This window comes from Peromyscus californicus, unplaced genomic scaffold (genome assembly GCF_007827085.1).
Source record: "Peromyscus californicus insignis strain IS unplaced genomic scaffold, ASM782708v3 Scaffold_8__1_contigs__length_139910024, whole genome shotgun sequence".
Lineage (NCBI taxonomy): Eukaryota > Metazoa > Chordata > Mammalia > Rodentia > Cricetidae > Peromyscus > Peromyscus californicus.
Window position 1 is genome coordinate 40514058 of NW_026294606.1, and position 71320 is coordinate 40585377.

Genomic DNA, 71320 nt, shown 5'->3' on the forward strand with positions numbered 1-71320 from the left:
AAGGGTCCTGAGCCCCTGCTCCACAGGCACTTACAGTTCCATGGAAGGCACTTGAAACTGTGTGTTCCCATCAGTCACTCTGAGGACAATGCCCTCCCACTATTACCTAGTGACATTTCTTTCTCAGGCAATGGTTTTTCAGACCCTGTCTCTGTCCACTTTTTTTTTTAAATCTGAAAATGCATTCCTCTTCAAGGTTTCTATATAACCTGACTAGCATTTCTTCATTCCACAAATCTTTGTTTGTTTGTTTGTTTTGTTTGAAATTGGGTTTCCCTGGAGTCCTGGCTGTCCCGCAGCTGGCTTTGTAGACCAGACTGGCCTTGCTGTTCCACAAATCTTAAACAAATCCCCTAGCCCCATGCCAGCTGTGCTCAGAGAAAAGGACTGTTTCAGTATTGAACCAGAATCCTGCTGGGGTGAGAAACAGCTGTGGAAGCCACTGAGCTCTGCCTTCCTCTACTGCCTTGGCACTTGACTCTTTAGAAAACTGTGAGGAAGACCAGGCAATGAGGCCCAGTAAATAAATAGAAGGCCAGGGAATGGCGAGAGGGAGGCAACTTGGTAAGATAAATACCTCTAGATCAGACAATGTGGTGCTGCCGTGTGTTGGGGGGTGTGGGGGTGTCTTTCAGATCTATGTTGAGATGTGAAGAAAAGTTTTTCTTCTGGAAAATGGCAACTATAAAGTGTCACATTCATGAACTCATGAAATTGGGAGTGAGGTGTGTTGCAGGGGGTGGAAAGTAGGAAAGAAAAGAGTGTAAGGGCAATATGATGAAGATACATTGTATACTCCTATGCTGACTGGTTTCTGTCAGCTTGACACAAGCTAGAGTCGATGGAGAGGAAGGAACCTCAGTTCAGAAAATGTCTCCATAAGATGCAGCTGCAGGCAAGCCTGGAGTACATTTTCTTAATTAGTGATTGATGGGCATCGGAGGAGGGGCGTGTGTGTGTGGGGGCCTGCCTATTGTGTGTGGGTTCACCTCTGGGCTGGTGGTCCTGGGTTCTATAAGATAGCAAGCTAAGCAAGCCATGGAGAGCAAGCCAGTAAGCAGCACTCCTCCACGGCCTCTGCATCAGCTCCTGCTCCAGCTTTCTGCCCTGCTTCAGTTCCTGTCCTGATGTCCTTTGATGATGAACAGTGATGTGAAAGCTTAAGTCAAATAAACTCTTTCCTCCAAGGATGCTTAGGTCATGGTGTTTCGTCACAGCAAAGATAACCCTAACTAGGACAACCTGTATGAAAAATTCAAAGGAAAAAAAAAAAAAAAGCTGAGCCCTGATTTGTTTCTTGTCTGGCTTTGTCAATCACCAGTGTGTGATTAATTCTACTGAGCCTCAGCTTTATCAGTAAGATGAGAATAGTGATAAACAGGCTTCTGGAAAAATCAGGATGCTTAAATAAGGTCAGTAAGATCTTAATAGGTTTGGGGGTCATAGTGGTGGGAAAGAAGAAACAAAACAAATACAAAACCCACCAGAGACCCCACGCTAATCTCACTGTGTGACATTTTGAGATTATCCGAGACAAAACGGTTGGATGAATGAGCAAGTTTGCATGACTGGCCTGCAGGCCTGTCTCCCAGAACTAGTGAGGGCTGTTTACACTTAAGTATTCAGTGATAGGCACTGTTCCAACAGGGCAGGTTGACACGGGGGAGGAAAAGACTGAGAACAATGAGGTAACAAAGTACGATGTCAAGCAGTAGCTGAGATCAGGCACCATGTTCAGTCCTCCATCGTGGTTTCAGGGCTTGTGAGGTTCTTCAAGAGCGCAGGACCAAGAGAGTCTGTGTTGGCTCTCTTGGAGATTCCCCGCCTAAAACAAACACAAATGCAGGGATTTGAGATCTGATGTCAGGGATGGGGAAGGACACATTGAAGACTGTGAATGTTTCCTGTAAGGTATAATAAAGCAACTGTACTTGGAAGCCTTCTTAGCGCAGTAGGCAGCGCGTCAGTCTCATAATCTGAAGGTCCTGAGTTCGAACCTCAGAGAAGGCAGTTTTTGCTCACTGCCTGATTTCCCCTCAACGCATTCTTACCTGGAGTCTTTCTTGGACAAATGAATACCACAGAAGTGTTTAGGATTCCCACGCCTGAGAACTACCTACCCAGATCTTTCTCTGCTAACTTTTATAGAACTCACAGCCAGTCTTAATGGAACTCAGAGCCATGGATGACAGAGGCCACTTCGAGGTTCAGTGAATGGAATTGTCCTCTAGTGGATCCACAGACTTCCTGGAGCCTCAGAGAAGCAAGACAGAAACGCTCTGTGGCGTGGCTGGACCGCTCAAGGATGCCGAACTTCCTTCTCCTGGTGTTTGGTACTTACGGAGCGACTGGACTTCAACTTTGTGAATAGCTACAAGCCTGGGCTAGCTGAATTGGTATTCTTACTGAAATGAACCAGGAAACAGGCAAAGCCTGACTGGAACAGGGAGAATCCAGGCTGTGAGAACACTGGTCTGCGTCAGGTGGATCTAGGTGGAGAACTGCAAAGCTTCTTTTGTCCTAAGGAGGTCCTGACACCCAGGGGACCTGAGTAGTCCAGGAGAGAGTCCGACCCTGAGGAGTGCGGGTCTTCAAGGAGGCGGTGTACCTCGCATTGCACATCTACCAATTTCAACTGTAGCCTCAGAATTCTTCACATTTCTCACAGGACACAAAACGACCAGACATGCTTCCACAATGACATCCGGATAATCTGCTACGGAAAAACCGCTGATGCCAAAAAATGATAAAGAATAAAAACACCTGTGTCTCGTGGGGGTGAGGGTGGGGGTGAGTGGGGGCAAGGCAACCTGTCCTCTCTTACTTAATTACCCTAAAAAAAAAGTCTCGCTTAATAATAGCTGCTACAAAGTAGACAAAACAGGTGTTCTGTTAAATCTCTACCCTTTAAATAATTGCAAATCCTGTCTTCCAGATGTCCTGCCTTGAGGCCTATGTTAGATTTTATTACCGTGCAGTCCCCTGACCCGAAATTGGACACATACTTTAACACTTCTCAGGTTGCAGTCTAACGTTTCCATTCCTGACCTTCCTGGAATTTCTTGGGAAGCACAGTTTTCAAATTCTAACAAGACCACAATCTAGGAAGAAGGGAATGGGAAAAATATAATTTCCTGTTTAACACACTGTAAAGTCCCTTCCCAAGATCCTCATGTCTGAGTTCCTGAAATCATTGAGGAGTCACCTTGCATGGGAAGATGACTGTGTGGCTGTGTTAAGGTCACAGAATCGGAAAGAGAGTTTAATTTTCTTAGGGTTTCAGAGGGTTAAGAGGCCAGCATGGGGGGAGGCTGGCAAGCAAGCCACAGGCATGGCTGTGAAAGAGGAAGCCGAGAAATCACACCTCAACAGCAAGCAAGAGAACTGGAGGTAGAGTGAGCCTATGGAGTCTCAGAGCTGACCCCTGTGACACTTCTAGGAGAGGGGCAGCACTTCTGCAAACAGCTCCTCCAACTGGAAACCAAGTCTTCCAAGTACCTGAGCCTAAGAGGGGACATTGTCATTCTAATCATCACAGAGAGATAGTCTGGGACTACCCAGGTCAGTCCAATAGAATCACACAACTCAATAAAAATGCAGAACCTCTTCCTGATATTATACAAAGTAATTCAATGGCGGGAGATAAAGAGAGATGTATGTGAGAAGGAACTGGTCCTTCAGTGCTAGCTTTGAAAATGGTGGGAGAGGGCTACAGTGAAGGGAGAGATGAAACCGAGAAGCTGGAAAGAGAAGAAAAACGATTCTCCTGATGGAACACATACAGCCAACAACACTCCAGTTATAACTGAGAGAGACTTGGAGTAGACTCTTTATCTAAAGAACTGTGAGATGGCAAAACCATCATCATCATCATCATCATCATCATCACTAATATTGAAGTATTTAAGCCACTAACTTTGAAGATATATGTTTTGGCAAAAAACCAAAAACAGGCAAATGAACAAAAACACATTGCCTTTGGAGTAGAGGAGGTAAAGCAGTCACATCTATCTTGAGAACTGCTACTCCGCCAAAGACCTGTTTCTGTGGGGCTTTCAGGTCCCCAAAAGGACATTTAGAGTCGGAGGTGGGAGGTGGGGAAGGAGGAGATGGACATGATCTGAGGGTGAATCAGGATGGCTGCCAGCAGGTTTTAATTGGCAAAAGATTACACCTTTTATTGCACATTGGATTAAATGGGAGAAAAGGAGCATGTGAGCTGGGGTGTAGCTTGAAATCAGGGATTGAGTCCTTGACTTGACAATAGCCACCAGTCACATGTTAATGCAAGGGCTTCTTGCCATAGATAAGAATGACTGCTTTATCAAGCAGGGACTTACCTCAAGTCTCCAAGTTCAGAGACCCTTATCCAAATGCCTGACCTTGGGAAAAGGACTTCTGGGGAGCAAACATTGTATTACAGTTTCTTAGTCTTGCTATGTGGACCTGTTTCCTGATAACACTCCCAAAAGGGAATGATTAATACCTTACTCTTTCCCCATTATACTGTACCATTCTGATTTCCCTATACTTATTAACTGAACTCTTGCCTTAAATGCCTCAGGCTCTGGATCTGAATTGTAGGCAGTTCATCCTTGGGACCAGGTGTGTCTAGTAAATCTCTAGTTTTCCTATTCTTGGTAAAATTAGGAGGACACAATGGGATTCCTGGTTCCATGGTGGGGAATTTTTTTCCAAAGAATTTTTTTTTAGAGAGGCTACCATTGCACATATTTTCATCCTTTACCAAAGCCCATACTAAATTTCCCATAAGGGAAAGGCGGTTCATATATTATGCTCAAATCACATGGACCCCCAAAAGATCACCATAGAAACTGAATCCCCTCATATAAAAGCAATGAGCCTTTATTTCAAGCTCGAGCTTGGTTCCTCTGTCGGTCTGATGCAGCAGTGAGAGCAGAGAGCCCCAAGCCCAGGTGGTGTAGCGGTTTTAATCATAGCTTCGGCTGGGGTGAAGGGATATCCAGGGTTCAGGACCCTGATTGGCTGACATTTGTCTGAAGGTATCTGTAAAAAGGAAATAGATGTATGCTAGGCTCAGGGACATCTGGCGATCTTATCTGATGATTGGAATGTTTGGAATATCAGGTTCTTCCCCTTAGATGCTGGCCCATCCCTGGGTGAATCCCTAGGTGGTATTAGCTAATGGCTTTTCCAGGATCCATGTTGCCTGCCAGTAAGCCTGTCATGGCAGCTGTGTTGTCAAGCTGTTTTGGGCCCCCCTGAAAGGTTTACAACACGCCCCCACGGTCGGGCGTGTTCGCATATGCCCAACAGACACTTCCACCTAGCCAGTTCCAGGTCAGGATAGCCATTTCCGGGTCAGGGCATCTTGCGTGACCAAGATCCGTGACGTTCCATTGGCTACGTAGGCGCGCAACGTGGCCATGTGATCTACGCGCTTGCGTGTAGTAGTGACGCTGATCTGTCCACGCCCAGCCTTTAAAATCCGGCGCCATGTTCCCGGTTTCTTCTTCTTCTTCTTCCTCCTTCTTCTCCACACACGTGCTTCCCGCAGGCCTGTTCACTCTCTGTCCCTTTACCTTTAATAAAACTCTTGTTAGCGGATTCTGTCGTGTTTCGTGGCATTTCCTTGCAGGGTAAGAACACAACGCAGCCGAAAAACTAACATTTTGGTGCCGAAACCAAGCGGGCGCTTCCGGGCGCCCTGCGCCTGGAAACCCGTAACCGGGGACTGCAACACTCTGCTCCGTACGCGACAGACCGCTCTCCATTTTGCCTGACCGCAGAAATTCCATGCAACACCGCTTTCTCCGATTGGTGAGTCCCTCCCATTTTTCGGCCAGTGTAAACGGTTTCCTGAATCTGTGAGAACAACCGGTACCTCACAAGTATTCTTGAGACCGGGGGAACCCCCGGCCACGGTCTTCATTGGCTACGGTCGGCCCCTATCGCAGGCCTCAGATTTCTAGCCCTCTCCCACGTCTGCAGCCTGAGATATTTCTCGCGTTGGGACCACCGCCGTTGGGTGCGTCCTGGGGGCCACGTGGGGCCGACACGTTCATCCGACTTGACGAAGCGGCAGACGCTGTCCGGATTCCCGGGGAATCCTTTCCTCACGCGGCAGGGGCCCCCCGCTTCTGTGGCTGACGAGCCAAGGAGCGGCTTGTGCCCGGGATCCGTCCTTGGCCTTGGGGACGCCTGGGGCCTTGGCTCCGGATCAAGTTTGTTTTTTTATCTTTTTTTTTTCTGCCTCTCCGCTGCAGACATGGGAAACAAGGCTTCCAACCCTGTTAGTCCTTCCTCTCCGTTAGGCTGTCTTGTTGAAGCTTTAAAACCTCTCAGTTTAATGCCTTACATAAAGATTCCTAAGCTAACTCGTCTATGTTCTAAAAAATGGCCAAAGTATGCTTTAGAAAACAACAAAAATGGCCGCCGAGCCGCTCCTTAGATCCCGATATTTTACGGGAGTTATCTAATTACTGTCAGCGCTCAGGCAGATGGAAAGAGTTGCCCTACATTATAGCATTTTTCTTTCTCAGTGCTAAACCGTCTCTTCTGGATTCCTTCTCTCCTGCTCATATGCTCCTGGCTATGCCTGAACCGGAGGATTCTCTGACTCCGGAATCTCTGACTCTAGATCCTGCTAACGAACCTCCACCTATTCGACCTCCAGCTCCAACTCCTAGAAAACCGTTCCTTCCGCTCCCCTTCCAGATTATTCTTCTTCTAAAGCTGCTCCTTCCTCGGCAGCGGCCGGTTCCAAAGGCCCTGCCCTAGCTCCAAACTTCACTCCTCCTACCACCCGCTCTCAGGCTGCTAAATTGCCAGATTCCAGCCATCCAAAACCTTCCACTGTTCTCCCTTTGCGAGAGGTGGCTGGTGTGGATGGACTGATTAAAGTTCATGTTCCATTCTCTCTAGCAGAACTCTCTCAGATAGAAAGTAAGCTGGGTTCTTATACTTTTAATTCTGCTGCCTTTATTAAACAGTTTCAATATATAACTCAATCTTATAGTCTCACCTTTCATGATATATTCATGATACTTTCTAATAACTTACTTCCTGAGGAGTGCAGGCGGGTTTGGGAGCAGGCTAGGATTCATGCAGACGAAATTCATCAAACTAACCTCTCACACCCACCAGGAGCTGAGGCGGTTCCTGACCGAGAGCCACACTGGGATTATAACACCCAGGGTGGCTGTCTAGCCAGAGATAGGTTTATTATCTGTCTCCTGACAGGTCTCCGTAAGGCTGCCCTAAAACCAGTAAACTATGAAAAACTAAAAATGGTTAATCAAGATAAGGACGAAAATCCGTCTCATTTCCTAGAGCAGCTCACCAAGGCTCTACTTCAGTTCACTAGCTTAGACCCAGAGAGCCCTGAGGGCAGGCAGCTGCTAATAACCCAGTTTGTCTCACAGAGCTTCCCTAACATTAGGGATAAACTTAAACGTTTGGAGAACGGCCCTCTAACTCCACAGGCAGATGTGCTGGTGATAGCGTTTAAGGTGTTCCATGGTAGAGATGAAAAAGCCCATAAAAGGAGCTGCCAGATGCTGGCAAGCACTGCCCAACCGGCTCCCCGAAAGTCATCTGGTCCCTGCTTCAAGTGTGGGAGAGAAGGCCATTGGGCCCAGGCTTGCACCACTGGCCCATGAAGGGCACCGACAAAGCCTTGTCCAAAGTGTTGCCAAAAGGGTCACTGGTCAGCTGACTGTCCTAATGTCCCAAGCGACATAGGAACGCCAGATGAAGACCACCCTCCAGCTGACTTTGTAGGCTTGGCTTACAGCGAGGACTGCTGCTGCCTGGTTTCTGCCCCGGCCACTCCCATCTCACACAGGGAACCTAGGGTAATTATAAAGGTCAATGGGCGGCCCCATCTCGTTCCTTTTGGACACCGGAGCTACCTACTCTGTCCTGAGAGAGTTTTGGAGGCCCACCTCTCCTGCTCGTCTCCCTATTGTCGGGGTTGGGGACAGCCTTATCTACCTCATCAGACACCACCACTCAATTGCATTTTCAGAGGCATCCCTCTCACACACACATTCTTAGTGGTGCCAAGCTGCCCTGTACCTTTAATGGGGAGGGATCTTCTAGCTAAGGTAGGAGCGTCCATTTCTTTCGCTCCACACATTCGCCTCATCCCAGACGCGCCAGCGGCTCCTTTACTTCTCCTCCTAGCCACTCACTCTTCTGACTCTAACAATTCCTTTCCCCTACCAGTCTCTCAGGTAGACACAGTCTCTCAGGTAGACACACAGAGCCGGAGGCAAAAAGGACCATCAAAAATATCCAGGCGGTAAGGAATAATGTAATACAATAATCTATCATTGTTCGATACTCAGCAACTGATCACCTGCGTTTCCTAAATGCTAACCTAATAAGGGAAACAGGTGCCTTAAATAAACTACCTCTAATAAGGCTTGTCTCAGATAGAAATTAAGCAGAGTACTAAGGCCAGATCTACCTCAGGTAAATATCACATGTCTCTATCTGGACAGGCCAGATCTACCTCAGACAAATGCCAACTCCAAAATAAAGTAATAATGGTTCTTTCTCTCTAAGCCTTTTCTATGTCAACAGTATCTTGTCAAACAGAAGGTTCCTAGCCACAGCACGGAGGGTTCCCAGCCACAGCACGGATAGACAGCCGCAGAACGAGGGGACGGCAGAACTTCATTCCAGGACCTGCCCACCAACATCCCAGGACTTCACAAGATACCCTCTCATCCCCCTGCCCCCCAAGAGTCAACCAACGCCCACTATTCAGCTGGAAGCAGTCTTTGAGAGAAACGTCGCCCCCATACCCAGGCAACCACAATTTTTTTCTTTTTTAAAAAAGGAAGAGTCAGGGATGAAAGGTTTACAACACGCCCCCACGGTCGGGCATGTTCGCATATGCCCAACAGACACTTCCACCTAGCCAGTTCCAGGTCAGGATAGCCATTTCCGGGTCAGGGCATCTTGCGTGACCAAGATCCGTGACGTTCCATTGGCTACGTAGGCGCGCAACGTGGCCATGTGATCTACGCGCTTGCGTGTAGTAGTGACGCTGATCTGTCCACGCCCAGCCTTTAAAATCCGGCGCCATGTTCCCGGTTTCTTCTTCTTCTTCTTCCTCCTTCTTCTCCACACACGTGCTTCCCGCAGGCCTGTTCACTCTCTGTCCCTTTACCTTTAATAAAACTCTTGTTAGCGGATTCTGTCGTGTTTCGTGGCATTTCCTTGCAGGGTAAGAACACAACGCAGCCGAAAAACTAACACCCCCCACAACCCACGTTTCACAAGTACCAATGACAGGAATCAATCATGAGTCCTATCTGTCCAGGGGTTCAAGGGTATTGGGACTTAAGAACCATTAGCCAACAGATTTTTCTAGGGCAGTGACATCTATTGTCATTCTTAAGGCCCTGTAGTTCTGATCTTTGAGTACAGCCAGATTATAATCATGAATTATTAATATAGAAATAATAATTTCTTAAGGCCATATAATATCTCTTTGGTTCTGCATAAAGAAGGTCAATTATCTTATCTTATTGCAGAACCATTTTAGTTAATGGATCCATCAATTGACTACTCTAGGCCTATTTTCCTGTTATGACAATGGAGGTTATAGTTAGCCATTTAGTTCCTTATGCCATAGGGTTTGCTGTTGACTCAGCATTTCAACCTATTCTGGGCAGGGAACCCAGGACAATGTATTCTCTTCGGGAACTGCTTCCAGCTGACACTGGGCCTAAAAAGGCTGAAAACCTAGTCAAAGTCTGGGCAATGGGCATTTGTCAGAGCATATAGTTATCTGACCCAGCTGTAGAGGCAGGGAACAATCACATTGGCTGGGCTGGTTCACATCAGCTTTCAGCAAGTCTAGAGCTCATAGTCAGCAACTGATGCTTGGTTGTGTCTGTCAGTCAAGTGGAAACCTGTTAAAACAAGTTTAAACTAGCAACAGAAGTTAAAATTTATGAACTTATTTGGAACTTTTAGGCCCATAGTCTTAGTGATTGGGAAGGGGGAGAATTCCAAGACCAGGAGAGAGAAAAATACCATCCTCAGGAGTCGACAGTTGGACAAGACTTAGGCTGTACTTACCTCCGTCCTTTTGACTTGTTTGTGAGAAGTGGATCCAAGTTTTATGAATTTTTGATCCTCTGAGATCTATATGAATTTTTATCTTACAAAATGACATTAAAGTTTTAGATACATTAGCATTACTAATCTGTACTGAACTCCATATCATAGACAAAGCAGGCAATGGGTATCTGTAAAACAGCAGAAGTGGACTCATACCTTTGAGTCGTAGCAAGAACTACAGACTTAGATCAAAATTGACAACCCAGTAGAAGGCTCTTTTGGAAGGCAGGTCACTATCACTGGCTTGACTGCCAGTATTAGCCTGGCCCAGTATATAATCAATGCCAGACTTTCCTCTGAGAAGGGCATGGGGTGGTGCTAGAACAGTGTAGGTTCGCTCTTAACCCCCTTCTGCTGTTTTCCCATGATCCAACTGTGTAATTTCTGGTCAGTGATTCCAGGTTTTAAATAATTTGTAAGTGTTCCGTTTCTACACTTTATCATCAGCTAAGAATTTAAAAAGAAAATCACATTCTCTGTTCAGCTGTTAATGCTGGGATCCATATTTAGTTTTATAAGTTTTCCCCTTTTTTTTAGTTTTGTTTAGGTTTTTTGGGTCATGGATTTTATTTCTGTTTGTCAATAAGAAATGTCAGAGTGGAATGTTAATAAATTTCAGTTTAGTTCTGTAATGTCAAGAATTTAGGAATTAAAAAAATGGATTGGTTAAAAAAAACCCTATAGACTTGGGTTAAAAGCATGTACCTTATTCTTCTGTCCAGAAAGCCAGGTATAGATTGGACAGAGATTTGTTTGGCCTGATGAGAAGCACTTTTAAGTTTCTATTTAGAGGACTACCAAAAGAAACTAAAATCTTGAGCTTGTGACCCAAACAGTAAGCAGTCATTGTTCTATTAGCCTATTAGGACTCTATTAATGTTAAACTCCAAACTTTTGAAATCTTAATAGAACAATATCATAGAAGGGGAAAGAAATCTGAAGCATTTGAGTCATCTATTTATACCTTTGTAACTTGTATTTACATCTTAAATCATTTTGAGACCCTCAAAGCTCATAAGCTTTCACCTCAGATCTTCTTATATTTTAAAACATTCTTAGACCTTCAAAACGTGCATCACCTTAGATTGCCAGCTCTCAAACTTTTAAATACACACACAGAGACACACATACACACACACACACACACACACACACACACACACACACACACACACAAACATACACACAGAGATACACAGACACACACACAGACACACATAGACACAGGCCCAAAGACACACACACACACACACACACAAAGATTCAAGTCCTGGCTGCTCATTGGCCTCTGGGGTGACAGGTAACACTAGTTACAGTGTTCTGGCTATGTTTTAGCAGCTCAAGTAAGATGGCTTTGAACCTCACAAGGAGTCAAGATTGTTCCCTAAACTGGTTTGACTTCTGGGTAAATATTTGTTTGGCCTCTTATTTAAAAGTGCTCTGTCTTGTTTTTCTCTTATTTGATTGATTGATTTTCTCCCCCGAGTTAAAGCCTGTGTGGCCTCTGGTTTAGAGTTTACTTTTCTGTTCTGTTTTCTTCTATCTGGTTTATTTCACTCTGACTGTTAGATTTGGAAGCACAGCCTGAATGCCGGGGGAACAGGCCTTGGGGGCATGTTTTGACAAGTTGGTCCTACAGTGCTTATGTCCATGCAAAAACTCAGTTCTCACTTAAAGTGGATAAGATAGTTTATTCTGGAACCAAATTTGAGTGACCAGTCTGGAAACACAATTATGTTATCCCTAGTTCCATGTTCCAATTTGGAAACAATTTTGTGAAGTTTTCATAGTAACAGAACAAAGAACTTCATAAACCAAGGCACTTTTTAATACATTGATGGAAACATTTTTAGGCAATGGCTTTAAGGCTTCCGTTCACCATTTCAGAAACCCTGCCTTTTTATGCTGACCAACTTTGTGGTTTTGGTGGACATTCTTTGTTGAAAATCATATTTCCTTTTTACCTTTCTTTTTAAAGCCAATTTAAATTGTGTGTGTGTGTGTGTTGTATGTGTGTGTGTGTGTGTGTGTGTGTGTGTGTGTGTGTGTGTGTGTAGTACAAACTATCCCATTTTAACTAGCATATGTCTATGACTTGGTGACATTAATCACATCCACAGTGCTTTACATTACTGTTAGTACATGTGCTTAGCTCTAAATTTATGTTCTTCTCTAAATCACTACAGCTTTATTATATAAAATATTTGACTCCAGGGAGAGATCAGAATTAGCCTCTCTCATCACAATAGTTAGCTCACTCACTCATACTACTCATCCTTTCATGATTCTGCCCTGGGTTACAATTCCTAACTTGTTCACCTGGAATCGTAACCCTCACAGCTAAACCAAAGGGGAGCCTCTTCAGAACCAAAGGATACAGATGTGCCCATATCCCTTGTCCAAACAGATCTTCCAGATGGGAATACAACAACTCTAAGGAAAAAGAGAAAGAGCCTAGAGACTGTAGATTAAAGGACACTAGCTAACAAAATGAGAGGGAAGGAGAGATGAGTGGTCAGGACACTGGAAGCGAAGGAAATGGTAGAGCTTAAGAAGCATCAGGTTTTTGAGATCCCTTTTTTCCTTGGTAGACAAGTGCCTACATATTATAAAGCTTGGGTCAATGAAAATTGCTCAGTGATATCTAGCTTGCCACAGAGTATTCTCGACAGCTGTCACAGGGAAAAGCAGAGATGGTTTTGATAAAGATGGCCCAGATATTACTAGACGTCAGTAGAGGGAGATGGGGAGGTTGGGCATGGGATAGATTGAGGGCCAACCCAGAAGCCTGATCTAGTGCCCTGAGTCCCCTGGAAGAGGCGTGTTCTTGTGAGAAGGGATGAAGCTGATGATGGCCTGGGACAATATGTGATTGGGAGCGCCTTTCTACTCTTCCTCCCTCCAGACCTGAGTTATTAGCTCCTTCCATTTGAGTACCTTTCCCCCAGATATTTATTTTTTAATTGTTTTAATTTCTCCCCTCTCCTATTTTTCAATTTAAAAAAATTTTAAATTATGTGTCCATCTGTAAATGTGAGTGCAGGCACCCTCAGAGATTGTTGGATCTTCTGGAGCTGGAATGACAAATGGTTTTAACTCACCCAACAAGAGTGCTGTGAACTGGACTCAAGCCATCTGCAAGAGCAGTAAACAGCTGGGTGGTGGTGACACACGCTTTTAATCCCAGCACTCAGGAGGCAGAGCCAGGAGGATCTCTGTGAGTTTGAGGCCAGCCTGGTCTACAGAGTGAGATCCAGGAAAGGCACCAAAACTACCCAGAGAAACTCTGTCTTGAAAAAAACCAAAACCAAAATCAAAACAAAAGAGCAGTAAACATTCTTAACTGCTGATCCATCTGTTCAGCCGCACTTGAACATTCTTGAAAAAAGACTTGAGGGAAGGCCAACTTCCTATGGGGGTTTTGAGTAAGAGGTGATCATCTAGAGGTGGACAGAATGTCACAGTAAGGACTCACTCAGGTGAGGCTCAGAAACAGGATTTCCTTGAGGACTTTGATCCAAACCATATCATCAAGACAAAACGGGGTATGCCCCCACCTCTCTCCTTCCAGGAGCTCTGAGCCTAGGCTCTGAGATAATTTGTTGGAACCTGGCTAGATAGATGGATGGGTGATGTGTGATACCAGCTGGATAATCTCAAGTCAAGTAGCAGGTCCCATGAAATGAAAGGCCTGAATATAAAGCCTCAAAAGGAGTCAGTAGCAATGGCCCAATGTACTGCTTAGTCACACAACAGGTAACATCAGGAAATTCAGACCTCTGTAGGTGGAGTTTCTCTTTGTCTTGGCAACTACTTCTAAATAACCACATAGAAACTTAATATTAATTATAAATGCCTGGCCAATAGATCACGCTTGTTACTAGCTAACTCTGACAACTTAAATTAACTCATTTCTATTAACCTTCATTCTGCCACATGGCATCACCTCTCTCTCATCTTGCACCTCCTGTTTCCTCTCCATGCCTCCCTGGCAACTCCTCTAACTCTGTCCTCCTCCTTCCCAGTGTCCTCCTAGTCTGGCTTTCCTGCCCAGTCTCTTCCTGCCCAGTTATAGGCTAATCAGTTCTTTATTAACCAATGAGAGTGATACATATTTACACTGTACAAAGGTTGTTCCACTGACCTCTTGCACCAAATTAGTGAGACTGTGTGTTGAGTAGGCCACTTATTTTCTCTACCTTCCCAGAAGATTGAGGCTGCCAGGCACAGCAGAGACTAAATTGTGTCACCAGGGCTCTAAAGACTCCCCAGTGACTTTTGCTTTGAAGGATGGCTCATCACTTTGCATGCTCCTAGGCATTCTGAATCTAGGAATCGTTTCATTCGAGGAGACCTTTATCATTTCCCATGATTTTTCTGTTTGTCGAGGGAAAGCTTCAACCTATCCAGCGAAGATGTCCACTCAAACCAGTAGCAAATAGATTCTTATGTCCTTTTGGTTAATGAGTAGAATTTATTTGCCAATCTTCCCTTGGGTTTTCTCCCTGAATCTGCATTTCAAAGGGAAACGGGTGATTTCTGTAAGAATTATTTTTTACAGAGTTGGCATCAGTGAACTATTAGGGGTATAACCTCTAATATTTCTCTCTGTAGATATCTTTTTAACTGAATGACATTTTTCTTCTTCCAAGGTGGTACATTTGGTGAAGAGATTTTAAAGTTTTTCAGTATAGGGACTGATGTAGCCATAGAGTACCATCAGCAGTGACCCACCATTCAGGATGGTCCAGACTGCAACCTTGTCCCTGGGCTTCCTCTATCTTGAGGGGGAGTATAATATGGTCTTTCAGGAGGAGGAGAGAGTCTTCCCATAGTAAGGGAAACATTTCTTCTATCTTAAGTGCCACAGCTTCAGCAGCAGCATTGACTAGGTGATCACCCAAGACCTTCAGTGCCCTTGCTTTTGGTACTCTTGTCATGCATGACTGCAACTTTCTGGGAAGCAGGGCCTCATATAATAACTCCAAGATTGTCTTGGAGTGTTTGGTTGTCACTTTCTTCTCTGTCCTGATTGTGTAATCTGGACAGCATACTCTCAGCAGTTGAGGCAAGGACAGTTTCTTGCCCAGTGGCCAACTTTTGCCACAAAGAAAGTAAACTCCATATGGAGTTTCTTTGATGCCTATCATCTTCCTGAAGTAATTGGTGCTGCCAGGAGCAGACATATCTTGAGAAAAGTTGAGAAAAGTCTAAGTTCTTAAAACATTTTAAATGCCATATTCTGTAGGTGTTTGAAGTGTCTGAAGATTGCCTATCTATCTGATATATATCTCTGTATACCTAGAAAACCTAACTAACATGACTATAAGTTTGACTATTATACATGACTATTAATCTGTATTTCTTAATTATATATTACATTTTTAAATGAAGTGCATAAACACAATACCCTAAACAAGAGCAGAGATATGCATACAGTACAACAAAATTGACTTTAACTTTGTATCAATAAACCAAGTTTTTTTTTGGGATTAAAGTAGATTCAATAACCTACCCTTTTATCTTATCATTTCTATATTCCCTCCTTTTCTTTCTAAAATGAGATCCCTGAATCTAATCTCCTTTGTTTAGTTTTTTTCTTAGCTATTACCAATAACAACTTGGAAGCAACCCCCCTTTAAATGATAATAAATATCCATAGCCCATTTTTTGGGGGGGGAATGTAGGTGTAATTTTCTAGACAACTTACTGTTGATTGCAGGTGCTGGTAATGTTATGGGGACCCTGAGAAAATTTAGAATTATGGTCAAGTCCTTACTGGAGTATTTAGTATGCTGGCCCGTCTCAGCCAGCAGCCTTGAAGCTGTTTTGGATGCAGAATTGAGAAGAAACTGTAACAGAGGTATATTGAAATGTTGGATCATCTGGTCCACTCATTTTTATTGGTGTCTGGTCCCCTTGTTCTGGAATTACATAAATTTTTAAAGGTAACATACATATATCTGTATTGATATAAACGTAAACTGTAATAAGCCAGCCAAAGGTAATTTTTTGTTTTATGTCTGAGCAGGTAAAATATACATCATGTGTCTTATAGTTACTTTAGGTTTATTTTTCCATGTCTGTAGTCAGGGAGTCTTCCTTGATCAAACCTGATTTTTCTTAACCTGGAATGAATCCATAGCCTCTCATTTCCTGTGGAAATAAAAGCAGAATCTCTTTCCCAAAGTAACATATCTACTTTAGGAGCTTTTATAATCAGATGTCTCTCAGCAATTAGCTCATTAACAGTCAAAAATACAGAGAAAACATAGTAATATACATAATCCAGTCTCTCTGTGTATTTCCATATTTACTTGACTTATTATATTTTTATTACTCTTTCTTTTTTAAGAACTTTCTTTATCCTTTTTTTTCTCTCCCAAGCCTACATATATTTTTAAGCACACTGTAACCCATTTAGAGTTTTTTTTGTCTTTTTGTTTTTGCCTGAATCTTATCTTTATTGCATATCTCTATTTTTTTTCTGATCACATGAGCCTTTAAACTGCTAAGCAGGCATGGCTAGGACCTCTCGTTGGTTCTGAGAGCCTGGCTTCACTTGGGGTGGGGGAGTCCTGGTGGGAGCCACATTTAACGTACCAACTTTGGGGAGTTTTTGGGTCCACACTGCCACTGAGTAATGTGCCACCTGCTGCTCATAAACCCCGTATAAGTGTTTGGCAGCAGGGCCTGTTAAAAGAGCCAAGCAGTTTTTGCTGCTAAGGAAGGAAGCCATCTCTTAAAGGAGCTGCACCTCTGCTTGCCACCAGCAGATAGAGCCCACCCGAGAAAATGCTGCTACCAAGAAGCTACTCTTTTATGTGTTAGAATCCTTTTTTAAGCTTTCTCAAGTTTTATGTGGAAATTTCAGCCCCACATTAGAACACCAGAAAATAATCATAGTCAGAGGGAGTCTGGAAGATGGATAGAGAGATGCACAGGAATTAGTAGGGAGGGACTTGGAGTGTGGCATTCTTTTTGTTTGTTTGTTTGTTTGTTTGGTGGAGAGGAAGGAGGCTCTTTCTTTGAGATGCCAGTGAAGAGGGAAGGTCAGCCGGTCGCTCCTCAGTCTCTCTGAGCTAGCAGGTTTTCACCCCAGCCTCTGACTCCCTGGTCTTTATTGGTAAATATAACGGTAGAGATTTAGTTAAAAACTACATTTGGTGGCAGCAGCAGGAGGAAGATCTGGGGTGTGTGTAAAAGTCACCCCTGGCCACTTCCTGAGAAGCAGGCTAGTAACTGCAGAGTGGCAATTCCTGGCTGAAACAGCAGTAGCCTCAGGTGCAGCCGCTGTACTGACAGAAAAACAAGAGTTCCATCCTGTACAAACAAACCCCACCTGTGGACAGCTGGAGATGGGGGTTTCCTAAGGGCTGGTCTCCAAGATGAGGTTTCTAACACGACCTCACGGCATGAGTGTTTGAGATTTTCCTCATTAGGAAGGTAAGTAGCAAGGTTGAGAGAGGGGCAGGCCTTAGGATCACTTCAGGGCCTTCTGTTAGGAGGGCCTGACATCCTATCATCCTGCTGTCTGATAGCCATTGTGTCCCTTGGAATGAAGTATTCATCATTTCATGGGGGAGTACATACACTCAGAGGCTTTCCCAGAGTCAACTTATGTACTTTGAGGACCGGAAACACCACTGTTGTGATTGCTCTCAAGCATCCTGTCCATCCATTAGCCACTGCATCAAGCTCTTTGATGAGGTACCTCACTGACTGGGGTCCTATTTTTTTTTTATTAAGACCCCCAGAGCAATATCCTTCCTCTCAGTTCCATAAAAGAAAATTAAGGTTGAATGGATAGCCCTAAACCAGGGGCCAAGTAAGTGTCTGTTTGAGTAGCTAGAAAGAACGAGCCTCAAGTTCTCATATGAAAGAGGCTGGTGTGGGGTATTCCTGAGCCCCCTAAGAAGCTGGTAGAGAGACTTCGCCAGCTCTGCAAATCCAGGAATCTAGATTACTGAGAAGCCCATCACCCTGAGGAAAGCCCTCAAGTGCTTGCTTGACAGCTTGGGAGAGGAGATGTGTTAGAACAGACTGGATCGTTCAAATCCAGACCTCATTTTCCTATTATAATCTCCAAATACGTAACTCAAGACTGGCAGTTGGACCAGTTTCCAAGAAACCTTACATCGCCTTTAGGTTCTCTTATATTTATGTCCTTTTTATATTGTTTTGTTTTCTTCTTGAGACCAGAGTAGGAACTGAAAAGGGTGTTGGGCTTATTTCCTTCTTATCCTGTGGCTTTTTATGATTTGATTCCCCAACTGCTATTCCCTGTTCCCTGGCCTCCTTGCCCTTTGTTTGACAGTTTGTGCAGTCCAGAGAGTGATCTAACCTAGGATGGTTTGAATGAGGGAAAGTAGCAAAAAGGAAGAAACAAGAGGCACATAGCAAAATATCCTCAAATCTACATTTACAGCTGTCTTGGCTACTGTTCTGTTGCGATGAAGAAGCACCATGACCAAGGCAACTTGTAAAAGGCAACATTTTAATTGGGGGCTTGCTTACAGTTTCAAAGTGTTAGTCCATGATCATCATGGTGGAGGGCATGGTGGAAGGCATGGTGGAAGGCATGGTGCTGAGGCAGTAGCTAGGAGCTTACATCTGATCCACAAGGAGGAGGCAGAGGGGGAGAGAGAGACTGAGCCTGGCTGGGTTTTTGAAACATCAAACCTCACCCTAGTGACACACCTCCTCCAACAAGGCCACACCTCCTAATCCTTCCTAAACAGTCCGCCAACTGAAAACCAAACATTTGAATACATGAGCCTATGGGGCCATTCTCACCCAAACAGTTAACATCAACTTCCCCAGAAATCATGAAAGAAAATTCCTCTTATAACTATTGTACTAAAGTTACTGGTTAAGAGACTTCTATGTAGAAAGTTCTGTCTTCTTCATGAGTGAGCATCACATTATTTGTTTTTTTATTATAAACAGTTTTATGTTATGAGATAATAGTAGCTTCTGTTGAAAAATAATTTACTCTTTAGCTATCATTAAGGATAACACCATGGCTTTATTTGTGAACTCTTTAATTGTCCTCCCCTTTCCTTGTCACAGAGTAAGGGGGCCAACTTGTGGCTTTGGAAGACATTTTGAGACAAACATGTTTGGGTTTGTCCCATCTCCAAAGCCAGCTTCTCAGTAGCTTCAACAGCAGAGGACTATTCACCAATATTTCTTATCCTCCCTTTGTTCCTCTATAAAACTAAATGTGGTGGTTTATGTGGACAGGGAACTCACTGTTGAGTCCAGTGACAACTGGGTGGACTTGTCTTTATGACCCACCTAGAGTTATCCAAATGAATCTTACTTGCTTGGTCATACGTTAGGAATGAGGACTTCCAAAAGATAGAAGTGTCTTCTTTCCTTCAAGAGTGCTATAAGTGACAGAACACTTCCCATTAATGGATTACCCTGTGGTCTCTTCAAACTTTATAAGGTCATGGTTGTAGGGGCAGTCTGCACCACGATCCAGTAGAATCAAACCAACATATGTATCTTCTTTGACCCCTGTACCAGGCTTGAGACTTATTATTAGTTTTGAATGTTCAACCTAGCTTAGGCTTGTTTCTGGCTAGCTCTTTTAACTTAAATTAACCTGTTTTTCTTTATCTACCTTTTGCCTCAGGGCTCTTTACTTTTCTTTCCTTCTGTATATCTTACTTTCACTGTGTCTGTCTGTCTGGCAGCTGCTTGGCTTCTGGCTTGGGGTGTGTCCCTCTCTTTCTACTTGTTCTCTTCTTTCATTCTTTCTCTCGAGCTTCTCTTCTATGTATTCTCTCTGCCTGCCAGCCCCGCCTATCCTTTCTCTGCCTATCTATTGGCCATTCAGCTTTTTATTAGACCAACTAGGTGCCTTAGGCAGGCCAGGTGAAACAAATGCAGCACGTCTTTACATAATTAAACAAATGCAGTATAAACAAAAGTAACACACCTTTACACAATTAAAATAATATTCACAGCATAAACAAATGTAACATGTCTTTGCCTAGTTAAAATAATATTCCACAACATACCCATGTTTAACCTGAGATCCTCCCTGCCAAGTCTTGGGTAGTCAATTGCTTAAAAACCTTTATCCATAGCCAGTTTGGTTTGGTTCTGAGACAGAGTCTCACTACCTAGCCCTAGCTATCTTGGAGCTCTCTATATAGACCAGACTGTTCTCAATCTCATAGAGATTTGAAGAGGCTTTGGAGTCAGTATAGAACATACCCAGACACTAAATTCTCAGCACAAGGGAGATTTATTTACCCTAGAAGGGACAATCAGGGATAGGGACTGCCTCTGGATCAGGCAAAGACAGTACCAGGTTTCTCTGTAGGGGCGGTTTTTCAGGAGAAAAAGAGGAAGTCTGTGTTAGGATGAGTTTCTAAGTCCTGATTGGAAATGTTAGTCAGTATAGCCAAATAACGGATTTTGATTGCTGGACCTCGATGTTTTGATAGTTGGACTCTGGCGTTTTAGTCAGGCATAAGGAAGTGACCAAATAAGGGAACGGACCTTGGCAACTAGCTTTAGGAATGTGGAAATGCCTAAATAAGGGACTCTAATGGTTTAGCATGGGAGAGGGAAGTGGGGAGGGCAAGACCTGCCAGCACCATGTTTAGCAAGGCTTGGGCCTGTTAGAGAACCCTTTAAGACTTGTCTGCCTCTGCCTCCCAAGTGCTGGAATTAAAGGTGGGTGCCATTACACCTGGCTTCAATTATTATTTTAAAGGTAGGAACCAACTTTTACAATTTTCTACTTGTAGTACCTGGCTACAGTATAAAATAGGATGTTCATTAATTTTAAAGTTAAATGGGATCTGCAGATTAGTTGTTCACCAGATTAATTTGATACTTTTACATTATCTTCCTGTGTATCAATCAAAAACCTGAGATGCCTCAGCAGCTTAAGAGGTAAAGAGAAATAGGGTTGATAAAGTGCCTGGAAACAGAGCAGGAACACTGAGAGGAAACACAGGAAGAGAGGCACAGAGAGAGTGTGGGGGTCCGTGTCCGTCTTTTATGGTGGTACATAGTCGCCCGCTGATGAGTAAGGCGCCAGACAAGACTCCGAGCTGCGCATGTACAGAATCCTAACAGTATATACCATCCAAGCATCACCCAGGAGTCTACTTCATCTGATCTCTGTAACAGCTGACCCTGCTAGTAAAACTTAATGTTATTATTACTAAACGTATTATTATCTTTGTCTCTGCATTTAAAATGAAAACAAAAAGAAAAAAATCTTTAAAAGTATTTGAATTTCAGGGATAACTAAGCTACTCCAGCATGCTTAAAATTTCAGGAATGATTTCTCTTTTAAAATCATTATTAATTTACTGTGTGCATATATGTGTGTGGGGGTGGCTAGCATGAGCATACTAGCACCCAGGTGTGGAGATTAGAAGAAGACATGAGGAAGTCAGTTTTCCTGCCTCTTGACTGCGGAGAATCAAACTTGGGTTGCCAGGCTAGGCAGCAGGCACCTTCAACCACAGAGACACCTTGCTGGCCTACATTTCTCATTTCTTATAAGATGAAGTCTGCCCCTTTGAAAGAACTGTGACTCATTTCCATCCCATCTCACCTTTAGTCAACTCCTTCTAATCTTTGACCTCACGCCTAATTGTCTATTCTTCTTTGAACTTTCCCCCAAGTCGGCCAAGTGCCCCATCCCTATGCTCCCACACCATCTTTTACAACTTCTCTAAACTATTGACATCTGCAGTTTCTAGACTGTGAGCATGAGACTAGCCAGCTGAGGACTGAGCTGACTTGTGTATTTGTTTTTTTTTTTTTTTGTTTTTTTTTTTTTTGGTTTTTTCGAGACAGGGTTTCTCTGTGTAGCTTTGCGCCTTTCCTGGAACTCACTTGGTAGTCCAGGCTGGCCTTGAACTCACAGAGATCCGCCTGGCTCTGCCTCCCGAGTGCTGGGATTAAAGGCGTGCGCCACCACCGCCCGGCCTTGACTTGTGTATTTGTATTGCATTGTAATGTCAGGTGAATCAGAGATGCTCGATAACTGTTCAGAGACTGGATGCACTGGATACTCTGCTTGAGCCCACATGTTTATGCCTTCGTTAGGGTTTCTACTGCTGCGACGAAACACCATGACCAAAAGGCAAGGTGGGGAGGAAGGGGTTTATTTAGCTTATACTTCAGCATTGCTGTTTATCACTGTAGAAATTCAGGACAGGGACTCAAACAGGGCAGGATACTGGAGGCAGGAGTGGATGCAGAGGCCATGGAGGGGAGCTGCTTACTGGCTTGCTTCCCCTGGGCCACTCAGCCTACCTTCTTATAGAACCCAGGACCAGCTGCCCAGGGATGGCACCACCAACCATGGGCTGGGCCCTCCCCCATTGATCACTAAATGAGATCCTTCCAGCTGGATCTCACTGAGGCATTTCCTCAACTGAGGCTCCTTCCTCACTGATGACCCTAGCTTGTGTCAAGTTGACACACAAAACCAGCCAGCACATTTATAGTAATTGACAAAGGATGCTCAGCACTTATCACATCTTAATTTTCACTCAAGTAATTTCCCATAATACTCTGAGGTAGCTATTAGTATAGTGGTTTCAGTAATGGACTCTGGTATCATTAGTTCAAACCAGCTTCTCATAACTAAATGTGTAATCTTGGCAAGCTAATCTCTGTTTACAGTAGCTGGTAGAGTCTATGCATGGACCTTGGTAGCTCTAACAAGCTAGGCTCAGCCACCTATCTTCAATATGTCAAAAAGACAAGCAAGGAACAGCAGAGAAAGATTTACTCAGTGAAGAAGAATGAGTAAAGATGTTCAGTGACTCCCCCAAGTCATCTTTGGCGGCCCTAACATGAGGTTCAGTTGTTTTTTTTTGGGGGGGGGCATGAGATGTGCATAAGTTAGCAGTCCTGGCCAAGATGCAGCCTCACTCATCATCATAGTCAGAGCTGTGTGGAGTCTTGCTCAGAATTTCCCACTGCCTGGCACCAGGGCCCCAGTCCTCTCCTTCTTCCAGTAGAAGACTCCTGCCAAAATTCCAGTTCCTTGGAGTCCATTGTCTCAATAGTCTCATAGCTGAAGGGATATCTTAGCATATCTTCCATCCTGCAATTGTATGTGTACATTTCCTCCTCCCATAGCCATACACAGTCCAGTCTATAAAGTGATCAGAATTGTGTTTGGTACATATCACAGTCAAAAAAGTTAATACACGTTATTTAAATATTAGAATGAGGGCTAGAGAGATAGCCCAATGGAAGAGAGCCCCCGTTCTTGACCTGCTTTGCTTCCTAGCCAGTACCCACATGGCAGCTCAAAAACCATGCCTAATTCCAGTTCTAGGGAATCTGATACCTTCCAAGAACACCAGGCACCCAGGTGGTGCACGTACAAACATGTGCACATAAATGCTGGCAAAACACTCATACACATAAAATAAATAAATTTAGGAAAAAATTTAAATGTTAGAATGACCATAACGGGATTTTTTTTTTTTGCCTTAGAAATTTTTCGTTTAAAACAAGCTGCAGCAACTACAGAATTCCAAAAACAGGAATTAGTGAATCCAGAACACATTAACTGCCATCCTCAGTCCCTAACTCTAGAGTTTTAACAGCCAATCCAAGTTCTTCGCCAGACCAGAGGATTGTGGTACTCATCTTCCCGTGAGGGTTTTTATTGTATACATACATGTAGGTATGTATAGATACATGTGCTATATTATATACTTATTTTTTATTGTGTGTGCGTGTCAGAAGGCAACTTTTGTGGAGTCGGTTCTCTCTTTCTGTGTTTTACATGAGTTCCAAGGATGAAATTCAGGTCTCTACGTTTGAGCAGTAAGTACTCTCCGCTCCTCATTTCCCACAGAGTCATCTTGCCGGCCTATATACATTTCTCTTCCTTCAAGTTAAGAGGATATTTACTGTTCTTCATTTTTTTTAAATTTTTTTTTTTATTTTTTATATCTCAGTTCTCTAGCCTAGAATCGCAATCGGAAAGAACCGAAATCCTTTCAACAGTACTGTTTCCCCGCTGCTTTCTCCACGTAGCAAGGCCATGCCGCCGCTCCCCTTTCAAAGGCCCTCATCCTTCTCTGTCCTTGGCTTGCGTGAGTGACAGCTCCGCAGCGCCTTGGGATTCGCCACTGCTCCGGATCTTCGCCGGTGTTTAAGTCTCGTCTATCCTTAGGACGCTGCTCCTGGCTCCGGATTTGAACGGACGTAGGGAAAGCAAACAACGTGGGACGTGGTTTCAGATCCGCGGGGACCACCTCGGAGGCCTGCGTCCCAGTCTTGCATTCCAAAGACTACAAACTGGATTTGCTGGCCGTAAGCGCCAGGGCGCAGGCGCGCTCAGGCTCCGCCCATTTCCGGAGGCTGGGTGCCTATTGGCTCAGGGCCCCGGTGACGCCCTTTAAGGGATGGTTACGTGCTGGGGGCGGAGCCACGCCGCCGTGGCCCAGCTGGGAGAGCTCTCGGTGTTGGCCTGGTGGCGCGGGTGGCCGGCTTCGCTAGGTAGGAACCTCACGAACGGCCTGCTGACCTCTTGGCCTCACACTCCCTTCCTGACACGCTGGGCTTGGACCCGCCGCCGCAGAGTGCGCGGCCTCGGAAGCCCCGGCTCAAGGGTCCAATCACCGGAAGTGCCGCCTAGGGCGGCCGGGTAAGCTTGCGGCCGGGCGGCGCGGCCTTCAGCGATGCGGGGGGTCAGGGACCGGGCGCCGCGCCCCGGTGTCAGGTGCCCCGTCAAGAAAAAGTTGGGAGGTGAGCCTGTAGGACTGTCTTGGAGGTAGTAATGAAGCCGGGCTTGGTGGCAGTCTGTAGCCTTCCTGAATGTCGGGAGAACCAGGGGCATTGGGAAGACCCTCCCCCAGTCTTAGGGGCGGAGATTAGTTAAGCGGCAGTGGAATCTGTTTGCTCAAAGCATTCCAAAGTCATTTATTTTTAGGGGCCTTGGTTAGATGTAACTTGCCATTCATGTATCGGCTTCCTGCAGTTTTAGTGTGTGAAGAATGAATCCTTGATCTCAGAAGCTGAAATAATACTGTGCCTATCAGTCACTCCAGCGTTTGGCGGGTGGAGGAGGCAGGAGGATAGGGAATTCAAGGGCAGCCTCAGCTGCCTAGCGAGTTTGAGTCCAGCCTGAGCTACATGAGACACTATCTTAATAGCATGGGACAATATTTAAATGGTTTGCTGTAAAAATTTGTAAGCTTTGAAGCCATGTTCAACGTTGTTGCTTTTTCCTCTAGGAGAGGGAAGAATTGAATATATGAGTAGTTCTGGATTAGAGACCTTGTGGAGCCAAAAGGAAAAGTCATTGAGTTCTTGTTATGGTGAGTGGCATATGTCTGTTTCTATATAAATGTGAATTTTGATATAGGGATGGTCTAAGGAAGAAGGTAAAACATACTTGGGAAAAGGAAATGGATTTGTTGATACCATAGTGGTGCCGAACCCGGCCCTGTCATACCAGTTAAAGGACACTTTACTTTCCCAGCAGACGTGCAGGTATTCACAGTAGGTGATTTGCCAGAGAAGAAGCCAATGTGCCTGATGCTCAGGCAGGCTCTGGAGGAAAGGATGGATATTTAAACCCTGGCTCGGTTACTTGACTGCCTGTGAGGTCTTGGATGATTAGCTAACTACCAAAAGCAACGGGTGTTCTCTTGTACGATGCAGACATTGGTATTGATAACTGATTTTACAGTGTTCTTGGGAGGATTAAATGTTCTTAATCCATGTAATCAGTGAAGTGAGGCAATCCGTAGGCTAGGCCTATACAGCAGGTGTGGGTTTTCAAATAATACTTTAAATATTTACTTTTGATTGCCCCATATATCCTTTAACTGGAAAGATTCTTGAGCACTGAAGTTCTGTTTCTCAGCTTGTTCATTTGTACTTTTGTTTCCCCTTTACTTATGAAATGCAGTCTGATGTTGCTCATGAAAAGAGAGAAGTTGCTCCTTCCTCGGAGGGGTAAGAGAAGCATTTTAGAGACAGTAACCTGGAGTTAAGATTTGGAGCATGTGTTTGTGTTTGCCAGATGGACAACTTAGCTTGTATTATTGTTGGAGACCCAAGGATATTAGTGATAGCCTTTTTTTGATTCTGATACTTGTTTACTTGTGGGGTTTTTGTTTTGTTTTGTTTAGCAGCTGTATCCTTTTTTTTTTTTTAAGCAGATGTATTCTAAATGTAACATTTCTAAATGTAACAGATAAGATGTTGCAATGACCAAAAGACAATATGGTAACCTTAGTAGATGCTATGTTATAGTGGGAGAGCCAAACAAGGGGACATACATAAAATACATGTGGTGAAGTTGGATAGAGATGTTGAGAAGCAAGGTGGTGTGAAGGGCCATGAAGTCTGTTAGATAAGGCAGTCAAGGTGTGCTGCTTTTTGAGGTGGTAAGTTTCAGTCTGCTACATGCCTCAGACAATGGAGAAAGCTGCATGGAGCAACAGCAGCAGTGTAGGCAGAAGAAACGGTTAACTTTCTAAGGTGCCTGTGAGGATGAAGATGGCAGAAACTCCATGTTATGGAGGGCAGGAAAAACCTTGGATTTTACCCTAAATATGGTTTAGAAACCTTTTAAGATTCCTGCTATAAGAAACAATATTTTAAACTTCAGAAGTGTCATAGTCTGTTTTGAAGTTTGACAGCCAGATTGTATTTTGTTTGCATAGGAAAATTGTTTCCTGGTTTTAAATATTTTTGTTTTGTTTTGTTTGTTTTTCTTGTGCACCACACATTCTTGGCTATTGAGGGCAGTTGTGATGCTTTGGATTGGTAGTTTAATGAGATAATCTGATCCATTTTCCAAACTGTGAGCAAACTCAGTTAAAGAGTTGAGGCAGGACAATTGCAAGTTACAAAGCTAGCTTGGGCAGCCTAGAGGAATGCAGAATGTAAAAAGGGTAGGGTATATAGCTCAGTGGTAGAGTGTAAAAGTGTGTACAGGCCTTGGGGTCAGTCTCCATTACCACAAGACCATCAAAAGTCAACGTACCATATTTCTGTTTGAGCACTTCTACATTTTGGCTCAACAAAGATATTTCTTCTAGGCTGGTTTGAAAACCCATTTATCTAACATGTCTCCGGATTCCTTTCAGTGGTGAATAGTATCTAGAACTCAGCGTCTCAGTGTGCAATAAGTACGTTATTGCTGGGATTGCACTTCTGTGACTCGACAGCTGACAATATTGGGAAAAGAACACATTTTCATATGTACACACAAGTCTGTTTTCTCTATAAAATACAAACTGTGACCTCATTCTGATACTGCCCTTCTATTCCAGCTAACTACAGTACAGAATTCTGATTTTGTTCTTTTCTTCTTATAATTTCCTCTGTGACTGTGGGGAATCTACGTTTCATTATCCAACTCTGGTGTGTGCTATGAGGAAAAGCCCTCTAACAATTCAGTAATTGTATACAGTTGGGAAGGCTCTGTGTGCCTGTAATCTCAGCACTCTGGGATCGGAGGCAGGCAGATCAGAGTTCAAGACCTGCCTGAGCTACATAGTGAGCCTATTTCTAAAAAAAAATACAAGAAAATAAAAGTAGTAATTGTTTATTATTATTGTCTTTAGCTTGAGTTAATATAGTTTTATACTATGTCAGAGTTATTTTTTCTAATTTCTGTCTTTTGAGTGATCGTGTTATTTGTTTGAAACAAACTGTCTTTTGGTTTGTTTTGAAACAGGGACTCACTTTGTAGGCCAAGGAGGCTTAGAATTCTATAGCCCAGGCTAGCCTCATGTTTATGACAGTTCTCCTGCCTCGGCCTCCAAGTACTGAAGTTACAGGTGTGAGCCTCCATACTCAGTTCTCCTGCCTCGGCCTCCAAGTACTGAAGTTACAGGTGTGAGCCTCCATACTCAGTTCTCCTGCCTCGGCCTCCAAGTACTGAAGTTACAGGTGTGAGCCTCCATACTCAGCTGTCATTTGCTTTTATGGGTCATTTTACAGCTCTTGTGCCTCCTGCCTCCTTGGCAGTGCAGGTGACAGAGCCCAGGCCCGCACATGCCGCCCTCCAGAGCCCGTTTTTCTGTGGGTGGGTGTGTATGTGTGCAGGAATGTGCTCTCAGAGACGTGGGACTCCTCCCCTTTGCATTCATATCACTCTGTCTCCCTAGCTTTTGATCCCAGTTTCACCCATCTTGGGGTGATCAAGTACATTAACTTTTTGTTTTTCCTAATTTATTTTGGACCAAATCAATAAATACACGTGTAGTTTTTTAAATTTCTACTTTCTTACACAAAACAAAGCATTTTACAATTGGATACTAGGTGGTGGTGGTGGTGGTGGTGTCGTCGTCGTCGTCGTACACGCCTTTAATCCCAGCAGTTAGAAGACAGCAGCAGGTGGATCTCTGAGTTTGATGCCAGCCTGGTCTACAGAGTGAGTTCCAGGACAACCAGGGCTACCCAGAGAAATCCTGTCTTGAAAAACCAAAAAAAAAAAAAAAAAAAAATTACAGTTGGAGTTGGAGCGATAGCTCAATGATTAGAGCATTTGCAGAGGACCCAGATTCAGGTTCCAGTACCTACTTGCAGCTAACAACGGTCTGTAACTCCGGTTCCAGGGCATCTGATGATGCATTTTTCTGGCCTCTTTGGGCACTGCACATTTGTGGTGTGTGGTTTGAATGGCAATGGCCCCCACAGGCTCATATATTTGGAACTATTTGGAAAGGATTAGCAGGCATTGTCCTGGAGGAGGCATGTCACTGAGGATTGGTATTGAGGTTTCAAAAGACTAACACCATTCCAGCTTAGCTCTCTCTGCCTTCTACTTGTAGATCATGATATAAGCCCTCAGATGTTCCTGACATCATGCCTTTGTTCTACCACTGTGGATCCTAATCTTCTAAAATCCTAAGCCCAAACTAAATACTTTGTAATTGACTTGATGTCTTATCACAGCAATAGGAAAATAAGGCAACACACGTACATCGTTCAGGTAAAAACACCCATACACATAAAATGTAAGTAAATCTTAAAAACAAGAAAATCAGCTTTACAGTTTAGGCTGGAGAGGTGGCTCCTGAGTTAGGAGCACCTCCTGCTTTTCCAGAGGACCTGAGTTTATTTCCAGTGTCGTCGTCCGGTGGCTCACAGCTGCCTGTCATTCCAGTAGGAGGGGACCTGACAGCGCCCTTCTAGCCTCCTCTGGCACCTGCACACATGTAATATACAGAGACAAACACACAGAAAAAAATCTTTTGGTATTGGTGTTGTGCTGACTAGTTTTATGTCAATTTGATAGAAGGTAGAGTCCTTTTAAAAGAGGGAACCTCAGCTGAGAAAATACTCTCACCAGATTGGCCTATGGGCAAGCCCTGTGGTTCATTTTCTAGATTGATGATGTGGGAGGACTCAGCTTATTGTTGGTGGTGCCATCCCTAGGCTAGTGGTCCTTGGTGCTAGGAGAAAGCAGGCTATTAAAGCCATGGAGAGCAAGCCATTCCTCCATGGCCTCTGTATCAGCTCTTGCTTCCAGGTTCCTGCCTTATTTGAGTTCCTGCCCTAACTCCCTCATTGATGGACTGTTACCTGGAAACTTAACATGAAATTGACCCTCTCTTCCCTAAGTTGCTTTTGGTCATGATGTTTTATCACAGCAGTAGAAATCCTCCCTAAGACAGGTGTTTTGTGTGCATGTGTGTCTGTGTACCATGTGTGTGCCCAAAGAAACCAGAAGAGGCTATCGGGTCCCCTGGGACAAGTTACAGAAGGCTATAAACTGCCATGTGGGTGCTGGTAATCAAACCCAGGTCCTCTTAAAGAGCAGGTAGTGCTTTTAACCACTGAGTTCTCTCTCCAGCCCCACATAATTTTTTTTTAGAATCTTACAAAACATATTTACAATTGTGCTTTGTTGCATATTAAAAGAATCATAATCTGGAGCTGTTGAGATGACTCAGAGGTTAAGATTGCTTTCTCTAAAATCCTAAGGATTAGCAGTTGACTCCCAGTACGCACATAACAAACTGGGCATCCCCACAAATGTCTATAAGCCCAGCTCTGAGTGTGGCAGAGACAGGAGGATTTCTGGAGCTTTCTGGCTTCCAGCCTAGCTGAGAAAACATCAGTCCTAGGTTCAGAGAGAGAGAGACCCTACCTTAAAGGAAAGAGTTGGAGAGTGATAATGGAGGAATCTAATGCTTTCTTCTGGATTCCATGTATGTATACAGATGAATGTGTATATAGACTCACATAGACAAATATACATAAAATCCTAAAAAGGACATAACCTTACTCAAGAGTTGTACGGAGTTTTTGCTTTGTTATATTTAGGAATTTAGTTATGTATTGTAACATGCTTGATAATAAAGTGTTTGTGCGTGTGTATGTACACAAATACCATGGAATGGCTCAATCAAGATTATTTAACTATACATTGTTTAACATGCTGTTTTTTGACACTTAAAATCTCCTTAGTCAGGCATGGCCATGCATACCTAAAAAGACTTAGCACTAAGGTACTGAGGTAGGAGAATCATAATTTCAAGACCTGACTGGGTTACATACATAATGAGATTTTTGCTCAGAATATGAATCAAATTTAAAAGATCTGTTTGGAAATTTTCACGTAACGCTAAGTTTGTTGTTAACTCTAGTCAGTGTAATTTACAGTCAGTTTTTTGAACTGTTGTATTCTTTTTTGTTGTTGTCTTTTTCAAGACAGGGTTTCTCTGTCGGCAGTTCTGGAACTCACCATGTAAAGCAGGCTGGCCTCGAACTTACAGAGATCAGCCTGCCTCTGCCTCCCGAGTGCTGGGATTAAAGGGATGTACCACCACCTCTTGGCTTGTCTTCTTCTGTCAGCCTCCATTTCAGTATCAAGTGAAAAGTGAGCTTGACTGTTCACAGTCAGTGACCAGTGTCATGCGATATTTATCCTATCTCTGCCCCTTCCCCTCTCATATTATTATTATTATTATTATTATTATAGACAGACTCATGTAGCACAGGCTAGCCTAGTACTTACTGTGTATTAGAGTATGACCTTGAACTCTTGTTCCTTCTCTGCCTCCCAAGTGCTGTGTGCTATCTCAAAGACTCCTGTTTCTGCTTTTGAAAAACACAATGTTCTCCAAGTTAATATGAACTGTTGCTAAAGAATTTTCCATTTTGTATATGCACCATGTTTCTTTTATTTTTTTTTAAAGTTTTTTATTTTGTGTGTGGATATTTTGCGTGTGCGTGTCTTTGCACCACATGCATGCCTGGTGCTGGTGGAGGCCAGAAGAAGGCATTGAATCCCCTGGGACTGTAGTTAAAGATAGTTGTGAATTACACATTTGTGTGTGTGTGCTTATGGTGTTTCAAAAAAGGATTAAGGAGATTTTTGTGTCTTTTTTCCTTGTGCTAGTGATTGTTAACCACAGGTCTTCATATTCTAGGCAAATACCATGCTGAGTTTTTGTTGTTGTTTGTTTTGTTTTGGGTTTTTGTTTTTTGTATTTTTTGTTTGTTTGCTTATTTTTAAGACAAAGTCTCACCAGGTTGTCTTGACTGGCTTTGAACCTGTTTGGTGGCTCAGGCAAGCCCTCAGCTTTTATGATCCTCTTTCTTTATCCCCCCCCCCCCCCCCCCCCGTAGCCGGGATAAAGGGCCTCTGCCATCATGCTAGGCCCAGCGCTAGTATTTTGATTTATAACTAAATTTATTAGAGCTGGAGAGCAACTCAGCAGTTAAGAGCACTTGCTGCTTTTGCAGAAGATGCGGGTTCTATTCCGAGTACCCACATGGTGGCTCACAGTTCTAGAGGATCCTCTGATGCCCTTTTCTGATCAGGTATGCACTGTTGCATATACATACACGCAGGCATGCAGGCAAACAAAACAGCCACACACGTAAAATAAAATAAATCTTTTTTTTAGAGTTTTTTTTCTGTTCTCTAGTTCATTGATTTCTCAGTTTATTTCATTATTTCCTTCAATTTATTATTTTTCAGTATTTGACCTAAGAAGTTGATTTAATTATTTTAGTTGTGTTTTTCTTCGAGTAGTTATATACTTATGGTTATTCTCTTCAGAGTTGAATCAGTGAGATTCCAAAAGAAAATTCATTTGCTTTTTTTTCTTTTTTAAATCTTTCTTGAAATTTTATTTTATTGTTGTAGAACATTATTTTAAGGTGTGTTACTTTTGTTTATGTTGCATTTGTTTAACTCTGTGAAGCTGTGTTACAGTGCCTGTCTAAAACACATAATGGTCTAATAAAGAGCTGAATGGCCAATAGCGAGGCAGGAGAAAGGATAGGTGGGGCTGGCAGACAGAGAGAATAAAAAGCAGGAGAAATCTGGGAAGAGAGGAAGAAAGAACAAGAGAATAAGGAGAGGAGCATGCTAGGGGCCAGCCACCCAGCCACACAGCCTGTCATGGAGTAAGAGTGAAAGTAAGATATACAGAAGTAAGAAAAAGCCCAGAAGCAAAAGGTAGATGGGATAATTTAAAGTTAAGAAAAGCTGGCAAGAAACAAGCCAGGCTAAGGCCAAGCATTCATAATTAAGACTAAGCCTCTGTGTGTGATTTATTGGGGAGCTGGGTGGTGGGCCCCCCAAAATAGCAAAACCAAGCAGTAACATTTCATGGTACGAGGGTTTTGCCTGCATGTATGTTTGTGTACTATATCTGCATGCCTGGTGCCGCAGGCCAGAAGAGGGTGTTGGATACTTTGGAACTGGAGTTACCGAAAGATGGTTGTGAGACACCATTTGAGTGCTGGGAATTGAGTCTCTGGAAGAGCAGCACATGCAGCTGAGCTATTTCTAACCCTCATTCGCCATTTTTAAGGGAAATGTTTACTCACTGTTAAGTCCTTTATGTATAAATGACCTAGTATAAAATTCGTTTTGTCCTTATATTTTACAGAAAGCTGTTTTAATTTTGATTTTCTCAAGACCAGAAAGTGAATGCTGTTTTTCTTCTGTCTATATTATAGGTAAGCTACAGTTTATTCAATCTTATAAAATGGACCTTTTCTCTTTCACCAGAGTAGTGCCCATCTTTTGTGATGTGTTAACCTTTCTAGTTTATCAGGTAAATTAAAATTAAAACAGAATTTTAATTTCTTTCCTTTAATGATTAATGGATTATGTGTATTGGTGGTTTGCTGGGAGGACACACTGTTTTCTTAGTCTTCACTCTCGGGGTGTGCGTCTTTGCTAACTCTGGGTATCCTAGTCTCTTGTTAGAAGAACATCCGTCCACTTGAATCGGGCCCATCCAAATGGCCTCATGCTGTAGTCATTCTTTAAAGATCATATGGCCAAATGTATCACATTCTGAGATGGTAGGGATTAGAAGTGGCACACAGTTTGGCCTATAATAGATAACAACCAGCTAAAAAGTTACAATAATCCACAGGAGAAGTGAGAGTGGTTTGAAACAGATTGGCAGCAGCAGAAATTGATGAGAAGTGGTTGGATATGGGTTTATGAATTTTGAAGTGGAGCCAACAAATTTTTGACTCCTTGTTTGTGAGGTATAAAACAAAAGAGAGTGCAAAGTGACCCTTCAAGTTTTTGGATGGATTGAGAGTTTATTGTCAGTGTAAGGAAGGCCTTACTTACTCCATTGACAGGAAGACAAGAGTAGATTCCAGACAGGTTCTAGGCACTCATTTCTGTAAACTCAGCCTCATAAAAGAAAGTAGGAATAATGTTCTCTGATGGTTTTAGGATTTGAGGGTTGGTTGTGAGAGGGTCAGAGCATGCTCTCTGCTCACGATGTTAGTGATTTTTCTGACAACTGTTTCCTAAAAGGGAAGACGGTGTTTGGTGTGGCTTCTTCCTTCCAGGCGTCCCTTTAGCTCTTTGACACCCACCATGCATAAATTGACAAGGTGGACTCTGATTCACCATCTAGGTAAGAAATACAGAGAGAAGCATCCGCTTATGTAATAAGGGTGGATCTTCTATCGTCTAACAAGATTCACTTAATAAGTGTATTCACACTTCTAAGATACTATCAGATGAGCAGAGAGAATAGGTTTAGAGTGTGAGGAGTTTCTCTGTGATGCCAGGAGACAGCCGAACAATAGCTACTGCCGTACGGAATGTTGAAAATACGATCACAGTCACTTTTTAGCACAGCTGTGTCTGTGCCTTTGAGTTCACATTTCTCAAAGACTGGTTGCTTTACTTAGAGTTGCTAGTCTTACAGCACATTGTTGTCTGCCTCTGTCCATCTCCAGCACAAAGGTACATCTGTATGCCTTGTAGTCTTGACTTATTCAGTTCTTATGTCCTCCAAAACTAAATTGGGAAGCCTTTCCAAGTGACTTTTGGAACACTGGTATCTGTTTAAAGCTATTTTTTTCCCGATTGCTTATTTATCACTCACTACAATAAGCAAGGGCAGTGTCTGTGCCTTTCAGAAGGAAATAATAAAAATTGCTGAGTGAAAATTAGAAACCTGGAATTAATAAACTGACGAAATAGGAAGTCATATATCGTCTCATTAGCAGGAGGTAAGCATGATCCTAGTGTGCCTTTGAGATCCTTTTGATGATGTGTCTTCTTTGAGTTCTGCTCCATTTATCTATAAGTGTGCTGAATTTGGTGAGCATTTACATTTACTAGCATGCAATTTTCAGTGAGTTTTGATATTTTCATTTATAAATTTATATGTAGGCGCCAGTCCACTCTTGCAAACTTGACCTTTGTGATAAATTGTAGACATTCTCCCTAGAAAAATAGACGTATAGTGAGCAACAAATGGTCCATAGGTTATAAAGTAGCCTATAGATGCCAAATAAGATCTGTTGTAAGTTTGAGAACTTGCATGTGCCAGATTGTCCTAGGTGTTAAACAGCAGTGAATAAACTGAATAATAATAATGGAAGTATGTGTGGGGAATCTTATTTATTAGAGTTCACATTCAGTGGAGAAAAACAAAATAGAAAGGATGGAAGGGGTGTTAGGTAAGTTGGGATGGAGAATAAGGTGATCAAAAAAGGCCCCACTGAGAGTATGTAACAACTGAGCAAAGATTTAAATGAGGTAAGGGAGAAGCTTTGAAGACATCTAGAGGAAAAGTCCTTAAGCAAGAGAGGGAGAGAGAGACGAAGGATATAAAGACCCTGAAATGGAAATACTTCTGGCTTGCTTGAACCATGGCAAAGGCCAGGGTGACCAGAGTAGGGGAAGAGCACAGAAATGACTCAAGCTGGGACCTAGGGGTCAGGTGACCTTGATGTTTGCAAGTTTTTAAAGGAATTTGGGTCGAAAGTTCAGGTGAAATGTCTAATTGGAATATGTTCTAGAAACCCTAGAAGACAAGAATTGGAGGCAGTTAACAGGTTTTGTTTTGGGGGGGGGGGGGTTTAGTTCTAATATAAAGGAAACAGGATGAGAAGATTAGTTTGAGGCTGAGATAATCAAGGAATTTTGCTTGTTAGTTGTTGTGCCTTTTTTTGTCTTAAAGAAGAGAAAGGATAGCCCGTTTTCTAATTAGAATGATCCAGTAGAAAGGAGTAAAGTGATAATGCAGGAGAGTGGCTGCAGAACTGCTGTCAGGATGCAGATGTAAAGGATGCAGATCGGAATCCCATACAAAGATGAAAGTTTGTGGATTGAGCAGCAGCAGCTTGTCACCCTTGGTGAGAGAAGGAAGCAAGATGTGCTTCAGCATGCCTGCAGGTGTGCAGGGTGGTGGCAGGATCACAGGGAAGGGTATTGTTTGCACTGATGTGGGTGCTTTATTGTTCTGCATGCTTGCTTTCATTTTCTTAGTACAATAAGATGAAGTCATATTTATATTACTAAATAAAAGATCACGGTGATGCTGTGTGAAAACGATTCCATAAGACAGTAAATGTGAAGGACCCGAAGATGCTTGCCTTTGGTTTGTTTACTTCCTGTGTGTTCTGCTTATTAGGCCTGTCCTGATTTCCCAGCTAAAGGAAGGGAAAAGACGAGCCCAAGTATACAAAGTGCTCCTAAATTTGAAATATCTTGAGTGCCAAACTGATGCTATGAAAATTTCACATAACAAACTTTTGTTTCGTTCACAAAATTATTGGAAATATATGAGGGATGGTGAGATGGTTCATTTGGTAAAAAGTGCTTGCTATGGAAGCCTGACACCCTGAATGTGCCCCTAGGGCACACATAAAGGTGAAGAAAAGAACAGACCCCTTAGAATTGTCCTCTGACTGCAGTTATACATTGTGGTACAGGCATAATAACAAGAATTTTTTTTATTTAAAAATACTTTATGAATTTATCTTCAGGTCCCTTGTATAAGTTGACTATGAAACATGGATGAGTGTTGTGTTTAGATATGTGTCCCATCCCCAAGACAACTCATTTTGTATATACAGATATTTAAAAATCTCAGAGAAACCCTGTCTCGAAAAACCAAAAAAAAAAAAAAAAAAAAAAAAAAAAAAAAAAAAATCTCAGATCCAAAAAATTTTGTTCCCAGGGTAAGGGGTCCATGCAGAATATACAGTTTATTCCTCCTTCCCTCCTCCCCCCTTTCTCTCTTCCATTTCGCTCCTTCCCACTCTCCCTCTCTCCCTCCCTCCCTCCTTCCCTCCCACTCTCCCTTCCTCTGTCACTCCCTCCCTCCCCCTCTCCCTCCCTCCCTCCTTTTCTTTTCTTTGCAGTTATTCAATGTGTATGTGGGAGGTGGGCGGGTGCTACATGGCAGCAGTGTGGATATTGGAGGACAGTCAATTCTCATCTTCTGCCATGTAGATTGGTTATGGGAGTAGAGCTCAGGTCGTCAGGTTTGGCAGCAAGCACCTTTATCCCCAAGCCATTTCCCCAGCCTCAGTCTTTCCTGCAGTGATTTTGGCTTTGAGACTTCTTAGTGATAGAAATATAAATATTTCTACTTTGTCTTGTAGGTTTGGAGGTACCAAGTAAGAAATTAATATATATGATGCTGGAAATTTGTAAATGCAAACTGCTAATGAATGAAAGGCTTGAAACAGATCTGTTTTTGAAGTTACCAGGAAAATGACTATGAAAACGGCTCAAGAAGACCAATGGAAAACCACTTAGGAGGGAGCCATAGAAAATGTACACTTCAGAAGAGAGATGTAACCAGAGAACTCAAAAAAGAAAAATATACCATGTATGCCCTCAGAAGGGGAAAAAGATTTATATTCATGTACATGAGATTACTCCAATAGATAATCAAATATATCAGTGCCTTGAACGTGAACAGAACTTTTGTGAAAACTTAGCACGTATGTGTGAGAAAACATATACTGGGGAGAAACCTTACAGATGTGATATGTGTGAGAAAACCTTCATCCAAAGTTCAGATCTTATTTCACACCAGAGGATCCATAATTATGAGAAACCTTATAAGTGTAGCAAATGTGAGAAGAGCTTTTGGCACCACTTAGCCCTCTCAGGACACCAGAGAACACATGCAGGTAAAAAGTTTTATACCTGTGACATCTGTGGCAAGAACTTTGGTCAGAGCTCTGATCTGCTTGTCCACCAACGAAGCCATACAGGGGAAAAACCTTATCTGTGTAGTGAGTGTGATAAATGTTTCAGTCGAAGTACAAATCTCATAAGGCACCGAAGAACTCACACAGGTGAGAAACCATTTAAGTGTCTGGAATGTGAAAAAGCTTTTAGTGGGAAATCGGATCTTATTAGCCACCAAAGGACTCATACCGGTGAAAGACCCTACAAATGCAATAAATGTGAGAAAAGTTATCGACACCCGCTCAGCCTTCATTGTACATAAAAGAGTTCATACCGGGGAGAAGCCGTACAAGTGTGGTGCCTGTGAGAAGTGCTTTGGCCAGAAATCAGACCTTATTGTACACCAGAGAGTCCATACCGGTGAGAAACCATATAAATGCTTGGAGTGCATGAGAAGTTTTACTCGGAGTGCCAACCTAATTCGGCACCAGGCAACTCACACTCATACTTTCAAATGCCTTGAATATGAGAAAAGTTTCAACTGTGGCTCAGACCTTATTGTACATCAGAGAATTCACATGGAAGAAAAACCACATCAGTGGTCTATGTGTGAGAGTGGTTTCTTCCTAGGTATGGACTTCGTTGCCCAGCAGAAAATGAGGACTCAGCCAGAGGAGCTGCATTATAAATACAGTGTATGTGATAAAAGCTTTCACCATAGCTCAGCCCTTCTTCAGCATCAGACAGTACACATTGGTGAAGACTACATCTGTAATGGGAGTGAAAAAGGTCTGGATCTTAGCTCTCATGCATCGGAAACCTCGCGGATGTCTTGACAGGAAGTCACATAACCTTAAAAAAAAGGTACTTTACACATCCGAACTCATTAAGAGAAAGACTTGAAGGTGAATTTCAGATTTCCCTCAAATCTTAGACTTCATTGGGGGCCAGAGAGAAAGAGAGTCTACAGTCTTAGGAACTGTAAGAAAAGCTTTATACAGAGAATGGATCTATCAGGACACCATTGTTAGCCACATTTGCGAAGAACTCCACAAATGCTCTGGGTTTGGAAAACCTTCCACACAAGAAGGTTCATCAGATCGGAAGCCGTACACGTGCAGTATGGGAGCTCTCCAGCAGTGGTAAGCCCTCATCATTACAAGAGAATTCACACCAGAGAACAACCATTTAAATGCTTTGTGTCAGCAGTACTTTGGACAGTATGTACGCCTTATTGGATATCAGAAAAGTCACCCTGGGGAGAAACCCCAGAAATTAGAGGAAAAAGTTCTAACAAAATTCTGACTTTCTTACCCATCACAGAAGCCATACTGGTATAGATGAATATTTGTCTTGAGTGTGGCAGAAACATTTGTTGGAGAGTCTTACATGGGTTTGCATCCTCCTAAACAAGAATCAGAAGACAGATAAGTGTCTGAATGAGAAAATCTTGCTAATTTTCAGCTTTTGGGGTGTATCAGGGAACTCACAGCAGTGAAAAGCCCTAAATGCTTTGTGTCTGAGAAGCTAGAAGCTCTCATCTAATTGGGCCCCAAAGAACCGGTTCTCCAGAGGAGTTGTTCCAGTGTGAGAGATCTAGTTGTGGGTGAGAATCTGTACATAGGGCTATGTCTGAGAAGAGCTGTTCTTGTAGTTGAACCATGTTGTAAAAAATTAAATAGAGTTGTATGGAAGGAAATAGTGTCTTAGCGACCCAGAAGCTTGTTCTGGGGGAGCTGGGGCAGGTCAGCGTGGATCTGAAGGGTAACTCAGGTAAAGACGCTTTTCTTTTGTCTGAACCACTTAATGATTGCTTTAGTTTCACTTTTAAGAACTCATAAATCCAGTAAAGGAAAGGATTGTAATCTTGGGTATAAGGTAGGGCATGGGTTATTGTTGGAAGAAAGGAGTGCTTTGCTTTTTGCTTTTTTTTTAACTCTCTGGAATGGGAATGGTATGTTGCTAGCCGGCTGTGAAAAGCACTAAGAAGCTAGGGAGTACTTAGCTCGGGTTAAAATCCTCAGTAGTTTCCCCATTGCATGATCAGCTTCCGCAAAAAGCAGAACACTTTACTTAGTGTTGAGATCTGCCCTCAAAATTGTCCAAAATTTTCCCTGAAGTATCTTTTGGAGTTAACACTGAAATTTCAAATTTAGAGATTCATTTCAAGTGAGAATAACAAATTCCAGGATACTGGTTATGATGATGTTACAGTATCTAGGTTTTTGTGACTTGTTACATCTCTTTCAGTGATAAATAGCGTATCAGCTGGCTCAGAACAGGAATAGGGCGAAAGTTGTTAACCACAGAAAGCAGAGGAGAGACACAATGAAGCGCTCTTCATGGAGGAAGGGACACTGATTTTGAGGGTCCTGACTCCAAAGCTTATGTTCTACATTCTATTATCCTGATACTTGCAGCAAATTAAGCTTCATAATGACACATTTTTTTTCATTTATTTCAGTTCTGTCAAGGAAAGAAAAATACAGTTTAATCCCAGGGAAAGGATTGCAGTCAACACAATATAAGGTATATTCTTGGTTTGGAATGCAGGATTCTAAATGTTAGAAAAGTAGTTGGCAGATTCACCTGAGGTTTAAGGATAAACATTTGTTTCCAGTGCAGTAGGTTAATTGATTGTCTTTAACATACTTTGGATAGCTCACGACCCAAGAATCTTATGGTCCTTCTCATTATTTTTCTTTCTTTGGCTTAAAAGACTTTTAATTCAAATATTTCAAGTTCCTGTGGTATTTGGGACTCTGTAGAATATAATTATTTTATTGTTAATCACAGTCCTCTGGTTTTGTTGTAATTTGTTTAGTGAACCCTGAATTCCATGGGGTATTAGTGTTTAGCGTCATGAAATTGATCTGGTGATACCTTACATGTGGCTGTAAGCTCTCAACCTGATAGTTGTTTGATAATCATAATCTTAAGGCCAGTGAATTTAGCTCAGTAAAGAATCTGGTTCCAGTGTTTTTCCTTTTAAAAAACCAGTTGTGTCAGTTTTAATCTGACGTGTTCTAGTAATTTTTATAAATAACTTTAGTACTATGAAAATTTGTCCATTGTGATAAACACACACAAGATATGTATTTTTCTCCTTGGGGAATATCATGCCTATTACTAGCAAAAGTTTCATAATTGTGATGCTTAAACTAATATTGGGTGTATGACAACCTCAGTAAAAAATGAATTAGTTATTATGGCTGCTCATTAGTGCTCATTAGAGAGACCATGGAGAAAGAGACAAAGTTTAAAACATTAGTAGGTTGGTGACTTACCCTTCAGCCTGTCTCACTGGCAATTGTCTATAGTCTCTAAGTAAACTAACAGTGGACCATTCCTCAAACAGAACTTTGAGGATGTAAAGCAGGCCTGAGGCCTGTTAACTATGGTGAGAAGGTGTTGATATTACATAGCATAACCTGAGGTTGGAGAGGACCACTTGGGAGCCTGTAACCAAAGCTAGAAGGTGGTAACTTCTGGGATGGATGGAGGTTCCCTTGAAGCAGTGCCAACCCAAATCTACCTCAGGTAAGTAGTTAGAGTAAGTTTTTCAAGATTTCAGACCAAATGAGATAAATTATATTCCGTCCATGTACTCCTCTATGCTTTATTGTTTTTGTTTACCTTTAATTCTTAAATAAACATTTGTTCGGAAAAACTCTATTTTTGTCTCCACTATACTATGAGAGATTAACAAGTCCCCTGCATTTACATTGGAGTATTGTACTTAATGGTGCAATGTATAGGTGGTAGCTATAGCTATTGGACAAGGGCAAAAGGTAACCACATTCTTTGCCAAAATATCACAAGGAAGATCTCTAGACCAATTGCTAATACTCTTCCTCTCTGAAGCCTCTTGAGCTCAGTCTCCCCAGTCTGCACAGCTCTCGGCACTATGGTGAGGCCCAGTGAGCTCTGCTTACAGAATTCAACTGCTTTTCTAGTCCAAAATCCCAAAGTCTGCATATTCCTCCAAAAAAAGCACCTGGTCAGGTCTGTCACAGCAATAGCCCACTCCCTGATTCTGTTTTAGCTGCTTTTCTGTTGCTATGATAGCACACCATGACCACGGCAACTTACAAAAGAAAGAGTTTAGTTCAGTGTACTGTTAAGAGGCGTAGAGCCCATGATAGTGGGGACAAGAACAGCGGAAAGCTCACATTTGCATCCACAGCCACAAGGCAAAGAATCACAGGAATCTTGAAACTGAAAACCACTCCTAGTGACATGCACCTCTTCCAACACGTTCACACTTCCTAAACCTTCCCAAAAAGTTCTGCCAACTGGGGACTAAGTATTTAAATAAACGGGCCTATGGAGGCTGTTCTCATTCAAACCACCACAGCCGAGATAACCTGAAGGTGGTAAAAATCAGGCACAGTGGTGCTTGTAATCCAGCAGTGGGGAAGCAGAGATGGGGGATCCCTGGAACTCACTGGGCAGCCAGTCCTAGCCACATTGGTGAGCTCCAGGTTCAGGGAGAGACCTTGTCTCGGGATTTAGACAGAGATTGAGAACGCTGGACATTGATTTCTGGCCTCTGCATATGCACACATACTAAGTAGTGGGAATAAGGTGGGCAGGGTGGCTTCCTCTCAGCACTCAGAAGGTAGAAGATACAGGTAAGAAGGTCAGGAGTTTGTCAGCCTGTGCCACATGAGACCCTCAACCAGCACAAAAGTCAAGATAGAAGGACTGTTGGTAGTGACTGGTAACATCAATTGACAATTAGAATCTAACGAGAAAGAGGAGACTCTTGGAGTAACTGTTTTGAACTTATTTTGTACTCTTTCACACCTGTTTTGAAGTTCTGGACAAGCTTATTTTCAGGACTCCGTCGTAAAATCGACAAATGGCATTATCTGAAAATAGAAGCCTTTTCATGTAGAACTCTTAAGTGGACCCAGTATCTCTTCTGAATGAGGGCCTTAGTTTTAATACGTGGGGGGAATGGAAACTGCTTTTAAAGGCGTGGCAGTTGGCTCAAAAACAGCAAGGCCTCAGGAGTTACCTGTCACAGCTTATCTGGAGCACCCCTCCCCCAGGAAAGGAGTGCTAAGGGAATTCTATAAAATAGCAGCTTTCTGATCTGTCTGTGTTGATGCCCCAACCCACATTCAGCCCTGTGTACTTAATCATTCCCCCTAGTTAACTATTCCACCAGGAAGTAGTATCTAGTAGGCCCAGCCCTCCTGGCTACATAAAGCACACATCTCCTAAGGAAATCAGTGCCTTGACTCCATCTGGACAGGCCAAACCCTCCATCCTCTTATTCAAGTACATTGTCTTCAGTAACCTTTAGAATCCTCTTTCCACGATCTCTACTGATGCATTTTCTTCTTTGAGGTTTTTCCTGTCTTCATAATATGTTCAGGTTGCCTTTAATTCCCTGTTGAAAAAAATTCATTCCTACAGTTAACCTCTCCCCAGAGTTTAAAGTACTCATGGTTTTCCTTTCTAAAATAACTTATTCTAAATCTGACTTCTAGCTGCCTTTGAATCCAAGTGCAGTGTGTAGTCTCCAGCCCACCCACCTCTCATTTTCCTGTACTTAGCAACATAGGATAATATGGATTCTTTTCGCCTTAAGCCAGAGTTTCAGCCCAGATGATCTTCAAACTGTGTAGCCTAGGATGGTCATGAACTTTAATATTTCTTTCAGACTTTTTCATTTTGTTAAGTGTTTTGCCTGCATTGTGTCTATGTTGAGGAGGTCAAAAGAGGGCATTGGATACCCTGGAGCTGGGGTTAAGGATGGTTGTGAACCACTATGTTGGTGCCAGGAACCAAACTTGGGTCCTCTGTAGGAGCAACAAATGTTCTTAACCACTGAGCCATCTCTCTAACCCTGACCATGAACTTCTGAGCCTCTTGCCTCTGCCTCTCTAACTAACACTTGCCACCACACCCAGTTTATGATATGCTGAGGCTCAACCCAGGGTCTTGTGTATGCTGGGCAAACACTGTACCAAGCAGCTATATCCCCAGCCCCACTGACTTTTTCTTAACTTCTCTGTCAAATCCCTTCCCATCTCAAAAGTTTATGCTCTCATACTCCATTTTCATTCTTATCCAGAATCATTGAAGCCTAGAAGCATACTCAGAGGTCTACACATATCTAAGTCCCTCCTCTTGATCACAGGGAGCCAGTGACTGAATTTTTTTTTTCTTTTTTGTTTTTCATGACAGGGTGTCTTTGTGCAACAGTCCTGGCTGTCCTGGAACTTGCTTTGTAGACCAGGCTGGCCTTGAACTCAGAGATCCACCTGCCTCTGCCTCTGAGTGCTGGAATTAAAGACGTGCACCACCACCACCACTGCCTGGCTGTGACTGCGTTTCTTAGATTAGATTAGTCTGGGTAACAGACTGGAAAAAGATTCTGCTTGCCCTGACCTAAGTAAGCTTTCATGTTACAAGAAAGGGGTATAGAGAAGACCTTGTGGTAAGGACCTAAAGGCAGCCTTTAGGAACCTGTCCTGGAGTGACAGCCTACAGGAAAATGGTTTCAGTCCTGTACTTTGAAAGCAGTGAATTCTACCAACCACCAGTAAGTTTTGGAAAGTGTCCTAACCTTGCAAAGACTGAACAACAGCACTAGGATAAGCTAGACCATAACCCCAAAAAGTTTAGAGGTAATTGGTTTAAGAAGTGAAATCTCTGGCAGTTTATTACAGTAACAGAAAACTAACACATGGACTAAATAAGCAAGCGACTTTTGTCTTATTGCTGCCTCTCATTGAGTAGAAAGTAAGACATCTGTGTAGTGATATTTTATTTGTGCTTTAATAAATAAAGCTTGCCTGGATAGCAGAGGTAAAAGCCAGCCATTATAAGTAAACACAGAAGTCAGGTAATGGTAGCACACGCCCTTAATCCTATCACTTGGGAGGCAGGGATCTCTCTGGATCTCTGTGAGTTCAAGGCCACACTGGGAACAGAGCCAGGGTGGTGGTACATGCCTTAAATTCCAACACTAGTTAATCATGGAGGTCTGGAGGTCTGTACAGACAGAAAGTGACAGAGCTGGGCAGGAAGAGGAAGTGACGTAGATGGACAGAGCAAATCAGATGGCAGAACAGCAAGGCATATAGGCATGGGTAGACAGGAAGTATCTCGCTTTTGGAAGCTGCGGAGTTGGTGAGGTGAGGTTAGCTGTGGCTGTTCCTAGTCCTCTGATCTCTCTCAGGCTTTAACCCCAATTTCTAGCTCTGAGTTTTTAACTTAATAAGACCGTTTAGAAATTCGTCTACACATCTGCTTTCCCCATCCAGAGCCACAGAAGCATCTCTGTCGTCATCTCTGTTCACTCTTACTCCTTTAGCTTTGTTGTTCTCCTGTATTTAATGCTGCATTTCTTTCTTGAGAGGGTGTGTGTGTGTGTGTGTGTGTGTGTGTGTGTGTGTGTGTGTGTGTGTGTTTCTAGGCATGTACTTGTATGTACATGCAGGTGCCCAAGGAGGCCGGAAGAGGACATTGGATCCCCCTGGGGCTGGAGTTACAGGTAGTTAGGAACCTCAGTTTTAGGTATGCATGGCCATGCCTGACTAAGAAAGGAGATTTTAAGTGTCAAACTCAGGTCCTCTGGAAGAGCAGCAAGTGCTCTTAACCACTAAGGTGTCTTTCTAACCCTTCGTGTTTTGTTTTTGTTTGCTTGGTTGGTTGAGACAGTCTCACTGTAAAGCCCAGACAGACCTTAAACTTGTAATTTTCCCACTTCAGTTTCCCAGTTGCTGAGGTGACAGGAAGTGCCACCATGCCTGACACCTATTTAAAATTTTACACCTACAGAGTAGACGAAAGTTCACTTAGATTCCCTGCTTAATATTTTGCTACATTTGCTTTATCTGAATGTATTACACATTTGAGTTTTTAAAAAAACTTGTCATGCCTCTGACCCCTAAACACTTGGACGTGTGTGTCCTGACAACTGGGGCTTCTGTTACACACTGCCATGTCTAAGGAAGGTAGTGTGCATTTCCCACTAGGTCACTCTGGGAGGCAGATGATGTCTGTTTATCTCTTTAGTGATGATGCTATTTGACTTGTTTATATTTTAAATAAAGGTACCTTTTCTGTTTTGTAATATGTACTAAGTGCTATGCTATGTTAACAATGTATGGAAGATTTTAGCATTCTAGATTATCCTTGCCTAAATGTATTTGGTAATTGCAAAATGAGCATTTCCTATTTCTATAATTTTTTTTTTTAATTTACCAGTCTTGTATAGAAGCAGGACTCTCCTTAACTCTCTGTTTTGTTTTGTTTTGTTTTTTCCCCGAGTATTGCTGTGGACAGGAGTTTTTATTGGTATATTATAATCCACTACCATCACTCTTTTCAATGCTTAAATTATGGCAAATATAACCCTCTCATACCACTTCCTGTGTTTTGGTGTGAGCATGTCCCTACAACTAGTTTGACTTATAGTTCATACAGTATTCCCAAAGCCCTTATTCTTGAACTTTTACAGTCTTGGATTGGCCATTTCTCAAAGAATCTCCAGTTAGTGCTTAGAAACTGAAATTTGAGCATTAGCTTTATTCACTCTTTGTGGAAAATTGGCTAGGTTCTTTTGAGAGCTCAATAGATAATCTAATTTAAATGCAACTTCTCAAAATTCATCCTCACTTTATTTACTCTTCCATGTCTGTCCCTAGAATCTTTACCTAAGAGGAGACCCACTCACCTTGTATGCTCATGAATAGGGTGTGGGACTAAATTTTAAATAACAAACTAAGCCAACCAAGCAGAAATCCAAAATGGAATGTAGTGAGTAATACATGGGAAAAGGTACATTCTATTGAACCACTAACCAAAGCACTATAACTGGCAACCATTGAGTTCTTAGTGATAAAATTAGAATATTCCTAAGTAATTCATTTACATCTTTATGAATTGATGTCCTCATCCCATCCAAAAAGTGCTTCCTCTCAAAACTCACAGTTAGCCATGCTTTTATGGTACATGCTTAGTGGTGCATGCTTTTAACCCCAGCACTCAGCCTTCTGAAGGAGGCAGAGGCAGACAGATGTCTGAGTTTGAGGCCAGCCTGGTCTACAGAGCGAGTTACAGAACATCCACAGTTACACAGAAAATAACAACAACCTCCCATAATGGTTGCTGATGATCCACTCATTTTTGTGTCAACCTAGGTTTTCTGCAACAAAACATGCATAAAAAAGAAGGCACTCAGAACTGCAAACAGATGTCCGTTACTCCTTGGATTTTTCACCTTCTTCACCTAAAATACTCCACAATATTCTACAGTTACTCCCAGCAAATGAGAGAAAGACCATTACTCAAATTCTTTGGTCAAATTATTCACACTGTTTTCTGTGTGGGAGACAGGGCTATCTCCCTAAAATGGGGTTTGAGAAAATAGCATTGATCATAGGAAAAAGTGAGGCTTATGTAGCCCCCCCCCAAAAAAAAGAACTGCAAGAATAGGAGTTCTTCAACGGTTGGGGGATTTCTAGAGGAATTTTGGTTATGTAGGAATTTGGCTGAACATTTCAAAATTATTTGGCAGAACATCTTATCAGGGTGGAAGTTGGGGTATAGAATATGGAAGATGTCAAATTCCAGAAAATGGGTCAAGACCTGTTAAATCCACGTTTAGAGAAAACAGAAATGAACTTATTTTGACCTTGTAATAAGATGGCTTCTAAGGATGAAGTCAGGATGGTCCATCACTACCTATTTATGTTTATTATTTCCCTTCTGAAAATTAACTCTAGTCTACATCCATTGGACAGTTGTGGGTCCAACTGGCTAGAACAGCACTCAGCTCTGAGTGAAGTTTAACTGTTTTTCTAGAAACCAAATGGAAGCAGACATCAGAGTCAAAAGGAAAATGTTGCTGATGGAAGCTAACTATTGTATTTGTGTGGGGTTGAAAAAACAAGAACTTGGCATCATATCCACTTGATCATACCCATCATATTCTTCCATTCAAACCATAGATGCTTAACAAAGAAAGAATCGGCCATAACCCCAGAGCTCTATAGAATTAGAGGATCACGAGTTCAAGACTACACAGGGCTACATGCAATTAACAAGCCAGTCTAAGCTGTATAGGGAGGTCTCATCTTGAAAACCAAAAGAAAAAAAAATTAAACTCATTAATTTAAATGTTGTTTTGGGTGCTTTGGCTCTGGTGAATCTCCTTTAACTATAGACTGACTAGTTGTGACTATCAAAAATTCTTTGCTTGAAATCCCTACCAAAGTAAATACCTAACCAGAAATCTATGGGAAGTGGTCAGAATATGAGTGCTCTGTCTTCTTGAGTGGGATCAGTACACAGAGAACTGAGAGCCCAGAGACATAGCTACTTCCTTCCACCAAGTGAGGACGCAGGAAGAAAATGCCATCGCCACAGCAGAAAACAAGCCTTCCTCAGACAATCTGCAGTTCTGATGGTGCCTTCACTTTGGACTTCCCAATGTGAAGAAATGGGAAATAAATTCACATTGTTTACAAACATCTGGTATATGGTATTTTGTTCTAGCAGACTGAATGGACTAAGCAGCAAAGTTCAAAATAGCAGAGATTAAAAGTATGACCAAGAGAGCGGGATAAAGTGCTTGCCCCACACTTCAAAAAAGTCAGTAATGGGAATTGTTAAATAATGCGCTGTTATTACTGCAGTTTTGGTGTTCAAACCCAAGGTCTTCCTCAAGCTAGGCATTCTTTCACTAAGCCCTCATATTGGTATCATCTCAGTATTTGAGGGCCTTTAACAAACAAGACCTATCCCAAAGCTCAGGGGATATGTAGCTGTTGAAAGAAAGTAAAGTAATGTTTAGAACAACTAACCAACGATCTAAATGTAAATGAAATGTAGTCCTTTTATATGACATGAAATAGAGCAGCTGTCAATCTGTATGTGCAGAGGTTGGAATCCATGCTAGTAGAGTTGAGTTCTGAATGCCAGGACTGTGAGGAACTTTAATACATTAGAAATCCTCTGCAGTGCTAGAGCATTATGTTTATAATAAATCAACATTTCAAAAGGGATTTATTCTTCCCTTCATTCTTTCCCACAGAAGTCTTTAATGCTATTCTCAGAAGCCAGTTAGCAAAGTTTATGTTCTTTCCATTGGTTATTGTCTCTTTTTTTTCTTTTTAATATACAGTTTATTTATATTTTGTGTTCATTGGTGTTTGGCTTGCATATATGTCTGTATGAGGGTGTCTGTCAGAAGCCCTGGAACTGCAGTTACAGTCAGTTGTGAGCTGCCATGTGAGTGCTGGAAATTGAACCAGAGTCCTCTGCAAGACTAGCCCGTGCTGTCAGCTCCTAGCCATCTCTCCAGCCCCTCATTGTCTCTTCTTTTGAGGTCATTCTGATTTCACTTGAATTCTTGTGTCTGTGATGTGTTACATCCACAGTCACCACCAGCAAAACCAGCAAGCTTGGTACAGCCTTCCCATAAATCATAAGCTGGTCTCCAAGCAACTGAAACCATTCTGTTTACTGTACCTGCCAGTCTCCATCTGTGGCATTAATGAGCAGCTTGCACACAGAAACCCCATTCATAAATTCTAGTGGATAGAGGTGGCCTTCAAAACCATTTATTAGTCAGTAGTTTTTGCTGGCTCACAGAAAACGGTTGTGTAAGTGTGAAATATTCTAGTGGAAAAAAAGTGTGACTTTGAAGTACTTCAGCAATTGTACATAGCTGATGGAAGATGGCCCAGCTGTAGCTTGCATGCATTATGTAAAAAGCATATTTTATGCATTATATGAAAATAGACAATACTGCCTGTCAGAGCACATCTACTGATTGGTAACTGCCCTTCTCCAAATACTTTCTTATCTTCACCCCCATTCCTTACACTACATGTGCCCACAGGTGCACACACAAGAAGTGTGCAAATGTTCGGGTGATTTTAATGTATTTTTTGTTTGATAAAAGACAATACGGTGGGTGGTGGCACACACCTTTAATCCCAGCACTTGGGAGGCAGAGCCAGCAGGATCTCTGTGAGTTCAAGGCCAGCCTGGTTTACAGAGTGAGATCCAGGACAGGTACCAAAACTACACAGAGAAACCCTGTCTCAAAAACAAACAACAACAACAATAACAAAAAGACAAAAGTTACAAACAGGATATACAGAAACAGAGAAACAGCAAATTTTCAGAACGTGAAGGGTGTGTGTGTTCCTCTAGGAAATTATGTAGTGGAAGATTGTATCAGTTTAGTTTTGTTGAACTACTGTTGCTCCATATATATCCAAGAGTATAATTTCAGATAATTACATTTTTTTTTTTTTTTGGTTTTTCGAGACAGGGTTTCTCTGTAGCTTTGCGCCTTTCCTGGGACTCACTTGGTAGCCCAGGCTGGCCTCGAACTCACAGAGATCCGCCTGGCTCTGCCTCCCGAGTGCTGGGATTAAAGGCGTGCGCCACCACCGCCCTGCCAGATAATTACATTTTAAAGTAAGAAAAATCATGTTTTCAATAAAGATGGTCTTAAAGGAAGAGGCTGCCATCAGTTGAACAGCTCAACAATGAGTAGGTGTAGTATGTAAAATCATTTCATTAGAGAAACAGTTTTCAAGAAGCTCCTGTCACATGTGAGTGGGAGGATGTTCACATTTCTAATGGACTAGCCATTGTTGGAATATAGCGTTTATTTTGGGAAAAACTATTTGGAAAAATTATGGAACTTAATAGGTATAGACTAAGGAAGTATCATTTTGACATACATTAAGACACGCGCGGCTGTGCCGAGAGGGCTCCGCCGCCTGTGCCCGGCGGGGACGCGCTGCTCCTGGACTCACTCCTCACGGGACTCCGCGGACCGCGACAGTGGCCGGAGGGACGAAGCCCCGCGGGCCGCGAACGGCGCACATCTCCCGGGCACCCTCACCGGCCTCTGGAGTCCCCGCGTCGACAGGACCCGAGCGATGCCCTAGGGGCCCAAGAGACGCGCGACCTGGCCGAGGCCCGCCACCCACCGCGTTATCCAAATGGTTTTGGTGAATTTTAGGAGAAATCGGTAAAATTGGGGAGGCTGTGTATCAGATCGTCACTTGGAGGCAACAGGGAGATCTGCGCAGGATGCGAACTCCGTGAGGGCTGGAGGGCGCCTTGCGGTGGTGCGGCCACCGAGCTCGAGGACTGGGCTGTCCAGGGCCAGTATCTGTGCGTCAGGACTCACTGCAAGGCGACATTGCTTGCTCTCGTCCAGAATTTTGTTTCTGCTCAGAGAAACGTTCTACTTGGAACAACACGAGTGTCGTACGTTTTCCCAACTTCAGGAAAACTTCAAAATTTCAAGAAAACAAAAAACCAAAAAACCAAAAATCAAACCAAACCCCAAACAAAACTGAACAACTTCGTCAATTGGCAATTACGATTTTTATTAACTGTGTAGATCGAGGGAAGGTCTATTGTGTGTGGCCGGTTAGCTCAGTTGGTTAGAGCGTGGTGCTAATAACGCCAAGGTCGCGGGTTCGATCCCCGTACGGGCCACGTGATATCTCCATTTTTGAAACAAACAACGAGATTTCCAACTACTGGAAGTTTAAGGTACACCACCTTAGAAGAGAACACAGCTCCAGCTGCTCTACACACTTCAGTTCGGCCGCTGGAGGACGACTTGCAGGCTGAGCAAGTATTCTGGGACTGTCTAGATTCCAAGAAACACCTGGGTCAGCAATCATTGGAATGCTACACTTATATTTTCGTTGTCCATGCTTAGAAAAACCTTGAAAATTGCAACAAAGTAACAAAACACCCCAAATCCTCTGTCAAATGACGTTTGTGTCATTGTCTGTCTGTAGAGGTAGAAAGTTAAACTTTTATATGCCGGTTAGCCCAGTTGGTTAGAGCGTGGTGCTAATAACACCAAGATCGCGGGTTTGTTTCCCCGCACGGGGCAATCAAAAAATGTACTTTTATTCAACAAAAATAAGCCAAAGCTAATGTGCTATAGAACAAACAAAAACAAACAAAAACCAAAACCAAAAACTACTCTGTATAGCATTTAAGTCATAACACTTTCAAGGACTCTATCTTTCTTGCCCCACGGCCCCCACTTCTGGCTTGTTTTAGGAGTCTGGAAGCGGAGGGACACGGAGAAGACCTGAGCCTTTGTCCTCGTCACATTCCCTACAGTGTCCTTCTCTCCATCCGCACTGACTCTTCACCTGACCTCCTGGGAGGAGCAGAAGGGTGGGTAACTCCTGTGTGTTTCCTGCCTTCTGCCAATCTAGAGACACTGAACTGAGGAATGTCGGGTTCAGAACCCCAAGCCATTCACCAACGTCCAACAGCTGAGTGAGGCCAAAGCATGTTCTGGCAGAGATCTTTGCTGACAGTTCTCTGAGGCGGAGCTTTGTCCCTCCCAACAGTCCCAGGGAGCCCTGCAGAGGTCTGCGTTGTGGTTTTTACTAAGAACTTTCCAGTGAACTCCCCCATTGCAATATAAAGGCAAGGATCATATGAGTGTAAAGCAATAAATCAGATGTCCTCAGAACTTTAATTAGTTCTCGAATCAAGTCGCAATAGGGCTTTACACGCTAAGGCAAGCACCACGACACTAAGCCTCTTCCCAGACCTTCCATTGAAAGGTCTATAGAGTGAATTTTTCACCCCAGAGGTTCGTCACACAAGTGTGTGGGAAGCATGAGTCCTTCATTATCTGAGCATCGCTGTGGTATGAGTGCCTGTGAGCGGTAACATAAAAAGTGGAGGATGTGGGCATCGATCCCACTACCTCTCGCATGCTAAGCGAGCGCTCTACCATTTGAGCTAATCCCCCGATGTCAACCTACCTTTCTTGTATTTTCTTGTGTGTCCAGTGGATCCTCGCAAAACTACGTACTCTGTCTTTGGTCCAGGAGAGTATGACAATGAAGGTCCGAATTTTAGCACAGCCTAGATTCTTAGGTCCTAAGAGCTGAAAGTGTAGGGAGTGAGCTGAGAGTCTAAAGAGAAGTGAGAAAAAGCAATGTTGTTTCCGCCCGGTTTCGAACCGGGGACCTCTCGCGTGTTAGGCGAGCGTGATGACCACTACACTACGGAAACTTCCTACTCAACTCTGATTTCCTAGTTTCCAGACATACATTGAAAACTTGCTGAGTAAACGGCTTGATAGTGGCCTTCATTGTATATCGTTGTATCATGGACTAGCTAAATCAAGGTAACTAAGGTGGCTGACCTCCTCATCCCTAGTCCTTGGTGACCCCACCCTACCCTGCTGCTGCCAGATGAACACTCATGTAAGCCAAGTCCTGTGGAATTCGTCCCTCGGTGGCTGCTGATTCACCTCACTTAGCACCATGTCCTCGGCTTCTTTGGTTTGAGTGACAGAGCCTCTTTTTAATAATAATCCTTCTGGGAATTATCCTTCTGTGGATGTGAAGGAGTGAGCATCTCAGAAGACAGTGATTAGTTCCTGTGAACAAGCAAACGTCTCAGAACTCCTTGATCCCACTCCCGTGGCCATGTTCCCACTAGAGGATGGCTCTGCGGCTCTATTTTCAATTTCTAACGGAAATGTCATGCTAAGGACCTGGCTTTGAATCTCAGCACCCACATGGCCTCTCCTCAGCATTTCCAACTCCAGTATGAGGGCATCTGTCGCCCTCTTTCGGCCCCATGCGGCACCGCATGCAAATGCCCATGCACATAAAAATACTCTCCTCTTTCCTGTGGGTCCGTCCTCTCAGCCTTCCCTTCCTTTGTGTCAGCAAATGTGGCCCTTTCACCAGGGACTGCCTTCTCTCTTATTTTCCAAACACAGAATTTTTTACCAAAGTCTTTCTTGTGGTTTCCCTCAGTAGTCTAGAATAAATTTTATGGCTACAATATTTTAAACAACAACAGAAATTCATGCATATACCATAACAAGAATAACTCTAAATTTGCAACAACACTGTACCAACATGAAGCATCTGAACCTAGCCGTAGGTTTTTCTTTTTTTCTTACCCTAACGGATAACACTTTGTAACCAACCCTCTAAGCTGTGAGCAGCTCTCCAAGCCCGTCTCATAGTCGTGGTTTTTTTCCCCAAGCATTTCAGTGTTGCCTCCACCCCCACATGGCTCAAGCAGTGGAGTCAATCCCTGGGCCAGGTGCAGAAGGAAGCCACGTCATAGTGGGCAGCCCCCGCCTCCTACCCGCCCCACCCTGCAGGTTGCAGAAGCCCCTCCCACTGTCATGGGAGGGGACAGCATGCACTCAGCACAGCCAGGCCAGGAAGGAGGGTACCCTAGGGGCTGGTAGGAGGCCCCATCAGACAGGTCTGAAGACCCAGAGACAGAAAGACACCACTGTGAAGGTTGGGAAAGGTAGAGCCTGTCATGGTAGCTGTGTGGTCAAGCTGTTTTGGGCACCCCCACATTCTGCAGTTGTGAAATAGCAATGGGGAAATTTTGTAATGGGGGGTTATCGCCACAACATGGGGAACTAAAGGTCAAAACTTTGGGAAAGTTGAGAACCAGTGGTTCTCCTTACTCAAGGTCTGTTCAGGCTTAAGAATGTATGCCTAGCCTCCTTGTCTTTGCTAAATTTGCTAAGTTTTTCGGATAAACTGAGTCAGATAAATGACTAAATACTAAAAGGAGCTTCAACTGATAAATTTTTTTTTTTTTTTTTTTTTTTTTTTTTTTTGGTTTTTCGAGACAGGGTTTTTCTTATAGCTTTGCGCCTTTCCTGGGACTCGCTTGGTAGCCCAGGCTGGCCTCGAACTCACAGAGATCCGCCTGGCTCTGCCTCCCGAGTGCTGGGATTAAAGGCGTGCGCCACCACCGCCCGGCGATAAATTGTTTTTTAAGGCTCATACTTAACAGATAAAACTGCAAAGTTCTTTTCCCAAGGTCAGACATTTGGATAAAGCTCCCATTCCCTCAGGGGCTTGGAGAAAGTCACCCTCCTTGTTTCTGGCAAAAGGAACTTGTGGCCCTTCCATTAACATATGGCTGTGATGCCTTAGACCTTGTCAAGGACAATGCTGTCCCCTAGGCTCCCTCAGTCTCTGCTCATGGGCCATGCTCCAGCTCACCCCTTTCCCCTGTTCCCATTTCACCCTGGGATCTTTCGCTTGCCCTCCAAGGCAAGAGCCTTCCCAGGAGAAGCCTTAACAGGTTGGTACAAACAACTTCTGTTTTTACCCATGGAATGCCTATTTTGGTCTCTTTACTGAACCCATATTTGATACTAGAAGATCTTTCATTCAAAATCATTGTTTCTAAGGCTAACCCTGACAGGAATAGAATGTGAAGTCCTAGTCTTATGAAAGCTGCCAACTTATTGTGGACTGTTAGAGAACACAGGTAGTCAGTCATCTTATAATAATCAAGTTCTTTAATTGTAGTCATGCCAAATACTAATGTAATTAATTAAATACTTTCTTGGTCGCTTGCATGTTTTCAGGGGTTGAGCTTAAAATAAGTAGCTAGAAACAAAATCTGTCTGTTCAGATATACCTGGACATCCCTCAATATTTCATAAGAGAATATGGAACTTAAAATGTTGATTAAAAAGTATATTGTGTCAGTCAGGGACTCCCAGATCCTAGCAGTCTTTGGAGACCCAAAGAAGATTATGGGGCACCACAATGTCTCCACCTGGATTATGGCAATGCTGACCACTGGGCAAGATGCCCTGATGCAACACCTGCCGCCAGGACCTGGCCCAGACTCTAGACAAGCAGCAGGACAGCGGAGAAGTGATTGCACCCCTTTTGCCTAGATAAAGTAAGATCAGTCTTCTCCATGTCCCTCTTCCACAGGAGAACTCTCACCTTAGGGACTGGTGAAAACTGATGCTGTTCTGATACTTCTGCCTCTAACTCTATGGAGACCTGGGTAGGAATAACTGGATATGGACTGGTCTCTGTCATTTTTAATAGATTCACAAGCTGCTTGGTATGCACTAAGTTATAATTTATACTTCTCATATCTCTGATAGTATTGACAGTTAGGCTAGGTATAACTTTGTCAGCTTGACAGCATCAGACAACCAGAACCTTCCACAAGACAATAGCCAGTTTATTAGCTCATTTTATATCATTTTAAATCAAGCCTTGCTTTTTCTAAAGCTACCAGGTCTCTCTTGATTTAAAAAGGGTTCTAAGATGTGAAAGTTTAAGTATGTTGTAAAGGTTTATATATGGGTCTGAAAGAAAGGTCTGAGGATATGAAAGTATGCATGTTTTGAAGGTCTAAGAATGTTTTAAGATATATGAAGTTCTGAGGTGAAAGCTTATGAGCTTTGAGGGTCTCAAAATGATTTAAGATGTAAATACAAGTCACAAAGGTGTAAATAGATGACTCAAAAGCTTCAGATTTCTTTCCCCTTCTATGATATTGTTCTTTTAAGATAGCGAAAGTTTGGAGTTTAATATTAATAGAGTCCTAATAGGCTAATAGAACAATGACTGCTTACTGTTTGGGTCACAAGCTCAAGATTTTAGATTTCTTTTAGTTGTCTTCTAAATAGAAACTTAAAAGTGCTTCTCATCAGACCAAACAAATCTCTGTCCAATCTATACCTGACTTTCTGGACAGAAGGATAATGTATATGCTTTTAACCCAAGTCTGTAGGTTTTGCTAGGACTCAAAGAGATGAGTCCACTTCTGCTGTTTTACAGATACCCATTGCCTGCTTTGTCTATGATATGGAGTTCAGTACAGATTAGTAATGCTAATGTATCTAAAACTTTAATGTCATTTTGTAAGATAAAAATTCATATAGACCTCAGAGGATCAAAAATTCATAAAACTTGGATCCACTTCTCACAAACAAGTCAAAAGGACGGAGGTAAGTACAGCCTAAGTTTTGTCCAACTGTCGACTCCTGAGGATGGTATTTTTCTCTCTCCTGGTCTTGGAATTCTCCCCCTTCCCAATCACTAAGACTATGGGCCTAAAAGTTCCAAATAAGTTCATAAATTTTAACTTCTGTTGCTAGTTTAAACTTGTCTTAACAGGTTTCCACTTGACTGACAGACACAACCAAGCATCAGTTGCTGACTATGAGCTCTAGACTTGCTGAAAGCTGATGTGAACCAGCCCAGCCAATGTGATTGTTCCCTGCCTCTACAGCTGGGTCAGATAACTATATGCTCTGACAAATGCCCCGTTGCCCAGGCTTTTACTGGCCTTTCAGCCTTTTTAGGCCCTGACAGCAATGCCCCAGTGTCAGCTGGAAGCAGTTCCAAAAGAGAATACATTGTTCTGGGCTCCCTGCCCAGAATAGGTTGAAATGCCAAGTCAACAGGAAACCCTATGGCATAGGGAACTAAATGGCTAACTATAACCTCCATTGTCATAACAGGAAAATAGGCCTAGAGTAGTCAATTGATGGATCCATTAACTAAAATGGTTCTGCAATAAGATAAGATAATTGACCTTCTTTATGCAGAACCAAAGAGATATTATATGGCCTTAAGAAATTATTATTTCTATATTAATAATTCATGATTATAATCTGGCTATACTCAAAGATCAGAACTACAGGGCCTTAAGAATGACAATAGATGTCACTGCCCTAGAAAAATCTGTTGGCTAATGGTTCTTAGGTCCCAATACCCTTGAACCCCTGGACAGATTGGACTCAATTGATTCCTGTCATTGGTACTTGTGAAGGGGGGAATGTGAGGGGCCCAAAATACCTTGACAACACAGCTGCCATGACAGGCTTAGAGGTCTAGACATAGCTGCCATGACAGGCTTACTGGCAGGCAACATATGGATCCTGGAAAAGCCATTAGCTAATACCACCTAGGGATCCACCCAGGGATGGGCCAGCATCTAAGGGGAAGAACCTGATATTCCAAACATTCCAGTCATCAGATAAGATCGCCAGATGTCCTTGAGCTTAGCACATATCTATTTCCTTTTTGCAGATACCTTTAGACAAATGTCAGCCAATCAGGGTCCTGAACCCTGGATATCCATTCACCCCAACCTAAGCTATGATTAAAACCGCTACACCACCTGGGCTTGGGGCTCTCTGCTCTCACTGCTGCATCAGACAGACAGAGGAACCAAGCTCGAGCTTGAAATAAAGGCTCATTGTTTTTATATGATGGGATTCACCAGTTTCTATGGTGATCTTTTGGGGGTTCCTGTGATTTGAACATAACACATGGAACACTTTTCCCTTATGGGAAATTTAGTATGGGCTTTGGTAAAGGATGAAAATATGTGCAATGGTAGCCTCTCAAAACAAAAGAATTCTTTGGAAAAATATTCCCCACCATGGAACCAGGAATCCCATTGTGCCCTCCTAATTTTACCAAGAATAGGAAAACTAGAGATTTACTAGACACACCTGGTCCCAAGGATGAACTGCCTACAATTCATATCCAGAGCCTGAGGCATTTAAGGCAAGAGTTCAGTTAATAAGTATAGGGAAATCAGAATGGTACAGTATAATGGGGGAAAGAGTAAGGTATTAATCATTCCCTTTTGGGAGTGTTATGAGGAAACAGGTCCACATAGCAAGACTAAGAAACTGTAATACAATGTTTGCTCCCCAGAAGTCCTTTTCCCAAGGTCAGGCATTTGGATAAGGGTCTCTGAACTTGGAGACTTGAGGTAAGTCCCTGCTTGATAAAGCAGTCATTCTTATCTATGGCAAGAAGCCCTTGCATTAACATGTGACTGGTGGCTATTGTCAAGTCAAGGACTCAATCCCTGATTTCAAGCTACACCCAGGCTCACATGCTCCTTTTCTCCCATTTAATCCAATGTGCAATAAAAGGTGTAATCTTTTGCCAATTAAAACCTGCTGGCAGCCATCCTGATTCACCCTCAGATCATGTCCATCTCCTCCTTCCCCACCTCTCACCCCCGACTCTAAATGTCCTTTTGGGGACCTGAAACCCCCACAGAAACAGGTCTTTGGCGGAGTAGCAGTTCTCAAGACAGATGTGACTGCTTTACCTCCTCTACTCCAAAGGCAATGTGTTTTTGTTCATTTGCCTGTTTTTGGTTTTTTGCCAGAACATATATCTTCAAAGTTAGTGGCTTAAACACTTCAATATTAGTGATGATGATGATGATGATGATGATGATGATGATGATGGTTTTGCCATCTCACAGTTCTTTAGATAAAGAGTCTACTCCAAGTCTCTCTCAGTTATAACTGGAGTGTTGTTGGCTGTATGTGTTCCATCAGGAGAATCGTTTTTCTTCTCTTTCCAGCTTCTCGGTTTCATCTCTCCCTTCACTGTAGCCCTCTCCCACCATTTTCAAAGCTAGCACTGAAGGACCAGTTCCTTCTCACATACATCTCTCTTTATCTCCCGCCATTGAATTGCTTTGGATAATATCAGGAAGAGGTTCTGCATTTTTATTGAGTTGTGTGATTCTATTGGACTGACCTGGGTAGTCCCAGACTATCTCTCTGTGATGATTAGAATGACAATGTCCCCTCTTAGGCTCAGGTACTTGGAAGACTTGGTTTCCAGTTGGAGGAGCTGTTTGCAGAAGTGCTGCCCTCTCCTAGAAGTGTCACAGGGGTCAGCTCTGAGACTCCATAGGCTCACTCTACCTCCAGTTCTCTTGCTTGCTGTTGAGGTGTGATTTCTCGGCTTCCTCTTTCACAGCCATGCCTGTGGCTTGCTTGCCAGCCTCCCCCCATGCTGGCCTCTTAACCCTCTGAAACCCTAAGAAAATTAAACTCTCTTTCCGATTCTGTGACCTTAACACAGCCACACAGTCATCTTCCCATGCAAGGTGACTCCACAATGATTTCAGGAACTCAGACATGAGGATCTTGGGAAGGGACTTTACAGTGTGTTAAACAGGAAATTATATTTTCCCCATTTCCTTCTTCCTAGATTGTGGTCTTGTTAGAATTTGAAAACTGTGCTTCCCAAGAAATCCCAGGAAGGTCAGGAATGGAAACGTTAGACTGCAGCCTGAGAAGTGTTAAAGTATGTGTCCAATTTCGGGTCAGGGTACTGCACGGTAATAAAATCTAACATAGGCCTCAAGGCAGGGACATCTGGAAGACAGGATTTGCAATTATTTAAAGGGTAGAGATTTAACAGAACACCTGTTTTGTCTACTTTGTGGCAGCTATTATTAAGCGAGACTTTTTTTTTGAGGGTAATTAAGTAAGAGCAGGACAGGTTGCCTTGCCCCCATCACCCCCACCCCCACCCCCACGAGACACAGGTGTTTTTATCCTTTATCATTTCTTGGCATCAGCGGTTTTGGGTAGCAGATTATCCGGATGTCATTGTGGAAGCATGTCTGGTCGTTTTGTGTCCTGTGAGAAATGTGAAGAATTCTGAGGCTACAGTTGAAATTGGTAGATGTGCAATGCGAGGTACACCGCCTCCTTGAAGACCCGCACTCCTCAGGGTCGGACTCTCTCCTGGACTACTCAGGTCCCCTGGGTGTCAGGACCTCCTTAGGACAAAAGAAGCTTTGCAGTTCTCCACCCAGATCCACCTGACCCAGACCAGTGTTCTCACAGCCTGGATTCTCCCTGTTCCAGTCAGGCTTTGCCTGTTTCCTGGTTCATTTCAGTAAGAATACCAATTCAGCTAGCCCAGGCTTGTAGCTATTCACAAAGTTGACATCCAGTCGCTCGGTAAGTACCAAACACCAGGAGAAGGAAGTTCGGCATCCTTGAGCGGTCCAGCCACGCCACAGAGCGTTTCTGTCTTGCTTCTCTGCGGCTCCAGAAAGTCTGTGGATCCACTAAAGGACAATTCCATTCACTGAACCTCGAAGTGGCCTCTGTCATCCATGGCTCTGAGTTCCGTAAAGACTGGCTGTGAGTTCTTTAAAAGTTAGCAGAGAAAGATCTGGGTAGGTAGTTCTCAGGCGTGGGAATCCTAAACACTTCTGTGGTATTCATTTGTCCAAGAAAGACTCCAGGTAAGAATGCGTTGAGGGGAAATCAGGCAGTGAGCAAAAACTGCCTTCTCTGAGGTTCGAACTCAGGACCTTCAGATTATGAGACTGACGCGCTGCCTACTGCGCTAAGAAGGCTTCCAAGTACAGTTGCTTTATTATACCTTACAGGAAACATTCACAGTCTTCAATGTGTCCTTCCCCATCCCTGACATCAGATCTCAAATCCCTGCATTTGTGTTTGTTTTAGGCGGGGAATCTCCAAGAGAGCCAACACAGACTCTCTTGGTCCTGCGCTCTTGAAGAACCTCACAAGCCCTGAAACCACGATGGAGGACTGAACATGGTGCCTGATCTCAGCTACTGCTTGACATCGTACTTTGTTACCTCATTGTTCTCAGTCTTTTCCTCCCCCGTGTCAACCTGCCCTGTTGGAACAGTGCCTATCACTGAATACTTAAGTGTAAACAGCCCTCACTAGTTCTGGGAGACAGGCCTGCAGGTCAGTCATGCAAACTTGCTCATTCATCCAACCGTTTTGTCTCGGATAATCTCAAAATGTCACACAGTGAGATTAGCGTGGTGTCTTTGGTGGGTTTTGTATTTGTTTTGTTTCTTCTTTCCCACCACTATGACCCCCAAACCTATTAAGATCTTACTGACCTTATTTAAGCATCCTGATTTTTCCATAAGCCTGTTTATCACTATTCTCATCTTACTGATAAAGCTGAGGCTCAGTAGAATTAATCACACACTGGTGATTGACAAAGCCAGACAAGAAACAAATCAGGGCTCAGCTTTTATTTTTTTTTCCTTTGAATTTTTCATACAGGTTGTCCTAGTTAGGGTTATCTTTGCTGTGACGAAACACCTTGACCTAAGCATCCTTGGAGGAAAGAGTTTATTTGACTTAAGCTTTCACATCACTGTTCATCATCAAAGGACATCAGGACAGGAACTGAAGCAGGGCAGAAAGCTGGAGGCTGATGCAGAGGCCGTGGAGGAGTGCTGCTTACTGGCTTGCTCTCCATGGCTTGCTTAGCTTGCTATCTTATAGAACCCAGGACCACCAGCCCAGAGGTGAAGCCACACACAATAGGCAGACACCCCCCCCCCCACACACACACCTCCTCCGATGCCCATCAATCACTAATTAAGAAAATGTACTCCAGACTTGCCTGCAGCTGCATCTTATGGAGACATTTTCTGAACTGAGGTTCCTTCCTCTCCATCGACTCTAGCTTGTGTCAAGCTGACAGAAACCAGTCAGCATAGGAGTATACAATGTATCTTCATCATATTGCCCTTACACTCTTTTCTTTCCTACTTTCCACCCCCTGCAACACACCTCACTCCCAATTTCATGAGTTCATGAAGGTGACACTTTATAGTTGCCATTTTCCAGAAGAAAAACTTTTCTTCACATCTCAACATAGATCTGAAAGACACCCCCACACCCCCCAACACACGGCAGCACCACATTGTCTGATCTAGAGGTATTTATCTTACCAAGTTGCCTCCCTCTCGCCATTCCCTGGCCTCCTATTTATTTACTGGGCCTCATTGCCTGATCTTCCTCACAGTTTTCTAAAGAGTCAAGTGCCAAGGCAGTAGAGGAGGGCAGAGCTCAGTGGCTTCCACAGCTGTTTCTCACCCCAGCAGGATTCTGGTTCAATACTGAAACAGTCCTTTTCTCTGAGCACAGCTGGCATGGGGCTAGGGGATTTGTTTAAGATTTGTGGAACAGCAAGGCCAGTCTGGTCTACAAAGCCAGCTGCGGGACAGCCAGGACTCCAGGGAAACCCAATTCCAAACAAAACAAACAAACAAACAAACAAAGATTTGTGGAATGAAGAAATGCTAGCCAGGTAATTTAGAAACCTTGAAAGGGAATGCATTTTCAGATTAAAAAAAAAAAAGTGGACAGAGACAGGGTCTGAGAAACCATTGCCTGAGAAAGAAATGTCACTAGGTAATAGTGGGAGGGCATTGTCCTCAGAGTGAGTGATGGGAACACACAGTTTCAAGTGCCTTCCATGGAACTGTAAGTCCCTGTGGAGCAGGGGCTCAGGACCCTTGTTTTTGAGTCAGTTTGCTAAGAGGGGCAAAGAATTATTATATGGACTCATGGAATTAATAGGATGTATCTTCTATTATGAGTCACATCCCACAGTAGAGAAGAGTCAAGTCAATTGCACCAGATAGGATAGGGAAAGACCAGGTGCTGTGGGCAAGGCCATAAGGGATCTGCAGGAGCTCAGAAGCAAGCCAGCCCTTGTGAAGACCCAAGACCCTCTGCAGCACGCTGGCTGTGATATAAGTGGCCTAAGTCACATGGCTTGTGATTAATTCACAATCTCTTGCAGTTTCTTTGAACTGGGAATGATGTTATAGTTGTAAAACTACATTGTAGAGGTGGTTGAGAGCACACACTTCTCTAACTGAGGAACAGAGTGTGATTCCCAGCAGCCAGTGAGAGAATCCAATATCCTCTTCTAACCCCTTTATGCATATGCACACCTATGTACACAGATACACATAACATCTCTAAAACTTTAATAAGCAAAATACTATATACACACATTAAATTATATTGTTTATATACATATATCATATATATATCTGAAGAGCAAACAAAAGTTATATGTATACTATCCAAAAGATGATGAGAATAGTCTAAATGACATTTACATACATTTAGAATTCCTTAGGGATTCAGTAAAAAAATTAGTATTTTTATGGGAAAGCCAGACTTCAGACTATGAGTACAAATTGGGATTTGGCTTGGGAATTGAGTCAAGAGGTCCCATCAACCATGTATGTGACAACTTTTTGTTTTGTTCACATGCACAAGCTGTGCTCAGAGGGCACAGGAAGAGTCATCTTCTATCAGACTGCCTGCGGGTGGACCAGGCATTCAGAGGGAAGACAAGGTAAGAAGCAGACCTGGTGGAGGGAGGGAGGGACCCAGCCTAGGAACTCTGCTCAGCAGCACACTGTCACTTAGGGAGGTGCAGGCCAACCTTGAAACCCAAGTTTGACTCCAGAAGTAAAGAGTTTTTTTTTAAAGCCCAGGTATGGTGGCTGTGCTTGTAGTCCTGACTCTAGAGAGGCAGAGACAGGGTGGGGCTTGGGGCTCCCTGTACAACTATTCTAGCTTATTCAGCAATTACAGGCCAAAGAGTTACTGTCCCCAAACAAAAATGAAAGCACCAAGTGGGTGTCTTAGGAGGGACATGTGGTTCCCTGGTCTCTACACACCAACAGAGATGTACACACATGTATATATAAATAACTTATATGAAAGATTGTATTTTATTATATATATCATATAACAGTACATCATATAACATATATATATATATCACTTTCATTTGCTTTTTATTTATTTACTTTTTAAATTTTTTTGATTTTTGTGACAGGGTTTCTTTGTGTAGCCCTGGCCATCTGGAACTAGCTCTGTAGACCAGGCTGTCTGGAACTCAGAGATCCACCTGCCTCTGCCTCCTGACTGGTGGGATTAAAGGCATGCAGCACCACCCATTTCCTCTTTAAACCATTAATACACCCAAGGGCACTGATCTAAAGATAGGTAAACCCTTAATGGTATTTACCAGAAAATAGGGCCATGGAAGCCTAGAGTTGTAACAGGGCCTCAGACCTTAGTATTCCCCCAGACCTTAGCACAACTGACTCCATGATAGAAGTTCTATTCAGGCTGTAAAACTCAGCAAGTAGGCAGCACCACTTGCCAAAATGAAAACAGGGACTTAATCTATCCAAGTGCACAGTTCTGGGACAGTCTCTAAATGTAGTAACTTTGCTTTTTGGTATTTGGAGATCTGCTTCTGCTAACTGTTCTTGTTCACAGAAGTATGTCCACCCAGGACACGGTTTTGGTGCTTCAAAGTTCACTCTGAGAAAGACTCAGTGCTACAGTGGGATGGGAGAGGCCAGTGTAGTCACCAGCCGGCTAATAAAGATTTTCCATTGTCTTAAGCTCCTGCGTGAGTGGTCTTCTGTGGTGAGTACCCCATAACAGGGGCTAGGGAGGAAAGGACATAACCTGGGCATGGCTGGCATTCACCCCTTGCCGCTCATTCTGGACCAGTGACTGCTCTGCCCTTTCACCCCGCAGACTTGGACTTTTCCAACACACATTTATTGACTCTTTTGTGGTGCTGGAGATGAAATCCAGAGACTAACATATGCCAGGTCAGCTGCCCTGCATGGTCCCTCCATCTTTAATCAGGCATGTGAGACTTCTGTGTCTGAGGGATTGATGTCTTTGCCAATTAATTCATCTTTTCAATTTTAAATCACCCGATGGAATGGGTTCATTTTCATTCAGAAATAACTGGAGGGAAGAACCCAGTTGCCTTAATTTCTTCCACATTGCTCAATATCGTAATGCTTCTTACAAACAGGACTGAGGCACTGAGTGGTTTGTGGCTTTTCCCACACCAGGGAATTTCCTAAAACAATTCTCTGTCTGGGGTCTGGAGCCCTGAAGTCTGAACCTGAGATTTCCACAGTCTCCCCGATGGAGATTCCCAGCTAGGAACAGGGAGTTCCGTTTTAGGGTTCGATTCAACAGACATTTTAGCAGTACTGAGACAGCTCAACGGGAATTGAGTGGGAGTTTTGGAATGTTAACTTCCTATGGAGGTAGTCAGACAGAACTGATCTATGTTGTCTAACACATACCAATGTGATCAGAGTATCTATGTACTTATAACTTCCCAGGCACGGTGACCAGAGTCAACATTTTGAGGACCTCTGCCCCCATCGCCCAAAGAAATTAACTATCCCACTAAAATGTCCTAATCAAGCTCGCTGTTCCCAAGAGCCCCGACTGCACAGAACCTCAGTAGTTTTGTTAGGGAGTAGATGAGAATCCGAGACCCAATTTAGGGGTTTTCGGGGTGAAGCTTTCCTGGGATAACCAGGGAAAGTTGGTTAGGTCCTTGTCAGCTGCGCAGGCACAGGCCTTCTCGCCTTGGAGAGTTACTGGATGGATGTCGAGGACAGGGCGGTGAAATGAAGACCCCGCAGAGCTCTTGGACCGGCCTTCGGGGACCTGACAGCCCTGTGGTAAGAGAGGTTTGTGGCTTGTGACATTCTAGGAGCTGTGCGTCACTCGCCCGCTCGCGCTGTTTCGAATCCTCCTTTGTCGTGTCTCCTGCGGTTGTCGCCGCGGCAGGGCCACCAGTCAGGGAACTGGAGCTCTGAGGGTCGTCGGTTCCTCGTGAACAGGATCAACAGTGTCTTTACACCAAAAGGTGGCGAAGAACAAACGACTGGGAAGGTGGAGGCCGATGCCCTGCGTGACCTCCTCGGTTACAGACTCTGAGGATGCGGGCGATTCGGAGTCACAGATAGTCCCTGTCACCAAAGCTCCTGGTTGTGGCGACCAGCGATTGCCTCACACCCCAGGATGAGGAGACTTTGAGCCTGGCCATCGCAGCCTCCGGGTCAGAGGAATCCCGGGCATCAGGTCCTGCAGCGGTCAGCGCCCGGTCCACCCAGCCGCGTGGGTGTCGCCCGGGGCTTGGTCCGTTTGTCGCAGGGGTTCCTCAGTCGCTCAGACCAAAAGCGCCCAAGGTCAGTGTTTTCTGTGCGACCTGGAAATACTCATTTCAGAATCTCAGGTTCTCCACTCCCCGAGACTTCATTAAAAGGGGACGGAATGAACACGGGAGCCCATCCCCGAATTCAGACCCCAGGACACCACAGCCTGCTCCCGCCTCCTCGGGTTCCCGGGAGACGGCTATGAACCGCCCGGAATGGCAGGCGTCCCCCGGACTCTGGAACAGCTGCTGGTCCAGCGACGACGGTAAATCCGGGGTCAAGCCGAGCAGAGCTGGGCGTCGGGGCCGCTTAGGACACGCGGGGCTGTGCCGAGAGGGCTCCGCCGCCTGTGCCCGGCGGGGACGCGCTGCTCCTGGACTCACTCCTCACGGGACTCCGCGGACCGCGACAGTGGCCGGAGGGACGAAGCCCCGCGGGCCGCGAACGGCGCACATCTCCCGGGCACCCTCACCGGCCTCTGGAGTCCCCGCGTCGACAGGACCCGAGCGATGCCCTAGCGGCCCAAGAGACGCGCGACGTGGCCGAGGCCCGCCACCCACCGCGTTATCCAAATGGTTTTGGTGAATTTTAGGAGAAATCGGTAAAATTGGGGAGGCTGTGTATCAGATCGTCACTTGGAGGCAACAGGGAGATCTGCGCAGGATGCGAACTCCGTGAGGGCTGGAGGGCGCCTTGCGGTGGTGCGGCCACCGAGCTCGAGGACTGGGCTGTCCAGGGCCAGTATCTGTGCGTCAGGACTCACTGCAAGGCGACATTGCTTGCTCTCGTCCAGAATTTTGTTTCTGCTCAGAGAAACTTTCTACTTGGAACAACGCGAGTTTCGTACGTTTTTTTCAGCTTCAAGGAAAGTTTACAATTTCAAGAAAAAAAATCACATCCAAACCCAAAAGAAAACCGAAAAACTTTGCCATTTTTAAATTACATTCTTTCCTAACTGTGTAGATCGAGAAGGGTCTATTGTGTTGGCCGGTTAGCTCAGTTGGTTAGAGCGTGGTGCTAATAACGCCAAGGTCGCGGGTTCGATCCCCGTACGTGCCAGTTGGTCTTTCTATTTTACAACAAAGTCTGAGATTTCCAACTACTGGAAGCTATTTAAGGCATACCACCTGAGAAGAGATCACACCTCAAGCTGCTCTACACTCTTCAGTTTGGCCGCTGGAGCATGACTTACAGTCTGTGCAAGTATGTTGACCAAGGAACACCGGGGTCAGCAACCATTGGAGCGTGACATTTACATTTTCGTTGTTCACGCTTAGAACAATCTGTGGTTCACAGCTCTTTTCATAAAACCTTGAAAATTGCAACAAACTAACAAAACTCCCCAAATCCTCTGTTAAATGACATTTGTGTCATTCTCTGTCTGTAGAGGTAGACAGAAAGTTAAGCTTTTATATGCCGGATAGCCCAGTTGGTTAGTGTGGTGCTAATAACGCCAAGGTCGCCGTTTCGATCCCTGTACGGGCCAAGTCGTACTTTTATTCAATAAAAATAAGCCAAAGCTAATATACTATAAAAAAAAACCCCTACTCTGTGTAGCATTTAAGTCATAACACTTTCAAGGACTCTATCTTTCTTGCCCCACGGCCCCCACTTCTGGCTTGTTTTAGGAGTCTGGAAGCGGAGGGACACGGAGAAGACCTGAGCCTTTGTCCTCGTCACATTGCCTACAGTGTCCTTCTCTCCATCCGCACTGACTCTTCACCTGACCTTCTGGGAGGATCAGAAGGGTGGGTAACTCCTGTGTGGTTCCTGCCTTGTGCCAATCTAGAGACACTGAACTGAGGAATGTCGGGTTCAGAACCCCAAGCCATTCACCAACGTCCAACAGCTGAGTGAGGCCAAAACATGTCCTGGCAGAGATCTTTGCTGACAGTTCTCTGAGGCGGAGCTTTGTCCTTCCCAACAGTCCCAGGGAGCCCTGCAGAGGTCTGCGTTGTGGTTTTTATGAAGAACCTTTTGGTGAACTCCCCCCTTGCAATATAAAGGCAAGGATCATAAATATCCTTGTAACATAAAGAGTGGTAACATAAGAGGTGGAGGATGTGGGCATCGATCCCACTACCTCTCGCATGCTAAGCGAGCGCTCTACCATTTGAGCTAATCCCCCGATGTCAACCTACCTTTCTTGTATTTTCTTGTGTGTCCAGTGGATCCTCACACAACTAAGTACTCCGTCTTTGGTCCAGGAGAGTATGACAATGAAGGTCCGAATTTTAGCACAGCCTAGATTCTTAGGTCCTAAGAGCTGAAAGTGTAGGGAGTGAGCTGAGAGTCTGAAAAGAGAAGTGAGAAAAAGCAATGTTGTTTCCGCCCGGTTTCGAACCGGGGACCTCTCGCGTGTTAGGCGAGCGTGATGACCACTACACTACGGAAACTCCCTACAGTCCTGTGATTTCCTACTTTCCAGACATACATTGAAAACTTGCTGAGTAAATGGATTCATGATGGCACTCGTTGTATGTACTTCTGTCATGGACTAGCTAAATCAAGGTAACTAAGGTGACTGACCTCCTCATCCCCAGCCCTTGGTGACCCCACCCTACCCTGCTGCTGCCAGATGAACACTCAGATTCCACACTGTAAATGAAGTCCTGTGGAATTCGTCCCTCGGTGACTGGTTCACCTCACTTAGCACCATGTCCTCGGCTTCTTTGGTTTGAGTGACAGAGCCTCTTTTTAATAATAATCCTTCTGGGAATTATCCTTCTGTGGATGTGAAGGAGTGAGCATCTCAGAAGACAGTGATTAGTTCCTGTGAACAAGCAAACCTCTCCGAACTCCTTGATCCCACTCCCGTGGCCATGTTCCCACTAGAGGACGGCTCTGTGGTTCTATTTTCAATTTCTAACGGAATTGTCATGCTAAGGACCTGGCTTTGAATCTCAGCACCCACATGGCCTCTCCTCAGCATTTCCAACTCCAGTATGAGGGCATCTGTCGCCCTCTTTCGGCCCCATGCGGCACCGCATGCAAATGCCCATGCACATAAAAATACTCGACTCTTTCCTGTGGGTCCTCTCAGCCTTCCCTTCCTTTGTGTCAGCAAATGTGGCGCAGAAACCCTTTAGTCAGGGACTCCCAGTGGCCACACTGGGCTGAAACACAGGAGCCCTTCCTCCCTATTCTACCCTGGGGACTTCGCCTCTTGTTGAGCATCCCGGGTCCCCTTAGCTCTTTTCCACTGACCCCCTCCCCACCGCAGCCTTTCCTCATAGCCCAGCTCCACTCTTCTGTCAGTTAGGGATCAGAAATGCTTTCTACCTTGGACCCCCAGGGACCACACTGAGCCAGGACACAGGTAGGCAGTTTTCACTGTCCTTGCTGCCCTCCATTCTGATCTCTCCAGACCTACTCTCAGTCCTGTAGCAGCCTGTCTGCAGGGACCCCCTCCCACCCTTCCTCCACTCTGTGGGAACCTTGTTGCCACCCCTGGTCCCCCAGCTCTTTCCCATTGCCCCTCTGGTTCTTTTCTCCCAGCTGTCTCCATTCCTTTATGTCACCTGCCAACCTACAGAAGCCCTCCCTCTCTACCAGAACCCCACAGCCACCACACTTGCCTAGGATCCAGAGTGGGCAACAGCCACCAAAGAACAGAATACCCACCCATCCAGGACACGATCAGATATCGACCCCGAGAAACCCCTCAAATAGCATAGCTCCAGTGCCTACTGCACAGGCGAGGCAGCAGCCTCCATGAGAAGCCAGTAGTCCCACTGCAGTCGACCTGTAGAAATGCAATGACGCTCCAGCACACGACAGGACTTCCAAATAGCAGTTACGAGTATGTTCAAGGACCTTTAAAAGGATGTGAAGAAAGGAAAACCTTTCGAGACCTGAACATAGAAAGAGAATCACTGAAGAAAACCCAAACTGAACCCAAACTGGAGATAAAAACCTTAGGGTGTCAAACAAAAACCTCAACCTAAGCCTCATTAGAAGATGATGAGACACTGAAGAAAGAATGTGAGGACAAGATAGGATAAATAAATAGCTCAGTCTAAGAAAATGTTAAATCTGAAAACAATGAAAAGTACAAAAATAAAACCATGTCTGCCCTAATTGTCATCCTAGAACCTACATCCAGTGACTGATGGAAGCAGATGCAGAGACCCACAGCCAAGCACTTGGCCGAGCTCCTGGAATTCAGTTGAAGGAGGGATTATGGGAGCAATGGGGGTCCAGATCATGATGGGGAAAACCACAGACACAGCTGACCCAAGCTAGTGGGACCTGGCGGACTCTGGAGTGGCAGCTGGGGAGCCTGCATGGGACCGCACTAGGCCGACAGTAGCGTGGCTTGATAGTTTGTGGGACCCCTGACAATAGGACCAGGAATTATCCCGGGTACACGGACTGGCTTTTTAGAGCCCATTCCCTATGGTGGGATGCCTTACTCAGCTGTGATGTAAGCGGGAGGGGTTTTGTCCGACCCTGACTTGGTATGCCAGCCTGTGTTGACTACCCAAGGAGGGCCTTACCCCTTATGATGAGGGGAGGGGGGAAGCAGGACAAGTGGAGGGAGGGGGAACAGAGGTTAGTATGTAAAATTAAAAAAATTAAATAAAAAAATAAATAAAACCAAGTACAAAACATCCAGAAAATCTGATCAATGTTGAGAAAAAAAAGTTTTTGTTTTCTATTTTTTTTTTTTTTTTTTTTTTGAGACAGGCTTTCTCTGTGTAACTCTGGCTGTTCTGAACTCCATTTTTAGACCAGACTGGTATCGAACTCACAGAGATCTGCCTTCTTTTGCCCCCCTACCCCACCATTGAGATTAAAGGCATGAGCCACCACCACCAAGGCAAAAAGGTATTTTTAACACAAGTATGGAAGAAAATTTACCCAATCTAAAGAAAGAGGTGCCTGTCCAAGCACAAGAAGCACACTGCACAACAAACAGGTAGGACCAGAAAAGAAATTTCCCATAACACATGATAATCAAAACACCAAATATACAGAACAGAAAAACAACATTGAAGTTGAAAGAGAAAAAGATCAGTCATAAAGTCATATCTGTATAAGTCTTACAAAGACATTTTAAAGTCTTATAAAAGTCTTAAAAATTCCTGTAAAGGCATACATATTGGAATAATACCTAACTTCTCAAGGGACACTTTGAAAACCAGTGGGGCCTGAACAGACGTTCCACAACCAAGGAGATGACAGGTGTCAGCCCAGACTACTATACTCAGCAAAACTATCAATCAAAATCAGCAGGGAAAGAAAAACATTCCATGACAAAACCAAATTTAAGTAATCTCTACCTACCAGTCCAGTTCTACAGAAAACATTAGAAGGAAAACTTCAGTCTGAGGAGATTAGCCACATCCCAAAAGACACTAGGTGTGATCATTT

The 71320-nt window shown here is 43.7% G+C and overlaps 1 long non-coding RNA gene and 8 other non-coding genes across 11 annotated transcripts; 4 read left to right on the forward strand and 5 right to left on the reverse strand.

Annotated features, from left to right (window-relative positions):
• The first annotated feature begins 1937 nt into the window (after window positions 1-1937).
• On the forward strand, window positions 1938-2010 carry Trnam-cau (transfer RNA methionine (anticodon CAU)). The gene has a single exon. It is a non-coding gene; the product is annotated as a tRNA-Met (tRNA).
• A 22525-nt stretch (window positions 2011-24535) lies between these two features.
• Window positions 24536-41203, forward strand: LOC128103126 (uncharacterized). 3 transcript variants are annotated; one of them, XR_008215626.1, is made up of 4 exons: window positions 24536-24630; window positions 25368-25451; window positions 33006-33075; window positions 36991-41203. It is a non-coding gene; the product is annotated as an uncharacterized LOC128103126 (long non-coding RNA). The 3 variants fall into 3 exon arrangements; XR_008215625.1 differs by having other exon boundaries at window positions 24553-24778; XR_008215627.1 differs by lacking the exon at window positions 24536-24630 and adding an exon at window positions 24768-24879.
• Window positions 41204-50948: 9745 nt separating this feature from the next.
• On the forward strand, window positions 50949-51022 carry Trnai-aau (transfer RNA isoleucine (anticodon AAU)). The gene has a single exon. It is a non-coding gene; the product is annotated as a tRNA-Ile (tRNA).
• A 1218-nt stretch (window positions 51023-52240) lies between these two features.
• On the reverse strand, window positions 52241-52313 carry Trnaa-agc (transfer RNA alanine (anticodon AGC)). The gene has a single exon. It is a non-coding gene; the product is annotated as a tRNA-Ala (tRNA).
• Window positions 52314-52506: 193 nt separating this feature from the next.
• Window positions 52507-52579, reverse strand: Trnav-aac (transfer RNA valine (anticodon AAC)). The gene has a single exon. It is a non-coding gene; the product is annotated as a tRNA-Val (tRNA).
• Window positions 52580-60438: 7859 nt separating this feature from the next.
• Window positions 60439-60511, reverse strand: Trnam-cau (transfer RNA methionine (anticodon CAU)). Its single transcript has one exon. It is a non-coding gene; the product is annotated as a tRNA-Met (tRNA).
• A 6418-nt stretch (window positions 60512-66929) lies between these two features.
• Trnai-aau (transfer RNA isoleucine (anticodon AAU)) lies at window positions 66930-67003 on the forward strand. The gene has a single exon. It is a non-coding gene; the product is annotated as a tRNA-Ile (tRNA).
• A 996-nt stretch (window positions 67004-67999) lies between these two features.
• Trnaa-agc (transfer RNA alanine (anticodon AGC)) lies at window positions 68000-68072 on the reverse strand. The gene has a single exon. It is a non-coding gene; the product is annotated as a tRNA-Ala (tRNA).
• A 195-nt stretch (window positions 68073-68267) lies between these two features.
• Trnav-aac (transfer RNA valine (anticodon AAC)) lies at window positions 68268-68340 on the reverse strand. The gene has a single exon. It is a non-coding gene; the product is annotated as a tRNA-Val (tRNA).
• Between the last annotated feature and the right edge of the window lie 2980 nt (window positions 68341-71320).